The 72,089-nt window shown below is 45.8% G+C and overlaps 1 protein-coding gene across 2 annotated transcripts; it reads right to left on the reverse strand.

Annotated features, from left to right (window-relative positions):
• Window positions 1-45,565: 45,565 nt before the first annotated feature.
• Window positions 45,566-46,987, reverse strand: LOC123407743 (E3 ubiquitin-protein ligase SINA-like 10). Of its 2 annotated transcripts, XM_045100944.1 has the most exons (3): window positions 46,888-46,987; window positions 46,615-46,793; window positions 45,566-46,496 (listed from the first exon to the last, which is right to left on the reverse strand). In XM_045100944.1, exons 2-3 carry the CDS (start codon window positions 46,789-46,791, stop codon window positions 45,831-45,833), a joined length of 843 nt encoding a protein of 280 aa, XP_044956879.1. In that variant the 5' UTR covers window positions 46,792-46,793; window positions 46,888-46,987; the 3' UTR covers window positions 45,566-45,830. The 2 variants fall into 2 exon arrangements, with proteins under 2 accessions (XP_044956879.1, XP_044956878.1); XM_045100943.1 differs by lacking the exon at window positions 46,888-46,987 and having other exon boundaries at window positions 46,615-46,881.
• Between the last annotated feature and the right edge of the window lie 25,102 nt (window positions 46,988-72,089).

A 72,089-nucleotide genomic window follows, 5' to 3' on the forward strand; every position in this document is an offset into this window, starting at 1 on the left:
CCATTGAAATCATAGTTGTAGTGATACAATTTTATGCGGTGTTCTTTGATCCAAGGTTATGAAAATTTCATATAGCTAGTGATCTCTCTAGGTTCCATTGGATAGCAATATGATATGTCATAGTCATGAAAATTGCATATAGCTAGTGATGTCTCTAGGTTCCATTGAATAGCTATAGTGATCTCTCTAGGTTCCATAGCATATGTTCTATTTGAATCCTAAAGATAATTTTCTCTTTAGTTGTAGTGAAACATGTTTCCTTATTGCAGCACTATGTAATATTTGTTCCATTTTAATTTGTTTCTGTTGCAGTAGTGACAAGCATTGTCCAGAACTCATGGACTTCCTTCGCAGCGGCATCACTTTTGCTACCGTTGACATAACGAACGACAAGCTGAAGATGAGGTACAACTTCGGTATTGAGATACCAACTGGTTGCCTCATTGATCTCCAAAAGGTATTCAGGCTTCGACATGTCAGGACTTCAATGGCTCATATGGCAGTTGCCTTGATCAACGAGGAATATGGTGATATGAACACCAATTTCCCAAAGTCTCAGCACAAACTTTGGTAGAAGGCCCCACTTGATCGTATCAACATTGAGTATGCAGCAAAAGATGCATACGTTTCATACGAGTTGTACCGCAAGATTCAAGTCGTCAACTATGGCCAGCGTCACCTCGAATAAGGTGGACATTCTGATTCGAGTCGTCAACTATGGCCAGTGTCACCTCGAATATATATATCTATGATAGCTATTATTATGTACTGTTTGGACTAGTATCATGTACTGCTTGGACCAATTTATATATGTCTAGTTTTTGTTTGTGCCATTATAGTTTCCAAATTTGAATGGTTTAGCCATTTCTAACTTCATTTGCTACTTTTGAATGGTTTAGCCCTTTCTAACTTCATGGTATCATTCATTTCGACCACATATATATACAAAAAGTCTTCAGTTCAAATAAGTTCAAAAAATGAAATCCCTTTTGTAACAGATCTGTTTTTGATTAAAACAGTCATTTAAAAATGAAAGACCATTAGTCCCACGTGGCGTGCAGCGGAACCACTTTTGTTGTGGGGTCGCTTTTTCTTCTTCTCCTTGTGCTAGATATTTGTTATGCATTAGGGAAAGAAGGAATAGCGACCATCATCGACGGTCAAAAAATCAGGTGAGGGAGTGTCCACCATACATGAGAGAAGAAGAATGCCGACTGTTGTTGTGGGGGTTGCTTCTCCTTCTTCTCTTTGTGCTAGATATTTGTTATGCACTAGGGGAAGAAGGAGTAGCGACCATCATCGACGGTCGAAAAATCAGGTGAGGGAGTGTCCACCATACATGAGAGAAGAAGAATGTCGACTGTTGCTGTGGGGGTTGTTTCTCCTTCTTCTCCTTGTGCTAGATATTGGTTATGCACTAGGGGAAGTAGGAGTAGCGACCATCATCGACGGTTGAAAAATCAGGTGAGCTAGTGTCCACCATATATGATTGGATGGTTAGAGGCACACTGTCATTCCAGCCCATCAGAGTTTAAATCATGATGCTTACATCATTTTTGTATTTATTTCAGGATTTTCTATGATATGCTTTCAGTGGAAGGAGATGTAGCCATCAACAACGAGGCGTCTAAGATGACTTCATAAATGTCAAGATCATATGCCGGCTTAGTCCCTCGAAGATGCTCAAAAAATAAAATATGCATGTGTATATTCATAGAAATAAGCATATGCATGTGTATATAAGTGTTTGCATATGTAGTGTGTTATAAAAATTGAGCATTCTTTTTTGCACGCGACCACATGTAGCAAGTTGAAGGCCTCGCCACGTGGCGCGGCACACATGTCTTACCAAGCGTTCATGTTAATTCCACGTGCATCCAGCTGCCGACCTAGCAGCTTCAAGTGCCAGTGCCACCGCGGAGCACGAGCAGAGCAGCACACGCGAAGGATGACAACGCACGGTGCATGCAAGTGCCATGAAGCTCACTTGGGTGCCAGCCAAGCAGCTGTCGCCCGTCCTTAACCGAAGCGGCGGGACAAGACGGAAGAGCCCCATCGACTCGACTTGACTGACATGACATGAGACGGAGAGCCCTTATCATTCTCAGCTACTCCGCTCTATAAAAATCTCAACTGGTGCTCCAACCACCATTATCTCCGTGCAGTCTACACTCTTACACTAATAAGCAACGTGCAGGTGAGCGAGCTACCCTACCTACTTTAAGAATTTTTAATAAACATAGTTTTTAATTGAAAATAAAAAAATAGATAATAGTTTGGATAGTCAAAATTATTAATTATGAAAATAGAAAATAGTTTTGCATTATTTATTTAATTTCAAACACTTTTCATTATCATAGTTTTGTCAAATTCTCAAATATGCATAAAGAATTTTTAATAAACATAGTTTTTAATTGAAAATAACAAAATAGATAATAGGTTGGATAGTCAAAATTATTAATTATGTAAATAGAAAATAGTTTTGCATTATTTATTCAATTTCAAACACTTTTCTTTATCATAGTTTTGTCAAATTCTCAAATATGCAAAAAGAATTTTTAATAAACATAGTTTTTAATTGAAAACAAAAAAAATAGATAATAGTTTGGATAGTCAAAATTATTAATTATGAAAATAGAAAAAAATTGAAACTATATGAGAATTTATAGAGAAAAATCAATCTAAATTCAAAGTGAACTCACTTTGAATTCAGGTTGAATTTTCTCCATAATTTAGAATATAGTTTCAATTTTCAGTGAGTTTAGGTCCGTAAGCCTGCTTTAGAGAGGAGCTCGATGGAGAAGCTGCGACGGGGCTTATAAACAAGTGTTAGTCCCCCTCGCTGGGCGAGGTGGGACTAAATTTATCGTGGAGCCGAGGAGGGGCTGTAGTCCCGGGTGGAGCCACGCCCCGGGAGTAAAGACACCCTTTAGTCCCGGTTGGAGCGCCACGCCGGGACTAAAGGCCCCTGCTTCCCGCCTTCTCGTCTGCCGAAAAAGGGCCTATAGTCCCGGGTCGTGGCTCCACCCGGGACTAACGGGTGTCTTTAGTCCCGGATCGAGCCCCGAACCGGGACTAAAGATCCACCTATATAAGCGGGAGTTAGAAAATTTTCAACCCAAATCGCATTTCCTTCTCTCCTTCTTCCTCGTTCTCCTGCCCGGTGCGGCACAGCGACGAACTCGACGACGCCGTCAGGCTGCCGGCCGTCCTGCTCGCCGCCGCATGTCGTCCTCCTCACCGTCGCCGTCGTCCTCCTCGCCGTCGCCGTCCTCCTCGCCGCGCGCCGCCCTCCTCCTCGCCGTGCACCGCCCTCCTCCTCGTCGCGCGCCGTCGACACCTCCGGCCGGTAAGCCCCCCGCCCCCTCCTCCCCAACACTTCGGCCAGTAGAAGAAAAGAAGAAAAAGGATAAGAAAAGAAGAAAAAGGAGAAGAAAAGAAGAAAAAGGAAGAAAAAGGAGAAGAAAGGAAGAAAAAGGAGAAGAAAGGAAGAAAAAGGGAAGAAAAGAAGAAGAAAAAATTGTCATTTAATTCCTATTGTTATTAGGTTTGTGCTAGATTATTAGGGTTAGTAATATTTAGAATTAGGAAAAAGGAAAATAAGAAGAGGAGGAGAAGAAAAGAAGAAAAAGGAGAATAAGAAGAGTAGGAGAGGAGAAGAAGAGGAAAAATAGAAGAAGAGGAGAAGTAGAAGAAGAGAAAAAATTAGAAGAGGAGGAGAGGAGAAGTAGAAGAAGAGAAGAGGAGAAGTAGTTGAAGAAGAGGAGAAGTAGAAGTAGAAGAAGAAGTAGAAGAAGAGGAGAAATAGAAGAAGAGGAAAAATTAGTTTAGGGTTACAAGAAGAAGAAATATTGTATAGTGTATATGCTTAAGTGTTAATAGTGTTTCTTAGATTATTGCTTAATTTTGCTATTGTATATGCTTAAGTGTTAATAGTTTAATTTTGCTATTGTATATGCTTAGGTGTTAATAGTTTATTTTTAGCAAGAAAATTAATAGAACTAGTTTATTTTTTTAGTTCATTTTACGATGCCTATCCCGCATCCTCGTCGTCGACTCGGCGGAGGACACCTGCTTGATCAGAGGGGCCCTGTCCGGGACTGGGCTCCGTCCGGCTGGTATTGGGAGGTGCTACTTTCCGGGGGGCGTAGGTTGGTGAGGAGCGAGCCCGTCGTTGACCCGATCCTTCTTAGGTGGCGGTCGCGTGGGCCAGTGAGGGTGCCGAGGCTTCCAGACACCGCGGAGGTGGTACGTCACCGTGTCATCGAGGAGGATGAGCACGTCCATCGCTACATGCTTGCGTTGGAGGGCAGGTTCGAGCATACCTGGCAGGTTCTTCGGGGATCTCACTGGAGCTATGATCTTGTGATGGTTCCTTCTCTTTGGGTGTCCACCGCCCGCGCCGATACCCGTCGGGCGCTACGGTTCTAGATGTATCAGTGATGCTATATGTATGATAGTATTCGAGGAGTATTAGTGATAATATTCGACGATGTATGGACAAAAGAGATGATGTATTTGCTTATAATTGAATGCATGCTAATTTGAATACTACTTTATTTTACGATTTGGTTTTGCTTATTGAATGCTCAAATTGGAAAAGTATCCTACTTTGAATACTATGCAGAAATCTAGGAGTCCCGGGTGGAGCCACGACCCGGGACTAAAGTTGTTTTGAAACGGAGTTCCTGATAGAATAATTCTTTTTTGGTACAAAGGTTAAGAGAATCCGTTTTTTGCAGAACTATGGATCCACATATCAGGAACCTCGAAGAGGAAGAACTTCTCGAAGATATAATCAAAGACGGCCCCGACGTTGAACCAGCTGAATCTCCGTCATCATATCTAAACCCCTCCGGATATGGAATGGAGGTCGAGCGACACGAAGATGAAGCCGATGGGGCAGGAGATAGGTCCAATGACGGAGAAGGTGATAGCAACACTGATGGAGAAGCCGGTGAAGAAATAATAAAGTCCGGCGAGGTATACATATGAAGTTCGACAATCACTTGTAATATGTGAAAAATATTGGAGATAGCTCTATATTGTATACATATACATTCATTTGACGAATGTTTCTCCCTCTTAGGCCTCCACATCGAGCCAAGCTACGAAACGAGGCCCGACTAGAAAGTTGGATGCACGGACGCATTACACCTTTGAGGTGATATTGCCTACGGGCGAACCCAAGCTTCCTAAGAATGTTGCTGACACATTCAAGAAGCAATGCGGAGTTCTCTTTAGGGATCACGTCCCGATCAGCGTTCGGGAGTGGAACAAGCGCAAAGGGGCAGCCGATAGTGACTATGTCGCCGAAAGGTACAAAGATAATCTTTGGAATGATCTCATGTCACATTTCAACCTGCCAGAATGTGAGAATGAAGACGCCGCAGACAAACTGAGGGACAAAGTCAAGCAGTGGACTCTAAAGAAGATGGTCGAACTGTTCCGTAGCTGGAAGAAGAAGCTATGGAAAAACTATCTGAAGACAAAGAAAGTGCCAGTATGCGAGGGGTATCTAGCCAAGCGGGCGAATCACTGGAAGGCATTTCAAGAGTACAAGGAGTCAGAAGATGCCGAGGCATTATCAGAAAAGAACAAGATAAATGCCGACACGAAGAAATATCACCACAAGCTGGGGCCAGGGGGCTATGAGACTGCCATCCCAAAGTGGGATAAGAAAGAGCAAGATCTGCTAGATAAAGGCATCGTACCTGAACCACTCCGTGATGAGTGGGAACTGAGAGCAAGAAATTGGTTCCTTGCGCATGGTGGGTCGTACGACGAAAAAACAGGGGACCTCATCTGCAGTGACGGTCTTAGGATACCCAGGGAGAATTGGAAAAGGATAATGAAAGAAATTAAGGAGGGAAAAATAAAGTTCACTTCAGATAGAGAGAAAGATTTGCTCACACTGGTCCTCGGCAATGATGAACATGGAGGACGAACGCGAGGCTTCGGTCCTTCTTACCCGTGGTGGCTTGGGTTTGCCAGAGACCAAGACACTTACAGAAGCCAAGAGAGAGCAAAGAAGCGGCAGCAGGATGAGGAGAATGACAAGTTCAGCCAGTTGCTTGCCAGGATTAACGAGCAACAGAAGCAGATTGATGAGCTTAGAGGAGTAGCGCGCCAGGAAGATCCTGCACTTGATATTACCGGCGCCCCATCTAAGCGGAAAAGCAGTGTGGCTGAGTCTGAGGCCCCGCCCGACAATGCACGAAGAATGATAGATGGCGGTCCCGGCTACCCCGTGGATGGAATCAAGGAGTCAACATCATGTGAACTCCATCAGAAATTCAAGAACATATCCATGAAGGTGGCTGTCGGACAAGCTTTACCTTCTGGCCCTGATGCACGCTGGAAAATGCCGTGAGATTCCAGCTGGCTTTCCTAAAGTCGAGGTGGATGGAATCATGGCGGGGTTTCATGATATGGAGCTCGACATAGCTGGACCCGAAGATGAGAGGACACTCGGAGAAGTACTGGGTGGAGTCACTACTGAAATTCAGAAATTTGCCGTCTGCCAAGGCGGACGGCAAAGGGGGCAACCACGGACGGCAAAGGCTTTGCCGTCTGCCCCCTCGTGGCAAAGTAGACGGTAAAAAAAATTCCGGTGAAGAGGCTCTTTGCCGTCTGCTTTCACAAAGCGTACGGCAAAGAATCTTTGCCATGAGGGGGCAGACGGCAAAATAAGTGGGATGGCATATATTGCAACGTCCCCGTTAAGTGTTAACGGCAGGCCTCCTCTCTTTGCCGTCTGCCTCCCCCCCTTTGCCATGTGGGGGCAGACGGCAAAGAGGGGAGAGAGAGGGGGCAGATTCTCTCTTTGCCGTCTGCCTCCCCCCCTTTGCCATGTGGGGGCATACGGCAAAGAGGGGAGAGAGAGGGGGCAGATTCTCTCTTTGCCGTCTGCCTCCCCCCCTTTGCCATGTGGGGGCAGACGGCAAAGAGGGGAGAGAGAGGGGGCAGATTCTCTCTTTGCCGTCTGCCTCCCCCCCTTTGCCATGTGGGGGCAGACGGCAAAGAGGGGAGAGAGAGGGGGCAGATTCTCTCTTTGCCGTCTGCCTCCCCCCTTTGCCATGTGGGGGCAGACGGCAAAGAGGGGAACCAGCCCCTTTTTTATTTATTTTTTGTTATATCCAGCATTTTTAACAATAATTAGGAGATATATATATATATATATTTGACATAAATAAATTTCTTTCCGTACTCATAACCATATTAAAATAACTCTCATCCATAGTGCATACATATTATGGAAGTTACATCCGTACCAAACCATATATTACACCAGTTTCATCCACGTGCATACAAAGTTTCATATATTCATATACTACAATAGTTTCAATACAACCCATGGTACAAGAAATCATCTTCAAGCATTCCATCAACCAAGCTTCCCGTGAAGTGAAGGTAATCTGCAAAATGACAAATAAGAAAGTTAGAAAAATAATACTAGATGAAGTAGTGTATATATAGGTTATTTCGGAGAGAAATTAGCTAAGTATAGACCATTTAGGAGCTAACTAAGCTAATTATGTCATTTAGGTGGAACCCTAGCTAACTATAGGAGAAGAGAAAGAGAAGAAGAAGTAAAAGAAGGAGGAGGAGGAGAAGGAGAAGGAAGACGAGAAGAAGAAGAAAAAGGAGGAGGAGGAGGAGGAGGAGAAGGAGAAGGAAGACGAGAAGAAGAAGAAGGAGAAGAAGGAGAAGAAGAAGGAGAAGAAGGAGAAGAAGAAGGAGAAGGAGCGGGAGCTCCTTCTCCTTCTTCTTCTCCTTCTTCTCCTTCTTCTTCTTATCCTTTTGTCCCCTTCTTCTTCTCCTCCTCCCTCTCCTCCTTCTTCTTCTCCTTTTTCCTCTTCCTTCCTTTCATTTTCCTCTTTTTCTCTTCTTGTCCCCTTCTTCGGGCTAAATTGGCTAAGAATGCCTTTTTGGAGCTAATTATGTCATTTCGAGGATAATTAGCTAAGTATAGGTCATTTTTTATTAAATAGGCCATTTTGGAGCTAACTAAGCTAATTATGTCATTTCGTAGGATAATTAGCCAATTTAGCCTTTCTTGGATAAGTCTAAGCTACGTAGAAGAAGAGATAGAGAAGCAGAAGTAAAATAAGGAGGAGGAGGAGGAGGAGAAGAAGAAGGAAGAGGAGAAGAAGAAGAAAAGAAGAAGGAGAAGGAGAAGAAGAAGGAGAAGGAGAAGGAGGAAGAAGGAGGAAGAAGAAGGGGAAGGAGGAGCTCCTTCTCCTTCTCCTCCTTCTTCTCCTTCTTCTTCTCCTCCTCCCTCTCCTCCTTCTTCTTCTCCTTTTTCCTCTTCCTTGCTTTCATTTTCCTCTTTTTCTCTTCTTGTCCCCTTCTTCGGGCTAAATTGGCTAAGAATGCCTTTTTGGAGCTAATTATGTCATTTCGAGGATAATTAGCTAAGTATAGGTCATTTTTTATTAAATAGGCCATTTTGGAGCTAACTAAGCTAATTATGTCATTTCGTAGGATAATTAGCCAATTTAGCCTTTCTTGGATAAGTCTAAGCTACGTAGTAGAAGAGATAGAGAAGAAGAAGTAAAATAAGGAGGAGGAGGAGGAGGAGAAGAAGAAGGAAGAGGAGAAGAAGAAGAAAAGAAGAAGGAGAAGGAGAAGAAGAAGGAGAAGGAGAAGGAGGAAGAAGGAGGAAGAAGAAGGGGAAGGAGGAGCTCCTTCTCCTTCTCCTCCTTCTTCTCCTTCTTCTTCTCCTCCTCCCTCTCCTCCTTCTTCTCCTTATTTTTCCTCTTCCCTCCTTTCATTTTTCCTCTTTTTCTCTTCTTGTCCCCTTCTTCGGGCTAAATTGGCTAAGAATGCCTTTTTGGAGCTAATTATGTCATTTCGAGGATAATTAGCTAAGTATAGGTCATTTTTTATTAAATAGGCCATTTTGGAGCTAACTAAGCTAATTATGTCATTTCGTAGGATAATTAGCCAATTTAGCCTTTCTTGGATGAGTCTAAGCTATGTAGAAGAAGAGATAGAGAAGAAGAAGTAAAATAAGGAGGAGGAGGAGGAGGAGGAGGAGGAGAAGGAAGAGGAGAAGAAGAAGAAAAGAAGAAGGAGAAGAAGGAGAAGAAGAAGGAGAAGGAGAAGGAGGAAGAAGGAGGAAGAAGAAGGGGAAGGAGGAGCTCCTTCTCCTTCTTCTCCTTCTTCTCCTTCTTCTTCTCCTCCTCCCTCTCCTCCTTCTTCTTCTCCTCATTTTTCCTCTTCCTTCCTTTCATTTTCCTCTTTTTCTCTTCTTGTCCCCTTCTTCGGGCTAACATGGCTAAGAATGCCTTTTTGGAGCTAATTATGTCATTTCGAGGATAATTAGCTAAGTATAGGTCATTTTTATTAAATAGGCCATTTTGGAGCTAACTAAGCTAATTATGTCATTTCGTAGGATAATTAGCCAATTTAGCCTTCTTGGATAAGTCTAAGCTACGTAGAAGAAGAGATAGAGAAGAAGAAGTAAAATAAGGGGGAGGAGGAGGAGGAGGAGGAGAAGAAGAAGGAAGAGGAGAAGAAGAAGAAAAGAAGAAGGAGAAGGAGAAGAAGAAGGAGAAGGAGAAGGAGGAAGAAGGAGGAAGAAGAAGGGGAAGGAGGAGCTCCTTCTCCTTCTCCTCCTTCTTCTCCTTCTTCTTCTCCTCCTCCCTCTCCTCCTTCTTCTTCTCCTTTTTCCTCTTCCTTCCTTTCATTTTCCTCTTTTTCTCTTCTTGTCCCCTTCTTCGGGCTAAATGGGCTAAGAATGCCTTTTTGGAGCTAATTATGTCATTTCGAGGATAATTAGCTAAGTATAGGTCATTTTTTATTAAATAGGCCATTTTGGAGCTAACTAAGCTAATTATGTCATTTCGTAGGATAATTAGCCAATTTAGCCTTTTTGGATAAGTCTAAGCTACGTAGTAGAAGAGATAGAGAAGAAGAAGTAAAATAAGGAGGAGGAGGAGGAGGAGGAGAAGGAAGAGGAGAAGAAGAAGAAAAGAAGAAGGAGAAGGAGAAGAAGAAGGAGAAGGAGAAGGAGGAAGAAGGAGGAAGAAGAAGGGGAAGGAGGAGCTCCTTCTCCTTCTCCTCCTTCTTCTCCTTCTTCTTCTCCTCCTCCCTCTCCTCCTTCTTCTTCTCCTTTTTCCTCTTCCTTCCTTTCATTTTCCTCTTTTTCTCTTCTTGTCCCCTTCTTCGGGCTAAATTGGCTAAGAATGCCTTTTTGGAGCTAATTATGTCATTTCGAGGATAATTAGCTAAGTATAGGTCATTTTTTATTAAATAGGCCATTTTGGAGCTAACTAAGCTAATTATGTCATTTCGTAGGATAATTAGCCAATTTAGCCTTTCTTGGATAAGTCTAAGCTACGTAGAAGAAGAGATAGAGAAGAAGAAGTAAAATAAGGAGGAGGAGGAGGAGGAGAAGAAGAAGGAAGAGGAGAAGAAGAAGAAAAGAGGAAGGAGAAGGAGAAGAAGAAGGAGAAAGAGAAGGAGGAAGAAGGAGGAAGAAGAAGGGGAAGGAGGAGCTCCTTCTCCTTCTCCTCCTTCTTCTCCTTCTTCTTCTCCTCCTCCCTCTCCTCCTTCTTCTTCTCCTTTTTCCTCTTCCTTCCTTTTATTTTCCTCTTTTTCTCTTCTTGTCCCCTTCTTCGGGCTAAATTGGCTAAGAATGCCTTTTTGGAGCTAATTATGTCATTTCGAGGATAATTAGCTAAGTATAGGTCATTTTTTATTAAATAGGCCATTTTGGAGCTAACTAAGCTAATTATGTCATTTCGTAGGATAATTAGCCAATTTAGCCTTTCTTGGATAAGTCTAAGCTACGTAGAAGAAGAGATAGAGAAGAAGAAGTAAAATAAGGAGGAGGAGGAGGAGAAGAAGAAGAAGGAAGAGGAGAAGAAGAAGAAAAGAAGAAGGAGAAGGAGAAGAAGAAGGAGAAGGAGAAGGAGGAAGAAGAAGGAGTAGGAGGAGCTCCTTCTCCTTCTCCTCCTTCTTCTCCTTCTTCTCCTTCTTCTTCTCCTCCTCCCTCTCCTCCTTCTTCTCCTTATTTTTCCTCTTCCCTCCTTTCATTTTTCCTCTTTTTCTCTTCTTGTCCCCTTCTTCGGGCTAAATTGGCTAAGAATGCCTTTTTGGAGCTAATTATGTCATTTCGAGGATAATTAGCTAAGTATAGGTCATTTTTTATTAAATAGGACATTTTGGAGCTAACTAAGCTAATTATGTCATTTCGTAGGATAATTAGCCAATTTAGCCTTTCTTGGATGAGTCTAAGCTATGTAGAATAAGAGATAGAGAAGAAGAAGTAAAATAAGGAGGAGGAGGAGGAGGAGGAGAAGAAGGAAGAGGAGATGAAGAAGAAAAGAAGAAGGAGAAGAAGGAGAAGAAGAAGGAGAAGGAGAAGGAGGAAGAAGGAGGAAGAAGAAGGGGAAGGAGGAGCTCCTTCTCCTTCTTCTCCTTCTTCTCCTTCTTCTTCTCCTCCTCCCTCTCCTCCTTCTTCTTCTCCTCATTTTTCCTCTTCCTTCCTTTCATTTTCCTATTTTTCTCTTCTTGTCCCCTTCTTCGGGCTAAATTGCCTCAGAATGCCTTTTTGGAGCTAATTATGTCATTTCGAGGATAATTAGCTAAGTATAGGTCATTGTTTATTAAATAGGCCATTTTGGAGCTAACTAAGCTAATTATGTCATTTCGTAGGATAATTAGCCAATTTAGCCTTTCTTGGATGAGTCTAAGCTACGTAGAAGAAGAGATAGAGAAGAAGAAGTAAAATAAGGAGGAGGAGGAGGAGGAGGAGGAGGAGGAGAAGAAGAAGGAAGAGGAGAAGAAGAAGAAAAGAAGAAGGAGAAGGAGAAGGAGAAGGAGGAAGAAGGAGGAAGAAGAAGGGGAAGGAGGAGCTCCTTCTCCTTCTCCTCCTTCTTCTCCTTCTTCTTCTCCTCCTCCCTCTCCTCCTTCTTCTCCTCATTTTTCCTCTTCCTTCCTTTCATTTTTCCTCTTGTTCTCTTCTTGTCCCCTTCTTCGGGCTAAATTGGCTAAGAATGCCTTTTTGGAGCTAATTATGTCATTTCTAGGATAATTAGCTAAGTATAGGTCATTTTTTATTGAATAGGACATTTTGGAGCTAACTAAGCTAATTATGTCATTTCGTAGGACAATTGGCTAATTTAGCCTTTCTTGGATGAGTCTAAGCTACGTAGAAGAAGAGATAGAGAAGAAGAAGTAAAATAAGGAGGAGGAGGAGGAGGAGGAGGAGAAGAAGAAGAAGGAAGAGGAGAAGAAGAAGAAAAGAAGAAGGAGAAGGAGAAGAAGAAGGAGAAGGAGAAGGAGGAAGAAGAAGGAGTAGGAGGAGCTCCTTCTCCTTCTCCTCCTTCTTCTCCTTCTTCTCCTTCTTCTTCTCCTCCTCCCTCTCCTCCTTCTTCTCCTCATTTTTCCTCTTCCCTCCTTTCATTTTTCCTCTTTTTCTCTTCTTGTCCCCTTCTTCGGGCTAAATTGGCTAAGAATGCCTTTTTGGAGCTAATTATGTCATTTCGAGGATAATTAGCTAAGTATAGGTCATTTTTTATTAAATAGGCCATTTTGGAGCTAACTAAGCTAATTATGTCATGAGATGGAAAAGTCTAGCTATTTTGGAGCTAACTAAGCTAATTATGTCATTAGATGGAAGTCTAGCTATTTTTATTAAAACACTAGAAATAACATACCTAAGTTAGGGTGAAGCACGGTGGCTCTGGCTTGTTTCACCTGGAGAAGGCTCGACTGTAGAAGGGTCATGCGATGCGTTTTGGGACATATTCTGCACCAAACATCGTTTACAATGTGTAGTTAGCATGAGGACACTCTTAAGATCACTCCACTGAAATGAAACTCACCGTCCCCGCCACGTTAATGACTGGCATCGGCGGAGGGACTTGGCCGTTCTTCTCGCACATAGACTGTACATTTGGTTTCGACAAGTCAAACTTTTTATTTATTAATGAAACGGACATTCAAATGCAAGATTTGAAATAACATGAAGAAGAAACTTACCACGAAGAGCTCGTATATGGCCCTGGTAGACGCTTCATTCCGTGCCCTCTCCGCCTCCACCAATGCAGTCGTCCTCTCCTCCAGCTCCCTAATTTCCTTATCCTTCTCCGCCATAGCCGCCTGCATTGCCGCTCTCTCTTTCTGAATAGCAGCCTGCAACACAACTCATTGTTAGCAATGTAATCTTATTGGTTCCAACGCACAACATAATGCGGAAAGATAGTTGAGTCCATTAAACTAACCTCGATGGCGAGCTCGACTGGCCGTGGACGACGTGTTATCTCCGGACAAGAGCTCGTTTGGCGTGCCTTTATCTGCCGGAGAGTGCTAGGACAACGTATAAGGCCGTCTCCAATGGCGATCGAGCCATGGGGCCTCCCGTTGCCAGCTATCATCACCAGCTCTGGATCAATAGGCCCCTCGCTCGGGTTAAAGTCCTCCCCTTTCCTCGCCTTCCCGTGATCTCTGTACTTCACGAGCTTGTCGTGGGAGGAGATGTTGGTGAAGTTTTCTGGATGCTCGAGGTCACACTCACAGAATGCCTTGACCTTCTTGTACGAGGCAGTATGGGCCATCGCATACAGGTCGTACATCTGTGGCGCCTCCGTCTTATTGTGACGCGCCTAAAAGAGAGAGAGCAGAAAATTGTATTGGTAAAGGGCTCAAGATAGCATTAAGAATGAATTGCATGAGGCATGAAGCAAACCACATACCCAGTTCTCGCCAAATTGGATTAAGTTGACGCTCCCTTGATGGTGTGGCACGCCAACCATTTTGCCACGCCTCTCCTTGGCGTTGTTGTGGCTGGTCTCCCACGTTTCGGAGCACCACTGGTCCACCAAGGCCTCCCAACAATCCATCTTATCCACACACCATCTAGGGGGCACCTAAGTTAATAAAGAGAAATTTGAGTGCGTAAGAACCAAATCAAGGAAACTAACTACAAAGCCTTAATAATATGTAATTACCTTCATGTAATGCTCCTTCTCCATCTTAGCATCACGGCACTTCGCCTTATCAATCCTAATACGCCGCGTGGCATAGTAGTCTCGAACAGCCTGCACCCGAGCCTCGTGCCGAAAGTTTTGAAGTAGGCGGCGACATTCGGTTTCGATAACCTTTGCCGCGTCGTCCTCGTATCCCTCCTCACACCTGTAGAAGGTCTGCAAACGAGACAACACCGATTAGTACAATAAATAGCTATGGTTAATTTATAATTGTGTGAAAGAGAAATTACCCAGAACTTTCGGATCACCATGTCCGCCCTCGTGTCACACAAAACACCGTCGATCTCCACCTCCGGCGGGGCCGGGGCACCCAAGTAGTGCTCCCAGGTCATCCCTACCTCTCGCTCCCGACCGGGCAACGTAACAAACCCTGGGAAGTTTTGACGGCAAAGAACACTGAGGACGCTGTTGGGCTTGCGGACACCCTTGGCAACAATCCAACCCCTACAGTATGACAAATTAAAGCCAAAACATTAGATATTTGAGAAAACGCGAAGGCAAAAGGTTAAATAAGAGTAAATTAACTTACTTGTCCTCATTTGGCCTAATCGAGCACCTCTCCTCGGGGGTCGCTGGCACGAGCGGGAGCCCTGAACTACCACACTGGTAGACGGTATCCCCCTCACCCAGCTCCTCGTCGCTACCAGCATGGCCAGTTGGCTGTGGCCAGGGATCCCACTGGGTCTCTTGGGACGTACCCTCATCCCTGCTGTGCTCCGCAGTCGTGTGGAAGGAAGCCTCTGGGACACGAGTCTTGTGGGTCAAAGGCTCGTTGACCTGAGGCTCGTCGACCCGAGGCTCATGAACCGGAGACCGTGTAGCCTCCACCTCAGACGAATCCACCCTAGAAGTCCTCCTGTGCTCAGGTGAATCAGCTTGGGGTGGTGGCGGAGACCGTGTAGCCCTACCTCTCCCGCGGCCACGTGTACCTTTAGTACAACATAAATACCAACATGAGTAATAAAATGTATATAAATACCAATATGCATACAACATGAGTACAACATAAATACCAACATGAATACAACGTGTACCTTTAGTGCCTCTCGGCTTCGCGGGTGGTCGACCTCCTCTCACGGGGGCCGCTCCTTGCATAGTAGAGAGCAACACTCTCAGAAGAGGCGAGGCAGGAATGGAAGTACCCATCCCATCACCCGCCGACGAAGAAGCAGCCGCGGCATGCTTTCGACCCTTTCCCACCATCTTTCAACACCTGTCATGACAAAGAGTAAATGAAATTAGTACAACATAAATACCAACATGACTAATAAAAATTGAATACCTAACATGAACTCAAAATTTATATATAGTATAATAGTTGAACACCTGACATGAACTAATAACAATCGTCCTCGTCTATATATGCTTCAGGGTCAATAAATGCATCATGATCATCACTATCATCAATAAATGCATCATCATCATCACTATCTAGAAGAACATGTGGAAGGCCACCATTATGTAATCGGTCAAGAAGTGACAGGTCATCCACAGCAGTAACCTCTTCTTCTTCCAGCTCTTCCTCTTCGGGCTCAGGGGTTAAGACGGATTCACTGTCGCTGTCTACTTCAATGTTCTGGGGTGAAGTAGAGCGGTTCTTGAAACGTTTCTTGGACATACGTGTTTCTTGGAAGAATTCTCCTTCATATGTGTCTGGGTTAATGTGAGGTTCGTAATCCTCTTCATTGAGGGTAGGTGGTCTAAAATGTGGTGGCACTTCATAAACGACATCCCAACCTTTGAGATTTCGATCAGTTTGGCAGGCCCACGGTAGATAGAAAACTTGTGTCGCCTGTTGAGCCGTAATATAGACATCCACTAGTGGAGAAAGGGGTATTAGAACCGGTTGGTAAGGGCCTTTGGACCCGGATACACATCCGGTGCTACGTATCCGGGACTAAAGGCCCCCCACTTTAGCACCGGTCTCTTACAAACCGGTGCTAAAGGCCTCCACGTGGGCGCCGAAAAGTGCGCGCAGGCGGAGGACCTTTAGGACCGGTTGGTAACACCAACCGGTCCTAATGCTTTTTTTTTTATTTTTTTTCCTTTTCTTTTCAGGGTTTCCGATTCCGTATTTCAGTGTTTCCGTGTTCCGTATTTTCAGGGTTTTCGTTTACGTGTTTCCGGTTCCGTATTTCCGTTTACGTCTTTCCGATTCCGTGTGTCCGTGTTCCGTTTTTTACGAACACGTAATCGGAAACACGTATCCGGAAACACCGATTCCGTGTTTGCGGTTAAGTGTTTCTCCGATTCCGTGTTTGCGGTTAAATGTTGATGCACCAAATAAAAGTACATATATACATGTAACACGAAGTACTGGACTGATTATCATTACATAATTTGAAGTTCGTTTCCTATATATAGCTCTATACTTGCATAGAGAAGGGAGCTGGCTATTGGTTCATAGGATGGAAAAATTCTCCGCCTTCATCTATGACTTGCGTGAGGAGAAATCCTGCCAATTCCTCTGCAACTGCCTTGCAACGTTGGATTGGTCTTAGCATCGCCCGCTTTCGTTGCAGCTTTAAAAGAAGTAGATGAAAACAATTAAGTTATGAACAAAACTAACATAATTGATGGCAACATAAATAAAGTTATGAAGATCCGGTTACGTACCTCTAGATTTCTGGAAGTACGGGATTTCTCATTGATAATCCTATGAATGTACTCGCAAACGTAGTATCCACAATAATCAGTGCCCTGTGGTTGTTGCGGGAAGCCCTATATACGAGAACATAATTCAGTCAAATTAATAATAATCAAGAGAATGGTAATGGTATTGAAACCAGGGTACGTAGTACTACTTACTTTGTTAATCTGAAAGTGGAGCTTGTCTGCCCATGTACCGGGTTCTTCCTTGATGAACATTTCCCAAACCCTGGCCGACAAAGAAAAATGAATACAAGAGTTAATTATTACTTACTTGATATCAGGAAATGAACGAAAAAGAGGCCGATGAACGAAAGAGGCCGATATATATATACCTTTGAAGCATCTGACGCGCGCTCTTCCATTTGTCAGCGTCCCAGGTTAACGAGTCCCAGACTTCAACCACTCCTTGATCGATTCTAATGATGAACAATATGAAGTGGGACCTGCGCACGTGTACACACGCAGTCATGCATACTCATCAATTACACTTAACATCAGGTAAGCAAAATGGAATGTGTACAAGACAGTAACACTCACTTGAATGCGTAGGGCCAAAGTATTTCTTTTTTGGTACTTTGTCGCTTCAAAAACCTTAGCAAATCATCCGGTGTATCCTTGTTGAAATTTTCTATTGTCTCTTGATGAAACGAATACGGGTCAATGAACCCAAAGTCCCAGATTCCTGCCAGCCTGCATTCACGAATCTTCATTCTGCATAGTAGCGTACAAAAAGAATGTCTGGTGAGTGATAATTATACGGGCAATGAACGCGAGCTTAACTAAATAATTAAATTACACAAATAAATCACTTTGTCGAGGGCACGTTGATTGTACATCTGGAAAAAACATCGAACCCAATCTCCACACCGTACTCTCTGAAGTAGTGTTGATCCTGAACTGCCGCCATGATACAGTCTCTCTTTTGCCTTGCGGCCTCCAAGTACCAACCATGTAAATTCCATAGTTGGGTTGTTAGAGCACTAGGATTTTCGACCAGAGGCTGCTCGGGCTTATATTTATATACCACCTCAGCAATAGCGTAACCTACGTCGCCCATGCGTGGACCGGACACTGAAGCCTGGTCAGATAACACCTTGAGCGGGGCAATTGACTGTGCTTCTTGTTGTCCGAGCTGGGGAACTTGTTTCCCGCATTTCGTCTGCTCCGCCTGCTTCATCTGCTCCGTCTGCTTCATCTGTGTGGTGTGCATCTTTTCAATGAACCGTTCATAGTCTGAAAGGGGCGGCAGTGGCGGCGGTTCAGGATAATATAAGTTGTCGATGGTGCGCTCAATTTTCCACTTTGGTACGTTCTTCAGAGTTTCCTTCCAGATGTCTGGAGGGGGCTTCAGGGGAAACCGTGCGAACCATGCTTTGTTTTTGGCTTTCACGGCCTCGTCTAGTTCCTCCGGAGTCATCAGGCCTGGTAAATTCGGGGGAGTCTTGACTTTATTGGGTTTCCTTTCTCTCTTCTTGGGAGGACTCCCGTTTCTTCTGAACTGCAGCTTCCGCTTTGCCGTACCCGTATTGCGCGCATCCGTCGGCTCACTGGAGTGCACGGGCGATGGACACTCGCCTCGGGCTCCCTATCTTCGTTGTGGGGTGGACTTGGAGGTGCGTTGGGGGGTGGACTTGGAGGTCGTGCATTCTCTGTACGAAAGTGAAAAAACTATTAAAAATAGGCTTACATGTGGTGCAACATTCAGTAATTGTTGGAGGTGGTGCATAATTGTACGTGGAGGAGTCGGTGGCCTTGGCGCCGCGTTAGGAAACACGATGTGTTTCTTCTTCCACAAGATGATACCAAGCTCCATTTCTCCCAGTGTCTTCTCACCTTCACCTCCAGGAATATCAAGCTCAATTGACTGGCATCCCAGCGTAATTGTTGACAACCCGACACGAGCATGGGATGCTGGAATCTGACCACCATGGTAGGTTGCTCCAGGTTGATTCGGTAAAGCATAGCCTGACGCCACCATGAAGGATATGTTCCCCATTGGCATATGTATCTCACAGTTTGTCTTCTCCGTGACATCATCCACGGGGTAGTGAGGCGCCGACGGTTCGACTGCAGGACCGTCTTCTAGCTGCAGCTGCGTGGAACCCACGCTGCTTCTATGCTGAGATGGGACGGCATCTGCTACAGGATCGTCTTCTAATTGCTGCCTATCAGCGTCAGGTGCAGGATCTTCTTCCTCCTCTTCAGTGTCAGGTACAGGGTGTCCCCCTTTCTTCAAGAGAAACGACACCTTTTCTTCTAATGTCGCTATCCGTTCCAGCGCCTTCCTCTTGCTTCTACCACGGCTTCTGTAAGTGCCAAGGTCCGCCGGAAACCCTTGGTTCCACGGGGTAGTGGCTCCAAAGCCTCGTGTTCGTCCCCACTTTTCGGGGTTCCCGAGTGCCTTCGTCAACTCGTCGTTCTCTCTATCGGGAACAAAAGTTCCTATTCGAACAGCTTCTATTGCCTTCTCTAGATCTGATACGACTTGTCTTATTTTTTCCGACCATGGTCCCTCCGCAACAATCATCCCAGTCTCAGCGTCCAACGTTGCCCCATGCGCGAACAACCAGAACTTGGACCTATCGGGCCAGTCATGTGTCTGTGGAATGATATTTCTTTTCAGAAGCGCATCTTCATAGCGTCGCCACCTAGGCAGGGCAGTCATGTAGCCACCTGACCCCAAAATATGGTGATATTTCTTCTTCTTCGCATTCTCCGTATTTGTCGCTGATCAGGATGTAAAGACACCCGATTTCTTGTACGCCTTAAAATCAGGCCAAGCGTCTCTTATCTTCACTAGGTGCCCAGTGAAAACTGGATCTTCGTCCTTATATTTCTTCCATAAGTCTTTCTTCCACCTCTGGAATTGTGTGGCCATCTTCTTCAAAGCCCACTCCTCGACTTTCTTCTTCTTATCTTCCGCTACGCTGAAATTTAGCCAGACCGTGTCGCAAAGCACTCTTTTCAATCTGTCATCGACATAAGTAGCTCCAACGTTGGCGCCGGTCTTCGGCTTATTCCATTCTATTAAGTTGATCGGGACCAGGTCTCTTACAACAACTCCGCACTGATTTACAAATTTGCGATAAGTTTCTGGGGGTTCCAGTGGTTTGCCATCAGCAGCAACTTTATCGATCGAGTACCTTGCAGTATCTTTCAACCTTGCGGCCGGGCCTCGTTTCGACTTTGTCTCAGTACTTGCGCTAGGTGTTCCGGAGGGCACCTAAACGGGAAAATAATGATTCGTTAGTAAGTGCAATACAAATTAATTGTTGCGTCAACAGTGTCTTGAGATATACATTGGCAGAGTTTGTTCCGGAGGGCACTTCTTCATCTACTACATCTTCTATATTCTCAGCTCCGTCACCGGAGTCGTTCAAAAATTGATTGCTAAACGCATGCCCACCGTCGTCATCATGATATATGGCCGTTGCATCTTCAAAAATCATCTGGCACATGTATCTTTCCTTCTCCGCCTCACCCATTTCCGCGAGCTGATCGGCGTGCTGATCATGTGGTTATTGGGGATCCATAGCTCAACACCTGCTAGTAACAAGAATTTAACTTAGCAAAATTATTTACGGAAAAGTTTTACGGAACCGGAAAGTTTACGGAAAAGTTTCACGGAATCGTCCGAGTCGTAATCATCGCAAAGTTTTACGGAATCGTCGGAATCGTCGGAAACTTTCCCCGCAGTTATGGAATTAATCGTCGGAATCATAGGAAAGTTTTACAGAATTGTAATCGTCGGAAAGTTTTACGGAATCGTCGGAATCGTCGGAAACTTTCCCCGCAGTTATGGAATCGTCGGAATCGTAGGAAAGTTTTACGGAATTGTAATCGTCGGAAAGTTTTACGAAATCGTCGGAATCGTCGGTTTAGGGTTTTACGGAATCGTCGGTTCAGGGTAAACTATGAATCGTCGGAATCGTCGGTTTAGGGTTTTACGGAATCGTCGGAATCGTCGGTTTAGGGTAAACTATGAATCGTCGGAATCGTCGGTTTAGGGTATTACAGAATCGTCGGAATCGTCGGTTTAGGATAAACTATGAATCGTCGGAATCGTCGGAATCGTCGGTTTAGGGTTTTACGGAATCGTCGGAATCGTCGGTTTAGGGTAAACTATGAATCGTCAGAATCGTCGGAATCGTCGGAATCGTCGGTTTAGGGTTTTACGGAATCGTCGGAATATGATGAAGGCGGCTTCACGTAACTTTTTTTATAGGATGTCCTTACGTGAATATACGAAAATATGGATATACGAAAATATGGACGATATACCTTTGATGACGGCGCGGCGAAGAGGCGGCGAGGAGGCGACGTTGCGGCGAGGAGGCGGCGCGAGGATCGGCGAGGAGGTGGCGCGAGGAGGCCGCGCGCGAGGAGGCGGCGAGGATCGGCGAGGAGGCGGCGGCCGGCGCGGCGAGGAGGCGACGGCGCGGCGAGGAGGCGGCGAGGATCGTCGGCCGGCGAGGCGGCGCGAGGAGGCCGCGGCGCGAGGAGGCGGTCGGGGCGGCGAGGAGGCGGCGGCGGCGCGCGAGGAGGTGGCGGCGCGGGCGAGGAGGCGGCGCCGCGGGCGAGGAGAGGCGGCGGCGGCTCGAGGAGGCGGCGGCGCGAGGAGGCGGCGGCGCGGCGAGGAGGCGACAGCGCGGCGAGGCGGCGACGGCGCGGCGAGGCGGCGAGGAGAGATCGAGGCGGCGAGGAGGCGAGAGAAGGAGGGAAGGCACGCGCGGGAAGGCGAGAAGTTGGCGACCCCGGAGAGGTATAGGGCCTTTAGCACCGGTCTTTGTTAGCAACCGGTGCTAAAGACCCTTTAGCACCGGTTGCTAACAAAGACCGGTTCTAAAGGGTCCAAATTCGGGCGCGAACAGAACCCACCTTTAGGACCAGTTGTTGTTACAGACCGGTCCTAAAGGTGACCTTTAGGACCGGTTGTTGTTACACACCGGTCCTAAAGGTTTTTTTCCTTTTTCTTTTTTCCTTTTTTCTGTTTCCTGTTTTCTTTTTTTTTTGTTTCCTTTTTCTTTTTCCTGTTTCTTCTTTTATTTTTCTTTTTTCTTTTTTCTGTTTCCTGTTTTCTTTTTATTTTTGTTTCCTTTTTCTTTTTCCTGTTTCTTTTTTTATTTTTCTTTTTTCCTTTTTCTGTTTTCTGTTTTCTTTTTCTTTTTGTTTCCTTTTTCTTTTTTCTGTTTCTTCTTTTATTTTAATTTTTTTGTTTTCCTTTTCTGTTTTTTTTACATTTATTTACAAATTGTCAAAATGTCATTTTTACACTTAAAAAATAAAAAATGATATTTATCAAAATGATCAAATTTAGTGGAAACTGGTTTAATACATTATTACACATCACCAACAACACCCCCTATCTATTTTTCTTCTTGCCTTTCTTCTGATTGCGCCGTAACCATGGACTATCTTCATCATTTAACGGGATGCTTGGATCATCTTTGACTTTGAAGGGAGGAATTTCATCAAATTTATTGTAATCTTCTGACATGTCTGTCTTGTCCTCGACTCCCACGATGTTTCTTTTCCCTGAAAGAACTATGTGGCACCTTGGCTCATCGTCTGATGTATTCGCTTCCTTATCTTTTCTTTTTCTCGGTCTGCTAGACATGTCCTTCACATAGAAAACCTGAGCCACATCATTGGCTAGGACGAATTGATCATTGCCGTACCCAAGATTCTTCTGATCCACTGTTGTCATTCCGTACTTCGGGTCTACCTTCACGCCTGACAGGTTGAACCATTTGCACCAGAACAAAGAGACCTTAAAGGAAGGTCCGTAGTCAAGTTCCCATATCTGCTCTATGTAACCATAGTATGTGACTCTTTGCCCGTTGTCGTCTTTTGCATCAAACCGGACGCCACTGTTTTGGTTGGTGCTCTTTTTATCTTGGTCTGTTGTGTAAAATGTGTTACCATTTATCTCATACCCTTTAAAGGTCAATATAGTCGAAGATGGTTGCTTGGCCAACAAGTATAGCTCATCTTCAACAATGTTGTCATTAATGAGACGTCTTTGCAACCAACCGCCGAAAGTCTTCGCGTGTTCTTTAGCAATGAAATCTTCAGGTTGCTCCGGGTATTCCGAGCGTAAAATATCCTTGTGTTCCTGGATATATGGAGCCGCCAAGCTGGAATTAACTAGAACTGTGTAGTGTGCTTGAGTGAAAGATTGCTCGTCCATACATGTTGTTGATTTCTTTCCTAGCGTGCCTTTTCCACGCAGTCTCCCCTCATGGCGCGACTGAGGAACACCGATCGGGTTCAGGTCAGGAATAAAGTCAACACAAAACTCAATGACCTCCTCTGTTCCATAGCCCTTGACCATGCTTCCTTCTGGCCTAGCACGGTTTTTAACATAATTCTTCAAGACTCCCATGAACCTCTCAAAGGGGAACATATTGTGTAAGAATACAGGACCGAGAACGGAAATCTCTTGGACTAGGTGAACTATGAGGTGCGTCATAATATTGAAGAAGGTTGGTGGGAACACCAACTCGAAGCTGACAAGACATTGGACCACGTCCTTCTGTAAACTTGGTAGAGTTGCTGGATCGATTGCCTTCTGAGAAATTGCGTTGAGGAATGCACATAGCTTCACAATGGGTACTCGCACGTTTTCTGGCAGAAGCCCCCTCAATGCAATCGGAAGTAACTGGGTCATGATCACGTGGCAGTCATGAGACTTTAGGTTTTGGAACTTTTTCTCTTCCAGGTTTAGTATTCCTTTTATGTTCGACGAGTAGCCAGACGGGACCTTGATACTGCTCAGGACTTGGAAAAAGATCTCCTTCTCTTCCTTGGTAAGAGCGTAGCTGGCAGGACCTTTGAAATTCTCTCGATTCATCAGGTCGTCTCATTCGTGCATACGTTTGTGGTGCAGCCGTGCTTTTGGTGTATCTCTCGACTTCTTCCCATGCACGCCCAATAAGTTTAGCAGGTTCACGCAAATATTTTTCGTCACGTGCATCACGTCGATCGCAGAGCGAACCTCTAGGAATTTCTAATAGGGTAGTTCCCAGAATATAGATTTCTTCTTCCACATGGCTACGTGGTTGTCGGCGTCATTCGGAACAGATTGTGCGCCAGGACCCTTACCAAAGATTACTTTTATATCTTTGACCATGTCATATATATCAGTACCTTTAGGGAGGGTTGGCTTCCTCCGTGTATCTACCTCACCTTTGAAATGCTTTCCTTTCTTTCTTACGGGATGCCTGTCTGGAAGAAATCGACGATGCCCCGGGTACACATTCTTGCCTATATGTATACCTTCAGTCTCGCCTAAACAGTGTGTGCATGCGCTGTATCCCTTGTTTGACTGTCCTGAGATGTTACTAAGAGCGGGCCAATCATTGATGGTTACAAACAGCAACCCTCGTAGGTCAAATTCCTCCTGTTTGTACTCGTCCCACACACGTACACCTTCGTCAGCCCATAACTCTAAAAGTTCATCAACCAGTGGCCTCAGGTACACATCAATGTTGTTGCCGGGTTGCGACGGGCCTGGGATAAGCACTGGCATCATAATGAACTTACGCTTCATGCATAACCAAGGAGGAAGGTTATAGATACATAGAGTCACGGGCCAGGTGCTATGACTGCTACTCTGCTCCCCAAACGGGTTCAGGCCATCTGTACTTAGACCAAACCTTAAGTTTCTTGGGTCACGTGCAAAGTCCTCGTACTTATCGTCGATGTTTCTCCACTGCGACCAATCAGCGGGTTATCTCAGCATATCGTCTTCCTTACGGTCTTCTTTGTGCCATCGCAGCAACTTGGCATGCTCTTTGTTTCGGAACAAACGTTTCAACCGTGGTATTATAGGAGCATGCCACATCACCTTGGCAGGAACCCTCTTCCTGGGGCGGTCGTCGCCCTCAACATCACCAGGGTCATCTCACCTGATCTTATACCGAAATGCACCGCATACCGGGCAGGCATTTAAATTCTCGTGCTGACCGCGGTAGAGGATGCAGTCATTGATGCATGCATGTATCTTATGCACTTCCAATCCTAGAGGGCAGACAACCTTCTTTGCTTCGTACGTACTGCAGGGCAGCACGTTATCTCTTGGAAGCATCTTCTTCATTATTTTCAGCAGCTTTTCAAATCCCTTGTCAGATATTCCATTCTCTGCCTTCCATTGCAGCAATTCCAGGGTGGTGCCCAGCTTTTTGTGGCCATCTTCGCAATTTGGGTACAACAATTTTTTGTGATCTTCTAACATGCGCTCCAACTTCAACCTCTCGTTTTCACTTCCGCAGTTTATCTGTTCTTCACGAATGACCTGACGAAGATCATCATCAGACTCATCAACAATGTCCTCAAGTTCAGGCTCGTCTTCCCCCATTTCAGTCTCACCGTGTTCACCGAACATAGGATAGTTATCATTATCCTCTTCTTCTTCATTGTCTTCCATTACAACCCCTCTTTCTCCGTGCTTGGTCCAACAAAAATAACTGGGCATGAAGCCTTCTTGCAACAGGTGGGTGTGTATGGTTCTTGAGTTAGGGAAATTCCTCTTATTCTGGCATTTTTTACATGGACAAAAAATAAATCCATTCTGCCTGTTTTTCTCAGCCACATTGAGAAAACTATGCATGCCATTAAGGAATTCGGGACGACGTCGATCACTGTACATCCATTGCCGGTTCATCTGCATTATATAAATTTATCAAAAACCATTATGCTAAATCATCATGACTAAATTAATTAATTAATACAAAAAGTTGATCACACGTTAAAACCAAAGTAGCGTAGTGACCATACATATATAGTTCTCATAAAAACACACACTCAAACCAACCATAAAAACTCTCTCTAATTAATGCATTTAAAAACAACAACAAATGCGATCAAAATCGCAACAAAGGTAACAATTGACCCGACGGCATAATGATACCAAGCCTCTTTACTAATTGCATATTTTCTAATCTTTCTAATCTTCAGTCGCATTGCGTTCATCTCGCTCTTGTGACCATCGACGACACCGGCAAGAACCTTTTCCAAGGTCATCTTCTCTCTTTCAGTTTTTTCCAACCTTTCTTCAGTTTTTTTCAATCTTTCTTTGAGGGCAACATTTTCTTGTTCAACTAAGTGTAACTTCTCACCAATAGGGTCGATTGGCATTTCCGGTTCCACTACCTCCTAGATAAAAATATCTATGTCAAGTTGGTCGGCGTAATTAATTGTCATATAATCAGGAAATGAAAATATGTAGTTATAAAAGATAATATACCACATCCGAATCATAGACTGGACGAGGGCCAACGGGGACGGATATCAAAACCATGACGCTATACATATAAAAAAAATCTTACACAATAAGAAAATTATATACAAGTAAATATGTAAATCATACAAATCAAAATTTGTTTTGGTAAATAAAAACAATAGGCTTACCAAGGTTGTGTCGGTGACGGGGCGATCGACGGCGGTGAGGAAGGGGACAAGGCGCGCGACACTAAAAAAACCACAAATCATAATTAAATTTGAGCTCAAATTGCATATGTATACATAACAAATGATGAACTCTCTCTAGCTTAGGCATTTCATCAAACACCTAGCTAGCACAACAAAAATGAAATGAGCAAGAAAACGAGCAAAACTTGCAATGCCGGAAGAGGGAATGTTGATGCTAACCGTAGGACCGATGGGTGCCAACAATCTTGACAAATGGTGGAGAAAAATGGGGATGGATTAGAGCTCCCAAGAGGAAGGAGAGAGCAAAAATGGAGTTGAGCTTGAGCTAGAAAAAATGGGTGGAATATAGGGTGCTCAGGGAGGAAGGAGAGGAGGGCTTTAGGACCGGTTTGTGTCAAAAACCGGTTCTAAAGGGTCTGACAGCGGGGCCCTCCAGTTGCTGCAAAAATGAGAAAACCTTTAGAACCGGTTTGTGATACAAACCGGTTCTAAAGGGTCTGTCCACTGGGCCCCCCTCCCTGCAGCAAACGGTCCAAAAACCTTTAGGACCGGTTTGTGTTACAAACCGGTCCTAAAGGCCTTCCGGCCATTTGCTGCAGGGAGGGGGCCCAGCGGACAGACCCTTTAGAACCGGTTTATATCCAATCCGGGTCAAATGTTGTTGGCTCAATGCCCTGTTTTCTACTAGTGATCGGGAACATCTAAGTGGGTGTTTTGGTTGATTTCGACTAGTCCTATATGTTCATGAGTCCTTCTAGTCTCCCTCGGCTCAAACCAATAACATTTGAAGACTACGACGGTCGGTGGGTTTTCACCATAGAATAGAAGTTCATAAATTGCTTCAACCCTTCCATAATACTCGGTGTCTCCTTCGCCGATAGCAGAGACAGAACAATTTGTAGTCTTTAGGTCGGGCATAGATAGCTCTTTGCCAAAGGTACGAAAGTGATACCCGTTGATGTTGTATTTGTCAAATGAACGGACCTTATAGTCAAAACCATTAGCGACTTGTCTCAACTCGGCGTCCATAGACTCTGCATCAGCCTACAAGTTTAATACGAAAGAATGGATGCATTAGCCGCAAATTAGACCAATAAGTCAAATCGGCCCTTAATGGTAATTAATTACCCTTTGTTTGAACCAAGAGATGAAACCAGGATAGTCGCCTCCATGCTTTGCGAGAAGCTCATACTCTTCGACGGAATCCTTTTCGATGACCGCTCCATCCGAGAATTCGGCGACGTATCGACTATATCAAATATCCGGGAATAAGAGTGGTTCAAAGCAATTAGAAGTTGCGGAACAATAAATTACCGAGAACTTACTCGATGTACGGCCGCACTTCTGTTAGGTTGGTGAAGATATACAATGAAATGGTCCGCCATTCTTCGACATCCAACGATTTCCCTTTCGAAGCACCGGATGGTGCGAGCTTACCTTTGAATAGGTTGAGGTTGGATCGAACTTTTTCTCGATCGCCATCATTGTACCGAGGCTTCGGGTTATGCAAATGATAATTTTTGGCTTCGTAGTGTGCTGTCACGAAGTTTGCCGCCTCCTCGGTAATGAATGCCTCGGCCATCGATGCTTCAATTCTACGTTTATTTTTACACTTAGCTCGAAGCGTCTTCTGCATCCTCTCAGTTGAGTAGCACCATCGATTTTGAACGGGCCCCCCCATTCTTGCCTCGGTCGGGAGATGCAAAATCAAATGTTGCATTGGATTAAAGAAGCCCGGTGGAAAGATCTTTTCTAATTTGCAGACCAACTCCGGCGCCAACTCTTCCATTTCATCTAGCACGCCAGGCGATAGTTCTTTCGCACAAAGAGAACGGAAGAAATAGCTCAGCTCTGCCAGTACTAGCCATTCATCCTCAGGGATAAAGCCACGCAACATCACCGGCATTACTCGCTCAATCCATATGTGCCAATCATGACTCTTGAGCCCAAATATTTTCAATTTCTCAAGACTCGCTCCCCTCTTTAGCTACGCAGCATACCCATCGGGGAACATCAACCGCATTTTCACCCACAATAGCATTTCCCTCATAGCTGGCCTTTCAAGATTGAACCATGCCTTTGGCTTCGCTATGCTTTGCTTTTCTTTCCGTTGTCGCAAGTTTTGCAACGGTCTATCACATAGAGCCTCCAGGTCGATTCTAGCCTTAGGATTATCTTTTGACTTCCCCTCTATGCCGAACAATGTACCAAAATGGCCTCCGCAATATTCTTTTCAGTGTGCATCACGTCAATATTGTGTGGGCAAAGGAGGTCTTTGAAGTAAGGGAGATCCCATAAGCATGACTTGTGAGTCCACGCGTGTTCCGTATTATACCCTTTGAAGTATCCTGGATGCAAAGGATCGGGCTCGAGAGCGTTTAACTGATCAAGGGTCTGTTGGCCTGTCAACGCAGCTAGTGCAGTGTTTTTGACAACTCTACCTTTGATGAAATTCTTCTTGTCTTTTCTGAACTTATGGTCAGGATCCAGGAATTGTCTATGCATGTCGAAGCAAGAATACTTGCGACCAGCCTGCAGCCAACGGAACTGAAGAGCTGCCTTGCATGTGGTGCACGGGAACCTTCCATGCACACACCAGCCAGCGAATAGCGCAAACGCCGGATAATCATGCGTCGAGTACATGTACCACACATGCATTTTGAAATTTGTTTTGGTAGCCGCGTCGTAGGTCTTGATCCCATTATCCCAGGCTTCTTGCAACTCATCCTTAAGCGGCTGCATGTACACATTCATATTCTTCCCCAGATAGTTGGGCCCTGGAATTATCAACGTCAGGAAAATGTTCTTTCTTTTCATAATCTCTCCGGGTGGCAAATTTAGTGGAATGACAAATACAGGCCAACAACTGTATTGTGCTGCCGTCATACCATACACATTGAACCCATCCGTGCTGATGGCAACTCTAGGTTGCCTTGGATCTTCCGATTTATCCTTATGTAATGCATCGAAGTGCCTCCACGCAAAACCATCTGAAGTGTGTACCAGCATCTTGTTCCCATCCGCATCTAGTTCGGTTCTTTTGCCCAATTTGTGCCATGTCATCTGTCTGGCCGTCTCTTCGACCATGAAAAGACGTTGAAGTCTTGGTACGATTGGCAGATATCGAAGAACACTAATGGGGATTTTGGTCTGATTCTTCTCACCCATGCCGTTGTCTACCACAATATACCTGGAAGAATTGCAAATGGGGCAATAGTTCAAGGCCGCATACTCAAGCCTAAATAAGGCACATCCATTCTCACAGGCATGTATCTTCTCATAGGGCATCTTAAGTACACGGAGGATTTTCTCTGACTGGTACAGGTTTGCAGGCAGTACATGGCCTTTGGGTAGAAAGCGTCCAAATATCGTCATCATCACGTCGTAGCATTCTCTGCCTAGGTTGAATTGAGCCTTCAGAGCCATTACTTGCGCGATGGCATCCAGCTGACAAAGCTCAGTCTGCTCGTGGAGAGGACGTTTTGAAGACTCCAGCATTTCATAGAAGGCCTTTGCAGATTCCTCCATCTCATCGTCCGAATCCCGAGTATCATCAAAGTCTTGCACCATGTCTTCAATCCCGGTACCATGCTCGTCGGTGCGACGACGAATCACCTCAGCTCTGGCATGTTGGTCAGACTCACCATGAAAAGTCCACACCGTATAATTAGGCGTAAAATCCCACTTCTGCAAGTGTTTACCCATTTCAAACTCTGTCTGCTTTTTCCAGTTGTCGCAGTTGGGACAGGGGCACCATGTTTTTTGCTGGCCATTTGCAAATGCGGCTCTCACAAACCCCCTGGTTTTTGTTAACCATTCATGGGTCATGTCTTTCTGACTAGGGTGACCAGTGTACATCCAAGCACGATCACTCATGTTGCCTAGCTACCTATGGGGGCACAAGAAATAAATACATAATTCATCATCTATATTCATACGCTAATCAAGTTTGTCAGTTTTATTACGTCCATGCAACCTACACGCTAATAGGTAAAGATAGGTCCTAATCCCACCCGAGTATGTGTAGACTGGGTTCGTTTTCCCATGCTCTGCTCCAGATGCGACGCAGAATTTCGGCAGCACCTCCCCGCTGTTCTCCTGATACACGTCTCGGCAATAAGCAGAGAGGATGTGTACCCGGAGAACAACAGGGGAGGCACTGACGAAATTCCGCATCGGATCCGGAGCACAGCATACGGGAAAACAAACCCAATCTACACATACTCGGGCTGTCCATGGATAATGTTGGACAATTCGAAAGGATGGCGGTTATAAATATGCAAAGAAATGCATATTTATAGATGTCGCCCTTTCGAACGGGAGACGCATACTGGTCACGCATACTCATGATTGAAGAAACCTATAGCTAGCAAGTTTCATCGGCACGAAGACCGGGACAGAGCAAATTAAGGGGGTAGGAGGAGAAGTCATTTGTGCTCACCAACAAACGCAAGGGCGGAGCTCGTCCAACGCACGTGGAGGTCGTCGAACAACTGCACATTGAAATTCACCCGATCAACACAAATACGATGTTTTTATAATTAACATGATCGGAAAATATGTGACCTAACTCATAATTTACAAAACTATGACCCCGTGGGCCTCTGGAAGGCCGAAAAGCACCTTCTCGTTCAAAAGAAGGCACAAGAGGTGTCGGGGGTCGGGGCTTAGTGGCGTCGGGAGTCAGTGCCGTCGAGGGTCGGTGGCATCGGGGGTTGGGGCGTTAGTGGCGTCGGTTGTGGGGGTCAGTGGCGTCGAGGGTCCAGGGTCAGTGGCGTCGGGGGTCCAGGGTCAGTGACGTCGGGTGTCAGTGGCGTCGGGGGTCGGGGGTTGGTGGCGTCGAGCGTCGGGGGTCGGGAGTCGTGGGCCGAGGGTCTGGGTCGGGGGCAGTGGCGTCGGGGGTCGAGGGTTAGTGGCGTCGGGGGTCAGTGGCGTCGGGGGTCGGGGGTCGGGGGTCAGTGGCGTCGGAGGTCGATGGTCGGGGGTCAGTGGCGTCGGGCGTCAGGGGTCGGGGGTCGAGGGTCAGTTTCGGGGTGCCGGAGTTCCCTTTTCCTCTTCTTTCTTCTTCTCCTCTCTCCTCTTTTTCTTCTTCTTCTTCTTCTTCTTCTTCTTCTTCTTCTTCTTTTTTCTCCTCCTACTCCCCCTCCTCTTTTTCTCCTTCTTCTTCTTCTTCTTCTTCTTCTTCTTCTTCTTCTTCTTCTTCTTCTTCTTCTTCTTCTTCTTCTTTCTCCTCCTCTTTCTCCTCCTCCTCCTCTCCTCTTCTTCTTCTTCTTCTTCTTCTTCTTCTTCTTCTTCTTCTTCTTCTTTTTTCTCCTCCTCCTCCTCTTCTTCTTCTTCTTCTTCTTCTTCTCCTGCTTTTTTTCCTTCTGCTTTTTTTCTTCTAACCTAACTAACTAACCTAATTAGCCTAATAATCTAACCAAATAAACTAACTAAATTACCCTATATATAATAAAAAAAACTAACCTAATAAACTAACTAAAGTAATTAACTTTTTTAAAAAGAAAAACAGGAAAAACTCACCGGCAGGGGGCGGCGGCAGGGGGCGGCGGCGGCAGTGGGCGCGCGGCTGGGGGCTCGCCGCAGGGGGCGTCGGCGGCAGGGGGCGGCGACGGCAGGGGGCGCAATGCAGGTGGCGCGCAGCAGGGGGCGGCGGCGGCAGGGGGCGGCGACGGCAGGGGGCGCAATGCAGGTGGCGCGGGCGCGCGGCAGGGGGCGGCGGCGGCAGGGGGCGGCGGCAGGGGGCGCGCCGCAGGGGAGGTGCTCACCGTGGGGGTGGGTCACCGCGGGGAGGTGCCCTCGCTGGGAGGGGATCCCACGGGGAGGGGGTCGCCGGGGGGTGGGCTCGCCGGGGGGGTGGGCTCGCCGCGGGGAGGGGATCTCGCGGGGAGGGGGTCGCCGCCGTGGAGAGAGAGAGTGGTCGGGGTGAGAGAGAGAGAGAGAGACAGTGAGCGAGGGGGGGTAACGGCCGTTATAGGGCTGCACCTTTGCCGTCCGCCCCCCGGCGGCAAAGGGCCGTATGGCAGACGGCAAAGGCCCGCGGACGGCAAAGGCCCCCAGATTTCGGACACGGCAGGCATGGGACCCACGCGTCCCCTTTGCCGTCTGCCCTGGGGCTCTTTGCCGTCTGCTGGCAGACGGCAAAGGACCCACACATGGCAAATAGTATTTTTGCCATGTGTCAGTTCTTTGCCGTCTGTATTGTGTCAACTGATGGCAAAGAGGTTCTTTGCCGTCATCCAGCAGACGGTAAAGAACTGGCTGACGGCAAATTTCTGGATTCCAGTAGTGAGTCATCCTATGGGACAAGAACTACATCAAGCTTCCAGGCTCGGCCCCAAGGACAACACCGCCTCCGAGTCGTCGCAGGTCACCTACACCTCCATTACCTCCAAGCCCTCCACATGACGTCGGCCAGCACAACACGAGTCCATCTCGATCACCGCCGCCGGACTTGGGTCGTCCGTCTCCGCCGCCGCCCGCACAGGATACTAAGCTGAAGCGTGCCACCAAGAACGCTCCGCCGACGATCTCTAAGCGACGGAGCCCCCCAAAGCGCAAACGGTCGCCCCTCCCAAAGGTACCTCATGCTAATCTTCCTATCAGACCTTATGATCGTACCCCCGAGGAAAACGCCAGGATAGCAAAGGAACATCATGATGCGCAGATGAAAAAGAAGGAACCCGAGCCCCGCCCGGAATACACCGAGAAGCAAATAGCATTTGCAAAATACTTCACGACCCTTCCATCACAGTATGACTTACACCACAAGCCTGATCACTATACACGCACATTGCAGAAGGAAGTGAAAAAGAGCAGATCACGTGCAAGTGCAAGTGGGAGCAAATCAAGTTCAACTACATGCAAGAAAAAATCAGATGTTCCTCAGCTTGGACAACAGGCCAAACAGTCGATCCCACCCCTCAAGGTGTTAACCGAGAATGTTCCCCCTCCGGTGCGGGGGCAAGATTTTGAATTAGCAAAGAAGTGGGCGGCTGAATGGGGTGTCTCGGTTGAAGATGTTCTAGCTTCCCAAGACGACAGGTTACCCAAGGTTGTGGTAGCCCCTAAGCCACAGTTTGTCATGGGAGAGCCTTTGGTCAGCAAAGATGATCTCCCAACAAATATGCGTTACTTGCATACATGGTACTTAAGTGAATCAAAGAATGGGAGAACGATGATCGTGGTGAGTGTCCCACGGGAGTACTACGGCCGCCCCGAAGAAATCCATATCGACTTTGATGAACTCTTCCAGATGTACAATGGCGACGCCCTCGACAAATCGCTTATGAGTTGCTATTGTCTGTAAGTTTTTCAATTCGTTGTCTACATATAACTTGTTTAGTTATTTCAATTCATTTTCTATATATAACTTGTACTCTATTATGCAGAATGAAGATTCTGGATTGTAAAAGTAAGAACATCCTAAATATTGGGTTTATTTACCCAGATAAAATACATATAGCGACGCTAACTGATAAACCCAAGGAGACGGAGGAAAACCTTCTAAGGTTTCTAACAGATCAAAATTTCTGTGACCACATACTGTTTCCATACAACTTCAGGTGAGGGTCTTTAATCTGTTGTGTCCATTCACTTATAAGTGTAATTGATAAGTTACTGACACACACACAAACACACACACACACACACACACACACACACACACACACACACACACACACACACATATATATATATATATATATATATATATATATACATGTGCAGCTTCCATTGGATTCTGTTGGACATTCAAATTGATAAGGGAACAGTTGATGCCTTCGACCCATTATCGAGACCCTTGGAACAGTTCCAAAGCCTGCAGGACATGCTCCAATGGTAATTTCAATCATTCTTGCGCTCTATCGGTCTCTTTCGATGATTTTCTGATATATCAATTAATGAAAAACGTAGCAAATCATTATCCTTGTCGGACAGGGTTTGGAAGCGGTTCAAGTGCGTGACTCCCGGTAACTTTCCTGAGAAGCTGACCTTTAGAGCGGCTCAGGTAAGTAGTAGTATGATATACTTCTATTTTCAATACATTTATGATGCTAGATTATTATTTTGATTATATATATTCTATTCTCGTAAAGTGCGACTAGTAGCCACGGGGAACGCATCTATGCGGATACTGTGTTTGCGAGACCATTCGCACGTTTACCTCTGAGCACAAGGATCACAGATTCGACGTAAGCAATGAACATTCACACCTCTATTTTTACCCGTCATTCTTTGTTATCATGATTGATATTCATATTCATCTCCTCTTCTTATATAGTACACGGCCATGAGGACGAAGGTCCTACCAGAGCAACGCGTGATTGCTATGCAGAGGAACTTGCGACCTTTCTGAGGACGGAAGCTATAGATGACAAAGGACGATTTAGTGTAGCTAGGGGCCATTACTGATGTTCGTCCATGTAATCAAATAGACGGGCTCTAGTCCCGATAATTCAGATCTCCATATAATTGTATATATATGCTCGCTTGTAAGATAAGTTAATCTTATATATATATATGCATGATTATTTCTATTTAAATTATATGAAAACTAATTCCCGAACGCCAAACGAGGCATCACGTTAATCTCCCGAACACCTAAACCCTAAAACCCTAAAACCCAAAAATAATTTCATTCAAAAAAAACCCAAAACTAAGCAAAATCTGAAACTCTTTAGTCCCGGTCCGTGTAACGAGCCGGGACTAAAGGGCCTGCCCCTAGGGCGCTACGAGGCACCCACGTGGAGCACCTTTAGTCCCGGCTTGTAACAGGGCCGGGACTAAAGGTTAGGCCTTTAGTCTCGCCCCTTTAGTCCCGGTTGGTGAACCGGGACTAAAGCCCCTTACGGGCCGGGGCTAAAGGCCCTGCCCCCACTAGTGATGGTGGTTGGAGCACCAGTTGAGATTTTTATAGAGCGGAGTAGCTGAGAATGATAAGGGCTCTCTGTCTCATGTCATGTCAGTCAAGTCGAGTCGATGGGGCTCTTCCGTCTTGTCCCGCCGCTTCGGTTAAGGACGGGCGACAGCTGCTTGGCTGGCACCCAAGTGAGCTTCGTGGCACTTGCATGTACCGTGCGTTGTCATCCTTCGCGTGTGCTGCTCTGCTCGTGCTCCCCGGTGGCACTGGCACTTGAAGCTGCTTGGTCGGCAGCTGGATGCACGTGGAATTAACATGAACGCTTGGTAAGACATGTGTGCCGCGCCACCTGGCGAGGCCTACAACTTGCTACATGTGGTCGCGTGCAAAAAAAATGCTCAATTTTTATAACACACTACATATGCAAACACTTATATACACATGCATATGCTTATTTCTATGAATATACACACGCATATTTTATTTTTTTGAGCATCTTCGAGGGACTAATCCGGCATATGATCTTGACATTTATGAAGTCATCTTAGACGCCTCGTTGTTGATGAGAACGTCTCCTTTCACTGAAAGCATATCAACGAAAATCCTGAAATAAATACAAAAATGATGTAAGCATCATAATTTAAACTTTGATGGGCTGGAATGACACTGTGCCTCTAATCATCCAATCATAGATTGGTTTGCAAAATAATGTTTAACTTGAAGGATGTGTTCGATTAGTTGCATGATTTTTGAGCCTTTGCACGAGCGGTAAGCTTAACGTTGACGTTCAGCAGCGATACGTTATATTGATATATATTATTCCAAACTTATGATGGGAAGTCATCATCGGATGACTCTCTCCAAAGAAATCAAGATGAATATATGAAAAGGGAAACGATTGGGAACGACACGCCGGCCGAACGCTCGGGTTGGTCGCTTCTCTATGCTGACGTTGTGAACCAAAATAACCATCAGAAAGGCAACATATGTACCTTATTCTTTTTCCAACGTCTTCGTCCACTCTTTTCTTCCTCCTCGTGACTTTTCTCTGGCAGAAACTTCATGGATCCACTCAGCCTCAGCTCCTGCCTCCTATGTTGTTCGCGCGTCTCTTGAGCAACGCTGACGTGCCGTTTTCATTTTCAAGTTCGTCGCCATGGCCGTGCTCTTTATCATGGCCGCATCGTCGTCCTCAATTTTAGCTACAACCAGGCAACGGGGAGCAGCAACCATGGGTAGAAGAGCTGGAATCGTAGTCGAGCGTAGCTGCAACGGTGGTCCGGTGGAGTTGCATGGTCATCACGGTCACCATCGAGTTTCGCTACAACCGGCATCCAAATTTGCTACAACTTTCCACTAAAATAATTGCATCCATGTTCATCGGAGTTGCAAACCCGAGTTCGCCGGATTTTTTGCTATAATCGGTGTCGAGTTTTGCTACAACCGGTATTAATTTTTGCTACAACCGTTCGCTAAAAAAAATTGCATCCACGTTCCTCAAAGTTGCACCCTGAGTTCGCTAGATATTTTTGCTACAACCGGTGTTGATTTTTGCTACAACCGATATTAATTTTTGCTACAATGGCTGCAGCCGGCATCTGTAAAAGCTACAGCCCGCGTGGAGCATGGCGCGCGCCGCCGTGGGGGAGTAGGCTGTGCTGAGCGTGCGCAGGTGGCCAGAGCAGTCGACCTTGCGAAGCATCCCGGTGGCCGGCACGGGCGGCGACGCGAAACGGAGGCTGCAGACGGTGTCCCGTCCGTCATCGGCGGCGACGTGGAGGAAGACGCGGGATGCTGGAACCGCGGCTTTCCGGGAGCGAGGATGACAAGCGGCGGCGAGCCGGCAAGGTCATCGACGTCGGGTGCGGTCAGGGAGGGTGGCGTTTCTCTCGTGCGTGTTGTTTGTGCGGCTCTGGTGCGTCGGCGGTTGAGAAAACAGAGAAAGAGATGGAGGAGGGAGGAACAAGACGACTCGGGAGGTAGATCTGACGGCCTCCTAAAATTGTATCGGGCGGCTGAAGTTGGATTGACCGAAAGTTTTCGACCGGCAATCCGCCGCTATCAGTGCCCATATGAAAATGGTCCAACACGATGCTCGGATATAAGCTCAGAGATATTCGTGTTGACATTAGAATATTAAATATCAGGAAATATAATTAAGATGATTTTGGATGAAGAAGTGTTTTAAAAAAAGTTGTTCGCCTCTTTAAAGTGGTCGGTTTTGATGTAAGCCATTAGAATATTAAATGGCACGAAATATATTAAGATGTGAATTGCAGTGTATCATCCTTGACGCCGAGGGTACAGGATGACGTGTTCATATACGAATACACTTTTTAAGTGATTCCACTGGAGAGGAAACTTTGAACGATCTCCAGCTGGTTCTTTGAGATCGTCATAAAGAGGCTGCGATCTACAAAGATAATACCAATAACCAATTCACTTAGGTATATGTAAATAATGCATATGTTGTTGCTAGATTGCTTAACGGGCATAATGTATCGGCTAGCCCTAGTTTTATCAATCACATATCTGATTATGTACAACAGACGATTTAAAATAATGTTTATGCTTGAAGTTATAAATTTAGCAGCATGCAACATATGCATGCCAACCCTCATGCATCGACAACATCATAAATTTGTATGCCGATGAACAACATGATGAGTTCGGTCAATCAAATTGAAACACCCCATGTAAGAAATTTTAATAGCATGCAACAAAGTGTTTTGTCTTTTTATTCAACGACAACTAACTTGCAATATGTTATTCAACGACAACTAACTTGCAATATATTAATCCAAAGTGTTTTGTCTTTTTATTCAATGACAACTAACGCTACTACTAGTTATTCGACCAATCTATCTATACCTATACTAATTAAAGACTCTTCAGAAATTACCACATTAATTAGAATTTACAAGCCATTAATTCGGTGGGACCAAGTTATAACGGTCTAGATTAACCCATGTATTTTTCAGCTTAAACCATTATATCTTTTCAGAAATTACCACATTAATTAGAATTTACAAGCCGTTAATCCGGTGGGACCAAGTTATAACGGTCTAGATTAACCCATGTATTTTTCAGTTTAAAGCATTATATCTTTCAAATTATAGCTGGAAAAATAGTCATCTATGCCATCACGTTATTTAGCTGTAGCTAGACCTCATATTAATATAACAGAACATTGGCTAACACAATATAACAGATTTCATTGTGCACGCTCCTTTTTTCTCACGGGATGGTGCAATCCCTGCCGTGAGAAACATGGTTTCTTCAAAAAGGAAAAAAAACAACTTTTTTAAGCTTTTGGTCAAGTTATCTTTATCTGTTCCTTCCATATACGTAGATCCGTGGTTTCTTCTTTCTTCCCAAGGTAGCCCCAGGCCCCAATCTCTCCTTTCTCGAGCGGTCAAACGCTTATCCAATTCACTGCCCCCTAGGTCAACCAATTATCCCGTTCATGGTCCTCTCCTTCGATCTAGGAGGAAACGGTATCCTCTTATTTTGTGTCCCTAGGTGGTTCCCAGGCATGTAGGATTTTCATGTGCCTCTATTTCCTGCTGATTGACTTTCTGGCTTCTCCTTCGAATTTTCAGGTTATTCTCAGACTCGAATTACCAGGTACTCCTTGATCTTCCTATGATAAAGGGCAACGGCGATTGTCTAAGACTGCCACCTTATAATAATTGCCGTTGGTGTGCAGCTCCTGGGCGCATGTCCATGCGAGCACAGGTGGTTTCCTGAGGCCGAAGAGCTGGAGCTGCTCACTAGATCTATACGACGGCCCGGAGAGAGCCTAAGAGACACTAGACATCTGGAATTCTGGATGAAAGAAGGTGATTCTGAGAGTACATGATACTTGACTGCTAGCTAGATGCCAATGTTATTTTGATGTGTTTCTCATAATTAAAAATCTTCATACAAGATGTTCCAAAATATGTATATTAACACCACCGCATCCAACTTTCCAACTAAATAATTTAGAATTAGTGATTAGCAAAAAATTGAATTTGCAATATTTAGTAAAAAAGCATATGATAATACCACTGATCTGTATAACCAAATTTATATGTAAGAATATTGTACAACCATTAATTATTAACGAATATTAATTAGAATTTTCAAGATGAATATTGTGCAATCTCATTAAATTATATCAAACATATATCGTCTATTACTATATTTCACTACTCTTATTAATAGTTTGCTTGAATTTACTGCAACAATTGATAGACAAGACACAACCAGGAACTTAAATAGTTTATGTATGACAAAATATAACTAAAGTAGAGACCATGATATTTCAAACAAATCATGGTACATGATAATTCTCCAATGAGAATGGAAATTGGTGTCCAGTCGTTAAATGAATATTTAAAGAAAAATAATCAGCGTAAAATATTTCTATATTAAATTACAATACATAATAAAATTGGAAATTACTGTTCATATTATGGAAATTAACAATTAATAATATTGTATAGAGCCAATGTTGTAGTATTTCTAACTATTTCAAAAGTTATGTAATGTTTATAACACATATAATCAAGTAAAATTTTCAACTTCTTAATATATATAAGAAAAACAATATGTGTATAGTTGTACCTTTAGGTCTTTCATGTGCTTTAGCTCCTTTCTTTTATAGGAGGCAAGTCATAGCACAACAAACTATTGTTCATTCCCCTATCATAGAAAATTGTATTCATGCTAGACCGTGCGAATGCACGGGTTGGCGACTAGTTATCCTTAAAACGTTATGGCTACACCTCATGCTACTTATTTTCCAGCACTACATGCATCTCTAGGTATTCATAATTTGGTTTTGCACCTTCACGTTAATAGCCGAATAAGTGAAAATTCTATAGGATCACATGTGACTTCACCTACTAGTAACGTCGCATATAATGTTGTCCCTACAAAATTACGGACTTCCGCGACAGCTCATTATTGAAAGAGACTAAAAGCATAGGGGGACAACCATACCGAGATTGGATAATTGAGAACAAGCTTACATTCTTTTAAAATCTGTGCAATGCTATCAGTTAGAAACTAATAGAAGACGGAAAGCCTCATAATTTTGAGGCAGTAAAAGCTAGAGTTTTCCAAATACTCTAATGATATATTTTTTGTAATATATCCCTCTCATTAAGTTGGTCAAATTGACAACATAGATATATGTGTATGCCTTATAAACTGTGACGGAGGGAGTAATACATTCGCCCAGTACAATAGCATCCAGTGTACCGAAAATCCTCTTCTGAGCCCGAGCTCATCTGCACCCCCGCTCATAAAAAAATCAAAAGAAATACTAGAAAAATTCAAAAAATTCCATTTTTTTGTGTGGTAGATAATTTGATGTGTGAGGTCTACTCCAAATTTCATCTTGTTTAGACATCTGAGAAGCTCTCAGAAAAAAAAAATCGGGTCAGAAAATTCGTGAACAGTAAACCTTTTTCACATACCTAGATTTTGGCTTTTTTGCTGAGAGCTACTCATATGTCTAAATAAAATGAAATTTCGAACGGACCTCACGGACCAAGCTATCTACCATACAAAAAAATGAATTTTTTTGAAATTTTCAAGTATTTCTTTTATTTTTTTTATGAGTGGGGGTGCAGGTGAGCCCGTGTGCAGAAACGCTCTATCCCTAGTGTACCCCCTAAACAATCGTAAAGTTTCATCACCTCATTACCGCAAAGAGTCTCAAATAATCTGAGGCAATCCCATGAAGAGTGGATGAAATCGGTTGGAGAAAAATTAATGCTCGCTAAGCTGCAATGTTATCTAAATTTAGACAACAACAAGCAGCCATGCGGATCAAAGAAATAAGAATAACTCGATTATTGAAAGGGTCGAATCAAATAGTACATGTGCCGACTTTATTCAAGAAAGAAAAGAAGTCAAGTTGTTGGAGAGTTATTGATATGGATGGAACATCGATGTGAGAGCCGATCCGTTCTTGCGGCCCGATCTTTCAGGACACTCCGCCTTCAGTAGCAGCAACCTCTAGCCCGTGCACGCGATGTACATGAAGTAGACTATTTAAACAAGTAGACTATTTAAACCTTAGGGATCGGTACGAAAAAAATCAATCTCAATGACGGTACTTATGCACACAACAATTTCCATGAAAAGAATTCACAACACAAAGGTTTTCTAAAGCTTCCTCCAAAACTTAGGGATTTTGAGACACCTTTCCCAAAACTCGATACACGTATTTTCCCTAAAAACACATCGTGTATATTCATCAAATATGGCCTCCTTTTACAAAGAACTCGATCTGCTTTATATAATGGCGGGCGCTAGGCGTCATCCGGATGCCCGGATAGAAAAAACATCTACCTCATTAACCGTTCGATTAGCAGTCTAATGTGATTATCAATCCGCGACTCAAATGAGATGAGAGCATGTATCCGTCGCTGTCCACCAGCCTGTCATGGTCATTGAAAAATCTCTTCGTGCTAAATGACCTAGCACTTTCATGTGTGTCAGCTAGCGGTAGCACACTAGCTACAACTCACCTCGTAAAGTCGCATAAGCGCATCCGGCATGCGTCACGCTTGAGTGCAGCAACCCTTTGCAGCACGACAACGGGCGTTGTTGTTCAAGCATCATCGACATGACGATCAAAAAATGTTGAAGCACGCCCGCAGCATCGACGTTCATCGACACCATTACCTCACACATGCCTCGATGTGTGTCAAAGAATGTTTAAGTACACAAGCAGCATTGGCCCTGTTTGGATACTCTAATTTAGCTAGAGGTTAGAGTTAGTTTCTAGCTCATGACTAACCCTAAACTAAATCTAGCCAAAAAGGTGTTTGGATGATAGGGTTAGGTTGACAATAGTTGTACTTGATGGAGAGGAAAGTGATTTTTTAGTGGGTCCCTTGAGAACTAGCTCCAATTAACACCTATTAACTAGTGGATAGAAAGAGAAAAGTGACTTTTTAGTAGGCTCCATGAAAACTAGCTCCAATTAGCACCTCTTGAATGGGCTAGTTTTTTTGGGTGGGTTAGATGCAACTAGCTCCAATCTAACCCTCATGTTTGGATACTTTAGAGATATTTGAGCCCCAACTAGCTCAAACTAACTCTAGCCTATGGATCCAAACAGGGCCATTGCTGCGATCGTCAACGCCGTTGCATCATGCCTTGATGTCGTGCTCATAGCAGCTCCCTTCGGAGCAGCCGAGACATCCTCACATCATTGTCGAAGTGTCAGAACACGCCACTACGTCAATGATCGTCGAAGCATGCCTCACTGCACCATCACACCACACACCTCGTCGCCATACTCGTGAAACCACACCTCAATGTCGTGGTCGCTGCAACATCTCTTGCAGCAGCCAAGCCATCCTCATAGCATCATCAGGGCATCACAACACGCCTCGTCATGGAAGCATGCCTTGCAACACCATCACAAAATACCTCATCTTGTGTTCGTCGTAGCATGCCACGATGTCGTGGCCGTTGTAGCACCCTTGTAGCAGCCAACCATCCTCACAGGATCTCGTGACATTGCACCACACCTCGTCATCAGGGTCGCCAAAGCATGCCTTGCATCACCATTGTACCACACCTCGTCAATGTGACCGACGAAGAATGCCTGGCAACAGACAAGCTACCCTCACAGCATCTCCCCGGATGTTGCGGCACTCCTCGTTGGTGTGGTCGCTGAAGCATGCCTCACGTCACCATCGTACCATACCTCGTCACTATGATTGTCAAAGAATGCCTCGCAATAGCCAGACTACCATCACAACATGTCCACGGCTGTCGCTGCACTGCTATTGTTATTTCAACATTGTGGTTGTCCATTGTTGAAGCACACCACACAACATTGTGGCACTGTGGGTGTCGACATCTTTGCAACCTTGTCAGCTGCTCCTCATTGTGTTCACAACATGTTCGCTCGGTGTCGTAGCACCCGGCCACTAGCCTGCCCACACTTGTCGTCGCCTCGTAGCATACCTATCACCACACGAAGAATCAATGCTATCGACGACCATCCACCGCTTTCCATCAGCCATGGCCTTATCTCTTATTGCTCTCTCTTCTCCAAACACGTTATTCCCCACCCTCCTTTTTCCCCATCTCTGTTCATGAGAGATATGCTCCATGGCGATGCAACAACAGGAACTCTATGGAGGAAAACCAGAGAGGAGCCAGGACGCACCACATGTTGCACCTCGAGGCTTACTGAAGGGCGGTGAAGCCCCGCGTTCCACCAGCCGCGGTGTTGCAACCCCATCGACTGACAGAACACGCAGACAACACGCGATTGCTCGCCAGCAGATCCCCGTGCTTACGATGCAGCTGCTCGAGGACGATCTCACCGGTGATTCCCGGTGCTGCAAGTTGGATGAGGGGGCCATGATGCAGGGTGGTCAATGGGTCTGCGATGCAATGTTGTGGTGAGGCTGTAATTGAGCTCCGGTGAGGCTGCAATTGAGAATCGCCAAAGCCGTCGATGTTGCATTGGAGCTCCGACGAGGCTGCAATGGAGCTCCACCGGAGTTGCAATGGAGCTTCGCGCGGAGCCGTCGGTGTTGCGATGGAGCTACGCCGTAGTTGTAATGAAGCTCGCCGGAGTTGCAATGAAGTTTCGCCGGAGTAGTCGGTACTGCGTTGAAGCTCGTCGGGGCTACAATAGAGCTCTCCGGATGCTACCGGTGTTGCGTTGGAGCTCTATCGAGGGTACAGTGACTCTTAGCTGAAGCTGCCATGCTTGCTGGTGCCGCGTCGTTGCTGTGATCCAACAACAACAGTACACTGATTGGACGGCTAGCTAGACGGATGAAAGAAATCATTCGGCTGATTTGTAACGCCCCCCAATAAAAACATTTCGACGCGTACACGCATCCAATAAAAACATTTCGACGCCGGCATACGTGCACCATGTTGGATGTGAAACGTGGGTGTACATGCGCTGTCATGATGGCGAAAGTGATCCGATGCGCTGGTCCGAATGTTTGCAAATCTTTTGCAACACAACGTTGAAGATGCCCACAAGACATTAGACATTGGAAAAGGTTCTGAATCAGTCGACTGATTTCAGCGCATGCATCAGCCGCCCGCAGCGTCGTCCTATCGCCGCACGATTTTCCCTTATCTTCTCCCATTGTTCCCACCTTATCTTCTTCACCCACTGTTCCTTCTTTTCCCCCTTTTTCTCATTCAATGCTAGAGAAGAGGCACCACGGGTGTATCACAGCTCCCGTCATGACCGTCATATGCTACTTTGCAGATTCGTCTTGGCTGCAATGGATCCCACCATGGCTACATCGGAGCTTCATCGGAACGTCACCGCGGTTGCAATGGAGCCCGCCGTGGCTGCATCGGAGTTTCGCCGTAATGCCATCGTGGCTGCAATGGAGCCCGCCGTGGCTGTGCCGGAACGTTGCCGCGGCTGCAATGAAGCCCGACGTGGTTGCATCAAAGCTTCACCGAAACGCCATCGCGGCTGCAATGGAGCCTGTCGTAGCTACAACGGAGCTTCGTCGGAACGCCGCCGCGGCTGCAATGGAGCCCTTCGTGGCTGCAATGGTGCGCGGTTGGAGCTCCGCCGTGGCTGCATCGGAGCTTTCGCCGGAACGCCGTCGCGGCTGCAATGGAGCCCGTCGTGACAGCGACCGTGCTTCGCCGGAACACCGTTGCGGCTGCAATGGAGCCCATCGTGGTTGCAATCGTGCGCGATTGGAGCTCCGTCGGGGCTGCAATGGAGCTCAGCCGAAGTTGCCATTGAGCTTCGCCTGAGCCGTCGACGTTGCGTTGGAGCTTCGTCAGGGCTTCAATAGAACTCGACCAAAGTTCGATGGAGCTTCATCAAACTCGTTGGCGCTGCCTTGGAACTCTGCCAGTGCTGTAATGGAGCTTGGCCAGAGCATCGGTGTTGCGTTGAAGCTCCCCGAAGCTGGAATGGAGCTCGTCAGACGTACTCAGTGCTGCATTGTTGCGTTGGAGCTTCGCCGAGGCTTCAATGACACTGTATTGAAGCTGCTTCAATGGAGCTCGTCAGACGTACTCAGTGCTGCATTGTTGCGTTGGAGCTTCGCCGAGGCTTCAATGACACTGTATTGAAGCTGCTTCAATGACACTATTGAAGCTGCTTCAATGACACTATTGAAGCTGATGTGATCCGACGACCACCAACACGCTGGGGCTGAATAGGCGACGCATGATTTCTTTATAGCAGCCCCCTTAGACATCGAGCCTTCAATTTCAGCTCCTCCCAAAAAAAAAGCCTTCAATTTAAGCAAGCGTCTGTTCGTATGGTTACACAAGGGTTCGTGTGCGGTGAGTCGACATGTCATGTACTCAAATGCACTGAAGCTCAGTCCCATTATTATGATATATAGATATATAGACTAGATGGATCACTTTGCGGCCCAATGAGTCGATAACAATTGTGAAGTAAAGAACCCTATTCTTAAGTACATGTACAAATATTGTGCTGTTAATGAATGGCTCAGCAGCTCACATTTGCTCCAAGGAATCCCCTTGAAACTAAAATGTTCCACAGCACAAACCAAGCTAGCTAGGGACAGAGAAGAGAGCATGGCACATAAGTTCAATGGAAAGATGGGCACAATAAGCGCAGCAAACATAACACGGTTAACACGCCAACATAGATACCGATGAACTTCAGGTCACATACCATACATAACATGTTGCTAAGATATCACAGGGCCGGGCAGATCCCTGACACAAACTAAGTTGGTAAGTACTAAAAGGCAGAAGGAACCAAGAACTATATAGAAGGCAAAAGGAACCAAGAACTACTCCACTGTTCTTCTTCTTGACCGGAACACAACAAGCTAGCTAACCATCAACCAACCAAACCGGCGTGCAGCGTCAGCCACGGAGCTCGATCACCAGCCGTCGGTGAGATGCACCGTGACCGAGACGGTGTCGCCGATGTTCCAGTAGGAGTCGGGGACGAACAGGAACCCTCGGGCCTGGAAATCCTTAAGCCGCCGGACCAAGGGCGCGGCCCCGGAGCTCAACAGCACGGGCGTATCCGGGGCGCTCCGCCAATGCTTCACCTCCATCTTGTACCTGGCCTCGGCTTTCCCCATGGGGCGAGGGCTCATGCAGACGAGCGACAGCGAGCGCCCGGACAGGACTTCGCCGCCGTTGAGCAGGAGGAAAACTCTGGCCCCGTCGCCGTGCAGGAGCACGCGGAAGGGCATCTTCTTCTCCAGCCTGACGGCGACGCGACGGCTTCCCGTGGGCACGACCACGGCGGACGCGGCGTGGCGGTCGTGTATGTGGTTGTACAGCTGCATGCCGTGGTAGGTGCAGCCGTCGAACGGGCAGTAGTACGGCGTGTACGGGCAGTCCTCCTCGTGGCTCCGCCTCCCTGTGTAGCTGACGATCTCACGGCAGCCGTAACTGGCATAGGTGCAGGGCCTGGTCATGGCCGCCAGGACCTTCTCCAGCGGCCGGCACCGGATGTCGCCGATGGGCTCGGCGCAGAAGCAGATCCGGTCCATGCGGATGCAGCAGGTTCCGCACGCAGGATGCCCATTCTTGCACTAGAACCAAGCAAGACAAAATGCTAATTAGCTGATCAATCGCAACGGAACACATCCAGGTGAAAAAACTGAATACACAAACACACTGGCAGAGTGGCAGTGGCAGGGAGGGGCTAACCATGAAGATCTGATCACCAAAAGGTTCGAAGCAGATCTCGCATCCCAGTCCGTCCGCCTCGACGGTGTAAGCATTGGCGGATTCTTCCACCGTTTCTTCTCCGCGGCCACGGGGCACATCTGGCCTCCCCCCGATTACGGGCGCCGTCCTCGCCTTCTTCGTGCTCTGCTTCATCATCCCTGTGCCATTCATGAGATGCGTACGCAAGAATCAACGAGCAGCACAGAAAAAGCAGGGAGAGGAGAGGATAGCAGAACTCAGCATTAGGCACACCTGCGCGTTGCTTAGCTTAGCTTCACAGCTTCTCACGGAGTAGTGGAGAGTAGAGAGTAGAGACAATGGGTTGGAGGCTTGGGGTTGGGGCTGGAGACATTTATTATCAATCAGTGTATGTGAGATGGAGCAGGGCAAAGACTGGCACGTGCCCTGCTGGTGGCTGCCGTGAGAAGTCCAGCGGACTGGAGGGAGCACCGGTTCGCGTGGCTCCCAGTTCAGAGAGAAAATAATTACACGGCAGACGTTGTCATGTCAGTCAAGTCGTGAGCACCCGAGAGGGCGGGCTAGGGTAGAAAACGGGCTGGAAACCCGAGCCAGCGTGGGATACGTTGCATGCACTGTGTTGTCACATCCTTCTAGCTCGTCGCGTGTGATCTGTGCTCGGCACCGCTGATGCGGTGACGCCTGACCGAGAACAGTGGGCCGACTTCGACATGCTCGATCCATCGGTGGGTCATGGATCTGCGCGCAAGGGCCGGCCGGTTGCATGCAAAGCTTTACGTGGCGAACATCAGCTTAACACTAATAACTGATCTAAAGAGATCCTAAAAGCAGAATAGAGATCGAAATAAAGCAGAGAGGATAACTCGAAGATGTACTGTACAAAATCCACGGCAGGAAAGTAATAGTTGAGGTGGATCCCTAACAACAACCTCAAAGCGCTGATGCACGTGTCTGTTTGGATCGCGATGGAGAGAAAAGTTAATTAAACGTGTCGATTCAAACGGATGTGCGTTCGCTTTTCATCCACGTGTCGATTCATTTTTGATCTATTTTAAACCTGATTTAGGTCGTTGCAGACACGAGACGGACACGCATGCCGCGCGCCAACTACGCTTCGTAACCCGCGAGTGGCAAAGCCTCCATCATTTCCCTCCATTTTCTCCTAAACCCTCCCGCCAGTGCACTCTCGGCGGCTCGTCATGGACGACGACCTCGATCACCCTTGCCTCGTCCAGCATCACTACCGCCCCCTTTGGCAAAGGCAAGTCCGGCGCCCCCCGAAAGACCACCATCGCGCCTAAGAAGGAGAAGAATCTGATGCCTTAGGAGCGGGCCACGGAGTCGGCGAAGATAAAGCGTCAGAGGCACGCGGCAGACGCAGGGGATGAAGCAGCGGTAGGAGGACACTGTCGCCCACGTCGCGGCGGCAACGAGGGAGGCACTATTGTACCTAGGGTTAAACCCTGACCATCACGGGCTCGTCAATGCCGTCGTGGCAGCTGGCAGCACCAGATCATCTCCGTTTCCTCGGATGGTGCTGCCAGAGTCGCTGCGCACGTCCGCGACTCACCCGATTCCCGGCTTCCACGTCTACCTCACCCTGGGCGTTTGGGTACCCGAACCCGCTAATCGAACCCGAACCAAACCGAATTACCTGAATTGTCGGGTAATTCGGGTATCGGGTAAGGGTTCGGTTCTCATTTATTGACTATTCAGTTTTCGGGTTAGGGTTCGGGTTCTAGTGTGGAAAACTCAAAATACCCATACTACCCAAATTATTCATACTGTCCAAAATTTTCATGCTATTATTACACTAACTTGTTACCCATCCTAACTAAAATACCCATACTATCCAAGTTATTCATATCAAAAGTTGAAGTATGCTCCGAATATTTTGGGTATTTTGGGTACCCGAATTACCCGAACCGAAATTTTGGGTAATTTGGGTTCGGGTATTTTTTTGACAGAAACTATTTTGGTTCCAATTTTTGAATACCCGAATTACCCATAAACCGAACTACCCGAATCGAAATAACAAAAATACCCGAATGCCCACGCTGACGTCTACCCACTAGCCTCTTGATACGTCTCCAACGTATCTATAATTTTTGATAGTTTCATGCTATTATCTTGTCAAACTTTGGATGTTTTGCATGTCTTTTATATATTTTCTGGGACTAACTTATTAACTCAGTGCCAAGTGCCAGTTCCTGTTTTTTCCATGTTTTTGACCCCTTTCAGAGGAGATTTTGAAACGGAGTCCAAACGGAAGAAAATCCCCGAAAAGATTTTTTCTGGAACGGAAGAAGATCAGGAAGCTTGTGAGCCAAGGCAGGGGAGCCTCAGGGGCCCCACAAGCCCCCACCCCGCGGCCAGGGAGGGAGGTCGCGCCATCCAGGCTTGTGGGCCCCCTGGACGCCCTTTGCCCTGGGTCTTTCGCCTATATATTCCCATAAATTCCAGAAAAAATCAGGAGATCATCGCAATCACTTTTCCGCCGTCGCAAGCTTCTGTTTCCGCAAGATCCCATCTGGGGCACGTCCTGGTGCCCTGCCGGAGGGGGGATTCGGACACGGAGGACTTCTCCATCAACACCATGACCTCTCCGATGATGCGTGAGTAGTTCACCATAGACCTACGGGTCCATAGCTAGTAACTAGATGGCTTCTTCTCTCTCTTGGATCTTCAATACAAAGTTCTCCATAATCTTCATGGAGATCTATCCGATTTAATCTTCTTTTGCGGTGTGTTTGTCGAGATCCGATGAATTGTGGATTTATGGTCAGATTATCTATGAATCTTATTTGAGTTTCTTCTGATCTCTCTTATGCATGATTTCATATCCTCGTAATTCTCTTCGAGTTGTGGGTTTTGTCTGGCCAACTAGATCTATGATTCTTGCAATGGGAGAAATGCTTGGTTTTGGGTTCATACCGTGCGGTGACCTCACCCAGTGACAGAAGGGGTAGCGAGGCACGCATCGTGTTGTTGCCATCAAGGGTAAAAAGACGGAGTTTTCATCATTGATTTGAGATTATCCCTCTACATCATGTCATCTTGCTTAAAGCGTTACTCTGTTCGTCATGAACTCAATACACTAGATGCATGCTGGATAGCGGTCGATGTGTCGAGTAATAGTAGTAGATGCAGAAAGTATCGGTCTACTTGTCTCGGACGTGATGCCTATATGTATGATCATTGCCTTAGATATCGTCATGACTTTGCGTGGTTCTATCAATTGCTCGACAGTAATTTATTCACCCACCGTGATACTTGCTATTTTGAGAGAAGCCTCTAGTGAACACTATGGCCCCCAGGGTCTACTCCACACCGTATTTTCAGCCTTACACTTTTTACTTCGTTACACTTTCTGCCTTCAGATCTCACTTTGCAAACAATCTTGAAGGGATTGACAACCCCTTTGAAGCGTTGGGTGCAAGCTTGTTTGTGTTTGCGCAGGTACTCTGGACTTGACGAGACCCTCCTTCTGGATCGATACCTTGGTTCTCAAACTGAGGGAAATACTTACTGCTCCTGTGCTGCATCACCCTTTCCTCTTCAAGGGAAAAACCAATGCAAGTCCAGCCTCTGTCAACGTGTCAATTTCTGGCGCTGTTGTCTGTGGGATAGCAGAAGAATTTTTGGCGCCGTTGCTGGGGAGGAAGATCAAGTCAAGAACTCATCCAAGTAGGTGTCGCAAACTCATCTCTTGCATTTACTTTGTTTGCCAATTGGCTCTCGTTTTCCTCTCCCCCACTTCACCAATTTGCCTTTTTCGTTCGCCTTTTCGTTCGCCCTTTTTCTCGCCTCCTCTTTGTTTTCTTGTGTGCTTGCTTGCTTGCTGAAGTCACCATGAACGAAAACACCAAACTTTCTGACTTCTCGAATACTAATAAGAATGATTTTATAAGTACTCTCATTGCTCCCGCCACTAGTGCAGAGTCATACGAAATCAATGCCGCTTTGCTGAATCTTGTTACGAAAGAGCAATCCTATGGCCTTCCTAGTGAAGATGTCGCATCCCATCTCAATACCTTCATTGAGCTTTGCGATATGCAAAATAAAAAAGATGTGGATAATGACGTGATTAAATTGAAGCTTTTTCCTTTCTCGTTGCGATATCGCGCAAAAACTTGGTTTTCTTCTTTGTCCAAAAATAGTGTCGATTCTTGGGATAAGTGCATAGATGCTTATATATCCAAGTATTTTCCGCCGGCTAAGATCATCTCTCTCCGTAATGATATCATGAATTTCAAGCAACTTGATCATGAGCATGTTGCACAAGCTTGGGAGAGAATGAAATTAATGATTAGAAATTGTCCCGCTCATGGCTTGAGTCTTTGGATGATTATTCAAATCTTTTACGCTGGCTTGAATTTCGCTTCTAGAAATATCTTGGACTCTGCCTCAGGTGGAACGTTCATGGAAATCACGTTAGGGGAAGCCACAAATCTCTTAGACAACATCATGACAAACTACTCTCAATGGCACACTGAAAGGTCACCTACTAGTAAGAAGGTACACGCTATAGAAGAAATTAACTCGTTGAGTGCTAAGATGGATGAGTTAATGAATTTGGTTGCTAGCAGAAGTGCTCCTTTGGATCCTAATGATATGCCTTTCTCTTCTTTGATTGAGAGTAGCAACGCTAGCTTGGACGTTAATTTTGTTGGTAGGAATAACTTTGGCAACAACAATGCATGTAGAGGAAACTATGTTCCTAGGCCTTTTCCTAGTAACTCCTCTAATAACTTTGGCAACTCGTACAACAATACTCATGGAAATTACAATAGATTACCCTCTGATCTAGAGAGTAATATCAAAGAGTTCATCAACTCTCAAAAGATTTTCAATGCGTCCACAGAGGAAAAACTACTCAAAATTGACGATTTGGCTAAGAGCGTGGATAGAATTTCTTGTGATGTTGATGTTTTGAAAGTTAGATGTGCTCCTCCCAAAATCAACATGGATAAAACTTTGAAAGCTATGCGTGTTTCCATGATTGAGAGCCAAGAAAGAACCGCCCAAATTCGTGCTAGACATGAATGGCTTAAAAAGGCGTGTTCTCGTGATGAGAATCATGGAGATCTTAAAGTGCTTGGTGTGACTCCCATTGAATCTTTGTTTTCTTGTGTCAAACCTAATGATTATGGGGCTGGATATGAATCCACTTTGGTTGAAAAGTTCCCCAATGATTCGGAGTCCATCTATCTTGATGCTAAAAGCATTAAAAGTGGAGTAGAAGACGTTAAAACTTTGACTAGTAATGAAATTACTGTTGGAAATATGCCCTAGAGGCAATAATAAAATGGTTATTATCATATTTCCTTGTTCATGATAATCGTCTATTGTTCATGCTATAATTGTATTAACAGGAAACAGTAATACATGTGTGAATAAATAGATCACAGTGTGTCCCTAGCAAGCCTCTAGTTGGCTAGCTCGTTAGTCAATAGATGATCATGGTTTCCTGATCATGGGCATTAGATGTCATTGATGATGGGATCACATAATTGGGAGAATGATGTGATGGACAAGACCCAATCCTAAGCATAGCACTAGATCGTATTGTTCGTATGCTAAAGCTTTTCTAATGTCAAGTATCTTTTCCTTCGACCGTGAGATTGTGCAACTCCCGGATACCGTAGGAGTGCTTTGGGTGTATCAAACGTCACAAGTAACTCGGTGACTATAAAGGTGCACTACGGGTACCTCCGAAAGTGTCTGTTGGGTTGGTACGAATTGAGATCGGGATTTGTCACTCCGTATGACGGAGAGGTATCTCTGGGCCCACTCGGTAGAACATCATCATGAGCTCAATGTGACTAAGGAGTTAGTCACACGATGACGTGCTATGGAAAGAGTAAAGAGACTTACCGGTAACGAGATTGAACAAGGTATAGGTATACCGACGATCGAATCTCGGGCAAGTTCTATACCGACAGACAAAGGGAATCGTATACGGGATTGATTGAATCCTTGACATCGTGGTTCATCCGATGAGATCATTGTGGATCAAGTGGGAGCCACCATGGGTATCCAGACCCCGCTGATGGTTATTGGCCAGAGAGGTGTCTCGGTCATGTCTGCCTGTCTCCCGAACCCGTAGGGTCTATACACTTAAGGTTCGATGACGCTAGGGTTATAGGGAATTGTTATACGAGGTTGCCGAAAGTTGTTCGGAGTCCCGGATGAGATCCCGGACGTCACGAGGAGCTCCAGAATGGTCCGGAGGTAAAGATTGATATATAGGACGGATGGTTTCGGATACCGGAAGTGTTTCGGGCATCACCGGTAACGTACCGGGACCACCGGGACCACCGAAGGTGGCCCCGGGGGACCACCGAAGGGGGGCAACGACCCCGGGAGGTAAGGTGGGCCAAGTGGGGGTGGGAACCAGCCCCTAGGTGGGCTGGTGCGCCTCCCCACTCAGCCCAATGCGCAGGGGAGAGAAAAGGGGGCAAACCCTAAGCCAGGTGGGCCTAAGGCCCACCAGGTGGTGCGCCACCCCCTCCTCCCCCTTCTGGCCGCCGCACCTCCCATCTGGGGGGGGGGCTGCCGCACCCCCTAGGGTGGGAACCCTAGGGGTGGCACCCCCTCTCCCCTCCCCCTATATATATCGGGCACTTTTGGCCATTGGGAGATAGACTTTTCCCTCTCCCTCGACGCAACCCTGCTCTTCTTTCTCCTCCTATCTGCCGGTGCTTGGCGAAGCCTTGCTGGGAGACCTCGTCTCTCCATCGACACCACGCCGTCGTGCTGCTGGAGTTCTTCCCCAACCTCTCCCTCCTCCTTGCTGGATCAAGGTGCGGGAGACGTCACAGGGCTGCACGTGTGTTGAACGCGGAGGTGCCGTAGTTCGGCACTAGATCGGAATCGCTGCGAGTACGACTCCATCAACCGCATTCTAGCAACGCTTCCGCTTAGCGATCTTCAAAGGTATGAAGATGCTCCTACCCCTCTCTCGTTGCTGGTCTCTCCATAGGAAGATCTGAATATGCGTAGGAAAATTTTGAATTTATGCTACGTTACCCAACAGTGGCATCCGAGCCAGGTTTTCTATGCGTAGATTCTATGCACGAGTAGAACACAAAAGTTGTGGGCGATGATTTGTCAATTTGCTTGCCGCTACTAGTCTTATTCTTTTCCGGCGGTATTGTGGGATGAAGTGGCCCGGACCGACTTTACACGTACGCTTACGTGAGACTGGTTCCACCGACAGACATGCACACTGTGCATAAAGGTGGCTAGCGGGTGTCTGTCTCTCCTACTCTAGTCGGAATGGATTTGATGAAAAGGGTCCTTATGAAGGGTAAATAGCTTTGGCATATCATCGTTGTGGCTGTCACGTAGGTAAGAAGGCGTTCTTGCTAGAAACCCAAATCAGCCACGTAAAACTTGCAACAACAATTAGAGGACGTCTAACTTGTTTTTGCAGGGTTTGACATGTGATGTGATATGGCCAAAGTTGTGATGTTGCATGTATGATGTATGAGATGATCATGTTATTGTAATAGGTTTCACGACTTGCATGTCGATGAGTATGACAACCGGCAGGAGCCATAGGAGTTGTCTTAATTTATTATATGAGATGCAACGCCATGTGCTTACTACTTTTACTTCATTGCTAACGGTTAGCTATAGTAGTAGTGATAGTAGTAGTTGGCGTGACGACTTCACGGAGACACGATGATGGAGATCATGGTGTCACGCCGGTGACGATGATGATCATGCGATGCCTGAAGATGGAGATCGAAAGGGCGAAGATGATAATGGCCATATCATGTAACTATATGATTGCATTGTGATGTTTATCATGTTTTACATCTTATTGCTTAGAACGACGGTAGCATAATAGGATGATCCCTCTTAAAATTTCGAGAACGTATTCCCCTAAGTGTGCACCATTGCGAAGGTTCGTTGTCTCGAAGCACCACGTGATGATCGGGTGTGATAGAACGTTCGCATACAACGGGTGTAAGCCAGATTTACACACGCGAAACACCTAGGTTGTCTCGACGAGCTTAGCATGTATAGACATTGACCCCGAATACAAGAGACCGAAAGGTCGAACATGAGTCGTATGGTTGAATACGATCAGCATGGAGTTGCTCACCATGGTGACTAGTCTGTCTCACGTGATGATCGGACACGGGTTAGTCAACATGGATCATGTATCACTTAGATGACTAGAGGGATGTCGATTTAAGTGGGAGTTCATACTTAATTTGATTAAATGAACTTAATTGTCATGAACTTAGTCTAAAAGTTGTCTTTATAAATATTGTAGATGGCCAACGTCAACCTCAATTTCAACGCATTCCTGGAGAAAAACAAGCTGAAAGATGATGGTAGCAACTATGCGGACTGGGTGCAACTTGAAGCTCATCCTTGAAGCAGCTAAAAAGGCTTATGTACTTGATGCGCCGCTAGGTGACCCTCCCGCTCCCGCAGCAGCCCAGGACATTCTGAACGTCTGGCAAACGCGGAGTGATGACTACTCTCTGGTCAGGTGTGGCATGTTATACAGTTTAGAAACGGGGCTCCAAAGGCGTTTTGAGCAACACGAGGCATATGAGATGTTCCAGGAGTTGAAGCTAGTTTTTCAAGCTCATGCCCGTGTCGAGAGATATGAAGTCTCCGACAAGTTCTTTAGCTGTAAGATGGAGGAGAACAGTTCTGTCAGTGAGCACATACTCAAAATGTCTGGGTTACACGGTCGTCTGACTTCACTTGGAGTCGAACTTCCGGATGATGCTATAATTGACAGAATCCTCCAGTCTCTCCCACCAAGCTACAAAGGCTTTGTGCTTAACTACAACATGCAAGGGATGGAGAAGACCATTCCCGAGTTGTACTCGATGCTCAAGTCTGCAGAAGTAGAAATCAAGAAAGAGCATCAAGTGTTGATGATCAACAAGACCACTAGTTTCAAGAAAGGCAAGGGTAATAAGAACTTCAAGAAAGACGGCAAAGCTGTTGCCACGCCCGGTAAGCCAGATGTCGGGAAGAAGAAAAAGAATGGACCCAAACCTGAGACTGAGTGCTTCTATTGCACGGGAAAAGGTCACTGGAAGCGGAACTGCCCCAAATACTTAGCGGACAAGAAGGCCGGCAACGTTAAAGGTATATGTGATATACATGTTATTGATGTGTACCTTACCAGCGCTCGTAGTAGCTCCTGGGTATTTGATACCGGTGCTGTTGCTCACATTTGCAACTCAAAGCAGGAACTGCGGAATAAGCGGAGACTGACCAAGGACGAGGTGACGATGCGCGTCGGGAATGGTTCAAAGGTCGATGTGATCGCCGTCGGCACGCTACCTCTACATCTACCGTCGGGATTAGTTTTAAACCTTAATAATTGTTATTTAGTGCCAGCTTTAAGCATGAACATTGTATCAGGGTCTTGCTTAATGCGAGACGGCTACTCATTTAAGTCAGAGAATAATGGTTGTTCTATTTATATGAGTGATATGTTTTATGGTCATGCTCCGCTGGTGAATGGTTTATTCTTGATGAATATCGATCGTGATGTTACACATATTCATAGAGTGAGTACCAAAAGATGTAAAGTTGATAATGATAGTCCCACATACTTGTGGCACTGCGCCTTGGTCATATCGGCGTTAAGCGCATGAAGAAGCTCCATACTGATGGAATATTAGAGTCTCTTGATTTTGAATCATTTGACACATGCGAACCGTGCCTCATGGGCAGGATGACTAAGACTCCATTCTCAGGAATAATGGAGAGAGCAACCGACTTATTGGAAATAATACATACTCATGTGTGTGGTCCAATGAACGTTGAAGATCGCGGTGGTTATCGTTATGTTCTCACTCTCACCGATGATTTGAGTAGGTATGGGTATATCTACTTGATGAAGCACAAATCTGAGACATTTGAAAAGTTCAAGGAATTTCTGAGTGAGGTTGAGAATCAACGTGACAGAAAAATTAAATGTCTACGATCTAATCGTGGAGGAGAATATTTGAGTCACGAGTTTGGCACACACCTAAGGAAGTGTGGAATCGTTTCACAACTGATGCCGCCTGGCACACCGCAACGCAACGGAGTGTCTGAACGTCGTAATCGCACTTTATTAGATATGGTACAATCTATGATGTCTCTTACCGACTTACCGCTATCATTTTGGGGATACGCATTAGAAACTGCAACATTCACTTTAAATAGGGCACCGTCTAAATCCGTTGAGATGACACCGTATGAACTATGGTTTGGCAAGAAACCTAAGTTGTCGTTTCTTAAAGTTTGGGGCTGCGATGCTTATGTGAAGAAACTTCAACCAGAAAAGCTCGAACCCAAAGCGGAGAAATGCGTATTCATAGGATACCTAAGGAAACTATTGGGTATACCTTCTATCTTAGATCCGAAGGTAAAACCTTTGTTGCCAACAACGGATCCTTTCTAGAGAAAGGTTTCTCTCGAAAGAAGTAAGTGGGAGGAAGGTAGAACTTGATGAGGTAATTGCACCCCCTCTTGAACAGGATAGTAGCGCAGCGCGGGAAGTTGTTCCTGTGGCGCCTACACCGACTGAAGAGGAAGTTAATGATGATGATCATGAAGCTTCGGATCAAGTTACTACTGAACCGCGAAGGTCCACAAGGGCACGCTCCGCACTAGAGTGGTACGGCAACCCTGTGATGGAAATCATGTTGTTAGACAACGGTGAACCTTCAAACTATGAAGAAGCGATGGCGGGCCCGGATTCCAACAAATGGCTTGAGGCTATGAAATCCGAGATAGGATCCATGTATGAGAACAAAGTATGGATTTTGGTGGACTGGCCTGATGACCGGCGAGCCATAGAAAATAAATGGATCTTCAAGAAGAAGACTCATGCAAACGGTAATGTAACCGTTTACAAAGCTCGACTTGTCGCAAAGGGTTTTCGACAAATTCAAGGAGTTGACTACGAAGAGACTTTCTCTCCCGTAGCGAAGCTGAAATCAGTCCGAATCATGTTAGCAATTGCCGCCTTTTATGATTATGAAATTTGGCAAATGGACGTCAAAACCGTGTTCCTTCACGGGAACCTTCAGGAAGAGTTGTATATGATGCAACCAGAAGGTTTTGTCGACCCTAAGGGTGCTAACAAAGTGTGCAAGCTCCAGTGCTCCATCTATGGGATGGTGCAAGCATCTCGGAGTTGGAACATTCGCTTTAATGAGGTGATTAAAGCGTTTGGGTTCATACAGGTTTACGGAGAAGCCTGTCTGTACAAGAAAGTGAGTGGGAGCTCTGTAGCTTTCCTCATACTGTATGTGGATGACATATTATTGATGGGGAATAATATAGAGATGTTGGAGAGCATAAAGGCCTATTTGAAAAAGAGTTTTTTAATGAAGGACCTTGGAGAAGCTGCATACATATTAGGCATCAAGATCTATAGAGATAGATCAAGACGCCTCATAGGTCTTTCGCAAAGTACATACCTTGACAAGATATTGAAGAAGTTAAATATGGAAAACTCAAAGAAAAGGTTCTTGCCAGTTTTGCAAGGTATGAGATTGAGTAAGACTCAGTCGCCGACCACGGCAGCAGATAGAGAGAAGATGAGTTCTGTCCCCTACGCTTCAGCCGTGGGCTCTATAATGTATGCCATGCTGTGTACGAGACCTGATATAAACCTTGCCATAAGTTTGGTAGGGAGGTACCAAAGTGATCCAGGTATGGAATACTGGACAGCGGTCAATAATATCCTAAAGTACCTGAAAAGGACTAAGGAAATGTTTCTCGTTTATGGAGGTGACGAAGAGCTCGTCGTAAAGGGTTACGTCGACGCTAGCTTCGACACAGATCCGGATGACTCTAAGTCACAGACCGGATACGTATATGTGTTGAATGGTGGGGTAGTGAGCTGGTGCAGCAGCAAGCAAGAAGTCGTGGCAGCATCTACATGTGAAGCGGAGTACATAGCTGCTTCAGAAGCGGCTCATGAAGGAATTTGGATGAAGGAGATCATCACCGACCTTGGAGTGGTTCCAAGCGCGTCGGGTCCAATGACACTCTTCTGTGATAACACTGGGGCCATTGCCATAGCCAAGGAGCCCAGGTTTCACCGGAAGACGAAGCACATCAAACGCCGCTACAACTCCATCCAGGACCATGTCCAGAGTGGAGTGATAGATATTTTTAAAGTACACACGGATCTGAATATTGCAGACCCGTTGACTAAACCTCTTCCACGAGCAAAACATGATCAACACCACAATGCTATGGGTGTTCGATACATCACAATGTAACTAGATTATTGACTCTAGTGCAAGTGGGAGACTGTTGGAAATATGCCCTAGAGGCAATTAAAATGGTTATTATCTTATTTCCTTGTTCATGATAATCGTCTATTGTTCATGCTATAATTGTATTAACAGGAAAGAGTAATACATGTGTGACTAAATAGATCATAGTGTGTCCCTAGCAAGCCTCTAGTTGGCTAGCTCGTTAGTCAATAGATGATCATGGTTTCCTGATCATGGGCATTAGATGTCATTGATGACGGGATCACATCATTGGGAGAATGATGTGATGGACAAGACCCAATCCTAAGCATAGCACTAGATCGTATTGTTCGTATGCTAAAGCTTTTCTAATGTCAAGTATCTTTTCCTTCGACCGTGAGATTGTGCAACTCCCGGATACCGTAGGAGTGCTTTGTGTGTATCAAACGTCACAACGTAACTGGGTGACTATAAAGGTGCACTACGGGTACCTCCGAAAGTGTCTGTTGGGTTGGTACGAATCGAGATCGGGATTTGTCACTCCGTGTGACGGAGAGGTATATCTGGGCCCACCCGGTAGAACATTATCATGAGCTAAATGTGACTAAGGAGTTAGTCACACGATGACGTGCTACGGAACGAGTAAAGAGACTTACCGGTAACGAGATTGAACAAGGTATAGGTATACCGACGATCGAATCTCGGGCAAGTTCTATACCGACAGACAAAGGGAATCGTATACGGGATTGATTGAATCCTTGACATTGTGGTTCATCCGATGAGATCATCGTGGAGCAAGTGGGAGCCACCATGGGTATCCAGACCCCGCTGGTGGTTATTGGCCAGAGAGGTGTCTCGGTCATGTCTGCATGTCTCCCGAACCCGTATGGTCTACACACATAAGGTTCGATGACGCTAGGGTTATAGGGAATTGTTATACGAGGTTGCGGAAAGTTATTCGAAGTCCCGGATGAGATCCCGGACGTCACGAGGAGCTCCGGAATGGTCCGGAGGTAAAGATTGATATATAGGACGGATGGTTTCGGATACCGGAAGTGTTTCAGGCATCACCGGTAACGTACCGGGACCACCGGGACCACCGGAGGTGGCCCCGGGGGAGCACCGAAGGGGGGCAACGACCCCGGGAGGTAAGGTGGGCCAAGTGGGGGTGGGAACCAGCCCCTAGGTGGGCTGGTGCGCCTCCCCACTCAGCCCAATGCGCAGGGGAGAGAAAAGGGGGGGCAAACCCTAAGCCAGGTGGGCCTAAGGCCCACCAGGTGGCGCGCCACCCCCTCCTCCCCCTTCTGTCCGCCGTACCTCCCATCTGGGGGGGCTGCCGCACCCCTCCCCCTATATATATCGGGCACTTTTGGCCATTGGGAGATAGACTTTTCCCTCTTCCTCGGCGCAGCCCTGCTTTTCTTTCTCCTCCTCTCTGCCGATGCTTGGCGAAGCCCTGCCGAGAGACCTCGTCTCTCCATCGACACCACGCCGTCGTGCTGCTAGAGTTCTTCCCCAACCTCTCCCTCCTCCTTACTGGATCAAGGTGCGGGAGACGTCACCGGGCTGCACGTGTGTTGAACGCGGAGGTGCCGTAGTTCGGCACTAGATCGGAATCGCTGCGAGTACGACTCCATCAACCGCGTTCTAGCAACGCTTCCGCTTAGCGATCTTCAAAGGTATGAAGATGCTCCTACCCCTCTCTCGTTGCTGGTCTCTCCATAGGAAGATATGAATATGCGTAGGAAAATTTTGAATTTATGCTACGTTACCCAACAATTACTACCGTGGATTTTAAGGAATTCAATTATGATAGTTGCTCCTTGATTGAATGCATTTCTTTGATTCAAGCCATGTTGAACTCTCCACATGCTTATAGCCAAAACAAAGCCTTTACCGATCATATCGTCGAAGCTATGATAAAATCTCTTGACGAGAAACTTGAATTGGAAGTCTCTATCCCTAGAAAGCTTCATGATGAGTGGGAACCTACCATCAAAATCAAAATCTAAAACTATGAGTGCAATGCTTTGTGTGATTTGGGTGCTAGTGTTTCTGCGATTCCAAAGTCTTTATGTGATGTTCTGGGTTTTTATGAGATTGAAGAGTGTTCTCTTAATTTGCATCTTGCTGATTCTATGGTCAAGAAACCCATGAGAAGGATCAATGATGTTCTTATTATTGCAAATAGGAACTATGTATCCATGGATTTCATTGTGCTTGACATTGATTGCAATCCTACATGCCCCATTATTCTTGGTAGACCTTTCCTAAGGACTATCGGTGCTATCATCGATATGAAGGAAGGGAATATTAGATTTCAATTTCCTTTAAGGAAGGGCATGGAACACTTTCCTAGAAAGAAAATAAGATTGCCTTATGAATCCATGATGAGGACCACTTATAGTTTGAGCACCAAAGACGACGATACGTGATTCTATCGCTTCTATGCCTAGCTAAGGGCGTTAAACAATAGCGCTTGTTGGGAGGCAACCCAATGAATTTATCTTTTTCTTTCTGTTTTGTTGTTTCCACACTTTCATAATTCTGCTGTGATTGTGTTTTTTGTGTTTCTTTTTTGTTTGAGCCAAGCAAAGCCTTTATGACTAGTCTTGGTAATGGTTGTTTGATCGTGCTTGAAAAAGACAGAAACTTTTCGCTCACGAGATGATTTTTCATTTTTATTCAGAAAGAGATTTTGAGTTGATTCTTTTTGCTGCTGATTGATATGCTTTTTTCCCAGGCCTTCGTAATGTTTAAGATTTTTTGAGCTACCAGAAGTATACTGAGTATACAGATTGCTACAGACTGGTCTGTTTTTGACAGATTCTGTTTTTGTTGAGTTGGTTGCTTGTTTTCATGAAACTATGGTTAGTATAGGGGGCACTAGCCATGGAAAAGTGAGAATACAGTAGCCCATCATCAATATAGATGGAATTCAAGTTTTCTACAGTACCAAAAGAAGTGGTAGTTTGTTTTCTTGTACTAATGTTATCACAAGTTTCTGTTTAAGTTTTGTGTTGTGAAGTTTTCAAGTTTTGGGTGATGTTCTCATGGACAAAGAGATAAGGAGTGGAAAGAGCGAAAGCTTGGGGTTGCCCAAGGCATCCCAAGCCAAATTCAAGGACACCAAAAAGCCTAAGCTTGGGGATGCCCCGGGAGGGCATCCCCTCTTTCGTCTTCAATCCATCGGTAACATTACTTGGAGCTATATTTTTATTCACCACATGATATGTGTTTTGCTTGGAGCGTCTTGTATCTTAGGAGTCTTTTCTTTTTGTTGTGTCACAATCATCCTTGCTGCACACCTTTTTGAGAGAGAGAGAGAGACATGCACTCATCGTGATTTTGCTAGAATGCTCATAGTGCTTCACTTATATCTTTTGAGCTAGATACTTTTGCTCTTGTGCTTCACTTATATCTTTAGAGCACGGCGGTGCGTGATTTGGTAGTTGGGTTATGCTATGAAATTAGTCCCAAATGTTGGTGGGGAACGTCGCATGGGAAACAAAAATTTTCCTACGCGCACGAAGACCTATCATGGTGATGTCCATCTACGAGAGGGGATGAGTGATCTACGTACCCTTGTAGACCGTACAGCAGAAGCGTTATAGAACGCGGTTGATGTAGTGGAACGTCCTCACGTCCCTCGATCCGCCCCGCGAACAATCCCGCGATCAGTCCCACGATCTAGTACCGAACGAACGGCACCTCCGCGTTCAGCACACGTACAGCTCGACGATGATCTCGGCCTTCTTGATCCAGCAAGAGAGACGGAGAGGTAGAAGAGTTCTCCGGCAGCGTGACGGCGCTCCGGAGGTTGGTGATGACCTTGTCTCAGCAGGGCTCCGCCCGAGCTCCGCAGAAACGCGATCTAGAGGAAAAACCGTGGAGGTATGTGGTCGGGCAGCCGTGAGAAAGTCGTCTCAAATCAGGCGTAATTGCTCCATATATATAGGAGGAGGGAGGGGGGCCTTGCCTTGGGGTCCAAGGACCCCCAAGGAGTCGGCCGAGCCAAGGGGGGGAGGACTCCCCCCCCCCCAAACCGAGTTGGACTTGGTTTGGTGGGAGGAGTCCCCCTTCCTTCCCACCTCCTTCCTTTTTTTTTCTTTCCTCTTGATTTTTCTTCTCTTGGCGCATTGGGCACTTGTGGGCTGTCCCACCAGCCCACTAAGGGCTGGTGTGGCTCCCCCAATGCCTATGGGCTTCCCCGGGGTGGGTTGCCCCCCCCCCCCGGTGAACTCCCGGAACCCATTCGTCATTCCCGGTACATTCCCGGTAACTCCGAAAACCTTCCGGTAATCAAATGAGGTCATCCTATATATCAATCTTTGTTTCCGGACCATTCCGGAAACCCTCGTGACGTCTGTGATCTCATCCGGGACTCCGAACAACATTCGGTAACCAACCATATAACTCAAATACGCATAAAACAACGTCGAACCTTAAGTGTGCAGACCCTGCGGGTTCGAGAACTATGTAGACATGACCCGAGAGACTCCTCGGTCAATATCCAATAGCGGGACCTGGATGCCCATATTGGATCCTACATATTCTACGAAGATCTTATCGTTTGAACCTCAGTGCCAAGGATTCGTATAATCCCGTATGTCATTCCCTTTGTCCTTCGGTATGTTACTTGCCCGAGATTCGACCGTCAGTATCCGCATACCTATTTCAATCTCGTTTACCGGCAAGTCTCTTTACTCGTTCCGTAATACAAGATCCCGCAACTTACACTAAGTTACATTGCTTGAAAGGCTTGTGTGTGATGTTGTATTACCGAGTGGGCCCCGAGATACCTCTCCGTCATACGGAGTGACAAATCCCAGTCTTGATCCATACTAACTCAACTAACACCTTCGGAAATACCTGTAGAGCATCTTTATAGTCACCCAGTTACGTTGCAACGTTTGATACACACAAAGCATTCCTCCAGTGTCAGTGAGTTATATGATCTCATGGTCATAGGAATAAATACTTGACACGCAGAAAACAGTAGCAACAAAATGACACGATCAACATGCTACGTCTATTAGTTTGGGTCTAGTCCATCACGTGATTCTCCCAATGATGTGATCCAGTTATCAAGCAACAACACCTTGTTCATAATCAGAAGACACTGACTATCATTGATCAACTGGCTAGCCAACTAGAGGCATGCTAGGGACGGTGTTTTGTCTATGTATCCACACATGTAAATGAGTCTTCATTCAATACAATTATAGCATGGATAATAAACTATTATCTTGATACAGGAATTATAATAATAACTATACTTTTATTATTGCCTCTAGGGCATAATTCCAACAAATGTGCTAGGTACCTAAAGAGGATGCAAAAACCTCCATCTTCATGTGCATTGAGTAGAAAGAGAAGTTTCAATTCCTCTCATATAGTTTTGAGACGTGGATTTGGTAATATTGAGAGTTATGTTAGTAGGGTTATGTGAATCTAGAAGTACTTGTGTTGAAGTTAGTGATCCCCGTAGCATGCACGTATGGTGAACCGCTATGTTAGGAAGTCGGAGCATAATTTATCTATTGATTGTCATCCTTTGTTTTGAAGTCGGGATCGCGCGATGGTTTACACCTACCAAGCCTTCCCCTCGGAGTATGCGTTTAGCACTTTGTTTCGATTACTAATAAAAACTTTCGCAATAAGTATGTGAGTTCTTCATGACTAATGTGAGCCCATGGTATAGATGCACTTTCACCTTCCACCATTACTAGCCTCTCTAGTGCCTCGCAATTCTCACCGGTGCACATACCCACCAAATTCCTTCCTCAAAACAGCCACCATATCTACCTACTATGGAATTTTCATAGTCATTCCAAGATATATTGCCATGCAACTCCCACCATTTCGTCTCATGACTTGTGTCGTCACTCTCATATTAGAGCATTGTCCCATGTGAGGAAATAAGATAGCTAGCGAGATGTTTCAACGGCATACGCCATGCTAGATCGTTGCACATCCCGGTACACTATCGGAGGCATTTCCTATGGTGTCATCATCATTGTGATCTTTAAGCTGTGAGTAAATAAAAGTGTGATGATCATCATTATTAGAGCATTGTCCCATGTGAGGAAATAAAAAAAAGAGGCCAAAGAGCCCGAAAACAAAAAAAAAGAGGAAAGAAAAGAAAATAAAAAAAGAGGCCTAAGAGCCCAAATGAAAAAAAAGAAAAGAGAGAAAAAGAGAGAAGGGACAATGCTACTATCTTTTTCCACACTTGTGCTTCATGTTAGCACCATGTTCTTCATGATTGAGAGCTTCTTGCTTTCTCACTGCCATATCTAGTGGGAATCTTCATTATATAACTTGACTTGTATATTCCAATGATGGGCTTCCTCAAAATTGCCCTAGGTCTTTGTGAGCAATCAAGTTGGATGCACACCCACTAGTTTTCCTTTTGAGCTTTCACATACTTATAGCTCTAGTGCATCCTTTGTATGGCAATCCCTACTCATTCACATTGATATCTATTAATGGGCATCTCCATAGCCTATTGATACTTTGAGTCAGTGTGACCATCTCCTTCTTTTTGTCTCACAATGACCACCACACTCTATTCCACCTATAGTGCTATATCCATGGCCCGCACTCATGTATTGCGTGATAGTTATAAAAGTTTGAGAAAGCAAGAGTGTGAAAACAATTACTTGGCCAATTCCGGGGTTGTGCATGATTTACATTAGTTGTGTGAGGATGATGGAGCATAGCCAGACTATATGATTTTTTAGGGATAACTTTCTTTGGCCTTGTTATTTTGAAAGTTCATGATTACTTTGCTAGTTTGCTTGAAGTATTACTGTTTTCATGTCAATAGCAAACTATTGTTTTGAATCTTACGGATCTGAACATTCATGTCACGTGAAAAAAGTTGCAAAGGACAACTATGCTAGGTAGCATTTCACATCAAAAATTCATTCTTTATCACTTCCCTACTCGAGGACGAGCATGAGTTAAGCTTGGGGATGCTTGATACGTCTCCAACGTATCTATAATTTTTGATGGTTTCATGCTATTATCTTGTCAAACTTTGGATGTTTTGCATGCCTTTTATATATTTTCTGGGACTAACTTATTAACTCAGTGCCAAGTGTCAGTTCTTATTTTTTCCATGTTTTTGACCCCTTTCAGAGGAGATTTTGAAACGGAGTCCAAACGGAAGAAAATCCCCGAAAAGATTTTTTCTGGAACGAAAGAAGATCGGGGAAGCTTGGGAGCCAAGGCAGGGGAGCCTTAGGGGCCCCACAAGCCCCCACCCCGCGGCCAGGGAGGGAGGCCGCGCCATCCAGGCTTGTGGCCCCCCTGGACGCCCTTTGCCCTAGGTCTTTCGCCTATATATTCCCATAAATTCTAGAAAAAATTAGGAGATCATCGCAATCACTTTTCCGCCGCCGCAAGCTTCTGTTTCCGCAAGATCCCATCTGGGGCACCTCCTGGTGCCCTGTCGGAGGGGGGATTCGGATACGGAGGGCTTCTCCATCAACACCATGACCTCTCCGATGATGCGTGAGTAGTTCACCATAGACCTACGGGTCCATAGCTAGTAACTAGATGGCTTCTTCTCTCTCTTGGATCTTCAATACAAAGTTCTCCATGATCTTCATGGAGATCTATCCGATGTAATCTTCTTTTGCGGTGTGTTTGTCGAGATCCGATGAATTGTGGATTTATGATCAGATTATCTATGAATCTTATTTGAGTTTCTTCTGATCTCTCTTATGCATGATTTCATATCCTTGTAATTCTCTTCGAGTTGTGGGCTTTGTCTGGCCAACTAGATCTATGATTCTTGCAATGGGAGAAGTGCTTGGTTTTGGGTTCATACCGTGCGGTGACCTCACCCAGTGACAGAAGGGGTAGCGAGGCATGCATCGTGTTGTTGTCATCAAGGGTAAAAAGATGGGGTTTTCATCATTGGTTTGAGATTATCCCTCTACATCATGTCATCTTACTTAAAGCGTTATTCTGTTTGTCATGAACTCAATACACTAGATGCATGCTGGATAGTGGTCGATGTGTGGAGTAATAGTAGTAGATGCAGAAAGTATCGATCTACTTGTCTCGGACGTGATGCCTATATGTATGATCATTGCCTTATATATCGTCGTGACTTTGCGCGGTTCTATCAATTGCTTGATAGTAATTTTTTCACCCGCCGTGATACTTGCTATTTTGAGAGAAGCTTCTAGTGAACACTATGGCCCCCAGGGTCTACTCCACACCATATTTTCAGCCTTACACTTTTTACTTCGTTGCATTTTCCGCCTTCGGATCTCACTTTGCAAACAATCTTGAATGGATTGACAACCCCTTTGAAGCGTTGGGTGCAAGCTTGTTTGTGTTTGCGCAGGTACTCTGGACTTGACGAGACCCTCCTTCTGGATCGATACCTTGGTTCTCAAACTGAGGGAAATACTTACTACTCCTGTGCTGCATCACCCTTTCCTCTTCAAAGGAAAAACCAATGCAAGCCCAGCCTCTGCAACGTGTCAATCTCTCGCACTGTTGTCTATAGGATAGCACCTCCCGACTCTCCAAGGAATGCTCGCCGTAGGTGAGCGTGGTGACGCCTTCCACGCCCGCTTCCGCACCCATCGACTTCAACGCAACACCAGTAGTCGGTGCCTCGTCATCTAATGGGCCAAGGAAACGTGCGCGGGAGATGCAAGCTGACATGCTCCCCGGCGCCCGCAACCTTTTTGACAGAATGCCGATGACCGTCGACGACAAGATGACCAACTGTTTCATGCAGAGCATCCTCATCGAGGGTGATACGGCAGCTGCTAGCGGTGCCGTCGCGGCTGGCTACGATCCCAAAGAGACCCAAAGCCAGGCCGGCCGAGAGACGTTCACGCCGTTGACCTATGATCAAGCTGGCATGCAGACCGCCTTCATGCAAGATCAGGTCAGCCTGAAGCTGGACGGCTTCCCGCTTGACCACGAGTTTCCGGAGGACTCCGGCCTCGAGGAAGAGGATGAGTTGGACATTGAGGAGGAGCCTTTTTACGAGGATGAACTCACCAACCAAGTCGTCGGGGTGAAGCCGAAGCGCAAGAGAAGACGGGCGAAGGCATACACGGCGACCGAGGACAAGTTCCTTTGTGAGTGTTGGAGGGACATTGGACAAGACCCCAAGGTCGACGCCGAACAAAAGGCACCAACCTGTTGGACTCGTGTCCATCATGAGTTTCCTGAACGCAAGAAGTTTCCCCAGTAGCAATGCAAAGCACGCGCGGGTGGGTGTCCATTTCGAAGCGATGGAAGGTGCTCCAAGAAGAGTGCAACAAGTTTTGTGCCACTTATGAGAGCATCAAGACACGCCCCTTGAGTGGCATCGGCATGGAAGACATGGTATGCATGCATGCGCCCCTCTTTGTTTCATTCCATTTATGCTTGCATGTCCATTTCCATATCCATTTGCCAATATGCTTGCACACAATTAATTTGTAGGCATTCCAAGTTTTGGAGGCATTCAAGGTCCAACACGAATGCAAGTCCTTCCACCTCTCTCATTGTTGGAGGATCATCAAAGATGAAAAGAAGTTCAAGGCGCAATATGCCGTCCTCATGGCGCGTGAGGGGGAGAAAGTCATGGAGGAGGTTGGGAAGGGCGAGAAGCCATGACCGCGGGAAAAGACCAACTCGAAAAAGGAGGACAAGCAGGATGCAGCGTCGATCGCCTTGATCGCAACCGTGGAGGGCATGATGACCAAGAAGGACTCAAGGAAGAAGAAGCACCGGTAAGACAAGGAAGAGCAAATGAACACCTTCATGGAGATCCAAAGGAGGAGGCTTGAGATGGATGCGGAGAAGCAAGCCAAGATGCTTGAGATGAAGGCAGAGAAGCAAGCCAAGATGCTAGAGATCGAAGCCGCCAATGCCAAGACCAAGGCGAAAGAAGTGGCTCTCGCTAGCATGATGACGGGGGTGAAGATCATGAAGGTGGATCTTAATACCATGTCGCCAAGAAAGAGGTCGTGGTTCGAGAAGATGCAGGCGGACATGCTCAAGTTTGACGATGGGTGATCTATGGTGACGAGTGACAATTTTTTTATATGCCGACAAATGTGCTGGCATGACCATGGTCGCGATGGTGTGATCGAACTCCCACCCTTTTTTGTGCCACTGGCAAGTCCGCTAGTATGAATTGTGTGGTGTATGGCTTAGGCCAGCATTGTATGCCAGTCATTGGCATGGTATCGGCTGAACTTTGGACGATGACATGCCGTTGGTTTAATCTATGTCACGAGCCTTTTAAAATATGTGTGTGGACGCGAAATGGATTGCGGACGTTGAATACATTGCTATTTCAAAAGTTAAAAAGGATAGACGTTGAGCGGACGGCCGGTTCAAACAGACAAATGGCAAGAACCTGCTTCTCGAAGATTCTATAGTGATCCACTGGAATCGGCCTCGGGTGATGCCTCCCTAGTCGTCGAAAGATTTCATCCCTCGCTTGGTCGTTAAGGTGGGGTGAAAACTGCAATTTGACGCATTAAAGTTGTTGTAATACACCATAAAATAGACCAAGAAGGCCAGCAAGCGTATGTTGTGTGAGTTGTCTCGTAAAGATGGTCGTGCATGCAGCAACGCATTATTTACATGAAGTGTCATGCATCCTCGTTGGAGACATGGAAAATCACGGGACGGGTCGTGGCTCTCATCAGCCAAGGAGCGGGTGTGAAGAACATCGGAGAAAGGAGAGCTCCCCATCATACCGCTAAACGCGGCACTTCGGAGGGGAAGAATGAAGACGGACCGGCGGTGCGATGCGACGTCGATGTTTGGCTGCGCGGCCCGTCTTCGATCGAAACCACGCAGGGCCGGCTGTATATTTTTCGGGGTCCTAGGGCGAAGTTCAAAAATAGACCCTTAAGAAAATAAATAAATATGTACGTATTTATAGATATACAAACGTAAAATATTAAAGTTTAAATCTAAGCATATATTTTTATTTAGAGACGTTTATAAATAATTCATAAGCGTTTAAGTTATGTCATATCACGACAAAAGAAATAAAAGAGTAGCGAAATATAACAAATAATATTCTCTGCTAGTTTGATTATCTCAAATAAGAACCAAGTTCTTATGAGTTCATCGACAACACTTTAGTCAGATCAATAAGGGCCTAAGATCAACTGATCTAAAAGGACTAGGAAACTAGCCAAATATATACGCAGACATGCAGTATTTAAATTACCTTGAGCGAATGGACGCAGGGATCAGGACGTTGTTATTTGTTAATCACCAGGCCTGATCACGTGTTGCAGTGTTGGACGATCTCCAGTTTTCCACCAGGCCTGATCTTCACTACAAAAAGTATATACAAACTGCAGATACATATATACCAGTTCTCCTCTTTCTCCGTCAGGGTCGGACGTGCCCGTCGGAGTGCCGGAGGTGCAACCGCGCATGCGCAGGCGCATCGCAGGCAGGCGGCCGGGGCAAGGCGACGAACGAACATGCAGGGATGGATCGATGCCTTCTCCTCTCCCGAAGTCCCGATCAGATATTTTTTTCTCTTCCAATCAGATACCTTTTATCAGCACATATAACAGCAGAAGTATACTTACACATATGCGGTCATGGGCCCCTCCGGAACATGGGCCCTTGGGCGTTGCCCATGTTCGCCTAGGGCCAGAACCGGCCCTGAAACCATGAGACCACCTTCCCCGCGTTCTCATCCACCACCCCTGCTTTGCCGACACCAAAGGGGACACGGGCACCAGCGAAGCCCAGGCATGCCCTATGGACACTCCTTCCTAACACCACTGTTCCTTTTTGGGTGCGGGTAAGGGGGAGATATTCTCATTTTTTAAGGTGGTCTTTCAGCCAAAGCCAAGTTTACAAGAAAGTCCGGTCCTCCAAAAAACGAGACAATTGTACGGGGTAGTACGGTCATATGCAGCCATCTCATGGTTCATGATGTTCTGCGCACGATTACACTTTAAGAAGATGATCTCCCTAGCATGGCATATAACTAGGCCTATTTCTGGGTTTTTTGTATCCTGGATGTATTTGAGACATCTTGTTGGTACAGAGGCTGAATGTAATTGGTATCTTTGCGATATTAATATATTTTTATTTTCAAAACAAAACTCTATCTTCTTCCTCTCAATCCCCAATTTGTTTCTCTTAATTAGCAACTTATTGCTTACCCTTACTCGGTTTCAATCCATTCTTTGTTTTTACGCATTCAAGATGTGCCTGTACCTCATTTGTTTCTTGTTCTTTCTTGTGAAAAAAATGCCCACCCATGTGATGGACATTTTTGTCACCGCGGCGTCACGGGCGGCCCTCCCATCTCTCACTTGTTTCCCATCAGTTGTGGGTTATTTATTGTTATGATGGCCTTTTCATTCTCCCGTACAATTTCCCCCTCGTCGCCATCCAATCGAATTGATTGGTGGGAGGTTGAGCATCATTCTTCCTCTTGCCGGCTTTAAGATCGTATACATGGTGTGTTCACTTTGGTTTGCCATCCCATAGCATCCAATAATGGAAAAAACCAAATGACTTCTTCTCCGTTGGTTCGTACATAGTGGCCGCCACCAACCTCTAGCAAACAATGAGTATAATGATGAGAATGAAACAAAAAACAAGCAATTCAAATGATGACAAATTAAGCAATTCAACTTACGTGAGTTAGCACTTTAATTTGTCCAACTTTGAGGGCGGACGATCACTTGTGCCTAATAGCCGACATACTTGTTCATTTTCCCTTGAATGATGGGCCATCCATGTTGGAGAGAGGACATATTGTGGGTGGTAATGATAGGATGCAACTCCACATTCCTTGTGTTCATAATAACTTTTTAAAATATTCTCTAATGTTTACTTCTCTTGTGTTGCGTGCCACATACAGGGTCCATGTTTGTGGCTAACCAAGCTTTAACAAACAAGATATCCTGAAATATTAAGAATGTCAGAACTCTTTCCTTGAGTATCTTTGTATTCTTTTGTTGGGATTCGATGTTCTACCAACATCAAACGAAGGACAATTTGGATTCCCGAAGTCATAGTCCATTTGAGCAGGTTTTTGATTGTCATTAATGATGTGTGACATGATATTGTCCTAAATTGGACATGATTATAATAAACTAATGGTATATACAACTAATTCCTAATTGGTTCAGTGGCATATGTAAGGTATTAATCTGAAAGGAACAAAACATGTACAATGTCATGTTGTGTCATTTCGGCAAATTATGACAT

This window comes from Hordeum vulgare, chromosome 7H, assembly GCF_904849725.1.
Source record: "Hordeum vulgare subsp. vulgare chromosome 7H, MorexV3_pseudomolecules_assembly, whole genome shotgun sequence".
NCBI lineage: Eukaryota > Viridiplantae > Streptophyta > Magnoliopsida > Poales > Poaceae > Hordeum > Hordeum vulgare.

What these genes read in the sequence shown, in the direction of transcription:
- LOC123407743 (XM_045100943.1), bottom strand. Translation starts at nt 46,806, where the DNA reads ATGAATGGCACAGGGATGATGAAGCAGAGCACGAAGAAGGCGAGGACG. An exon ending in TTGGTGATCAGATCTTCATG is followed by an intron (nt 46,497 to 46,614) that starts GTTAGCCCCTCC and finishes GCTTGGTTCTAG; the next exon opens with TGCAAGAATGGGCATCCTGC.